Source organism: Pseudophryne corroboree, chromosome 4 (genome assembly GCF_028390025.1).
Source record: "Pseudophryne corroboree isolate aPseCor3 chromosome 4, aPseCor3.hap2, whole genome shotgun sequence".
Classification (NCBI taxonomy): Eukaryota; Metazoa; Chordata; class Amphibia; order Anura; family Myobatrachidae; genus Pseudophryne; species Pseudophryne corroboree.
Window position 1 is genome coordinate 189234465 of NC_086447.1, and position 72089 is coordinate 189306553.

Genomic DNA, 72089 nt, shown 5'->3' on the forward strand with positions numbered 1-72089 from the left:
ATGAAAAAGTTCACAAAATGAAAAAAAAAGTGAAAAACTCATGTCGACCTTTTGTCACATTTATTAAAAGCAAAACTAAAAACAAGTATTGTGTTAATAAATATACCCAACACCAAAATCTATGATTTAAGATTAAAAAAACAAAGTAAAACAAAAAACCTGTCCTATAAATAAACCCCACTGAAAACTTACAGTATCTGTCTGGATTCCTTACTTGGCATTTCAGTGCTATGACTATTCATTTAGACGGAAGTGATGAAATTATAAAACGTTCCACATAAGTATTCTGGCACAACAGGTATTCTGTCTGGTACAACAGTGTGCACTCGAGATGAAGAAATATTGAAAGTACAGTAAGTATACTTATTATTATGCTCCAACAAAAGCATGGTGTTATAGATGTATTTCCATACGATAAAGAATAATGGGGCAGATGTATTAACCTGGAGAAGGCATAAGGAAGTGATAAACCAGTGATAAATGCAAGGTGATACATGCACCAGCCAATCAGCTCCTAACTGTTAATTTACATATTGGAGCTGATTGGCTGGTGCATGTATCACCTTGCACATATCACTGGTTTATCACTTCCTTATGCCTTCTCCAGGTTAATACATCTGCCCCTTAGTACTAAACCTTGAAGCGACAATCAGCTCCTAACTGTCATTTTTCAAACACAGCCTGTAACATGGCAGTTAGGAGCTGATTGGCTGGTACTTTATCTCTTTCACTTTATCACTCTCCAAGTCTTAGTACATAGACCCCTTAGGCACCTCACACAATTATGTACATTGCTGATTAATATCTTATACTGTATATTACAAGAATGTTACTTTAAAATAAACATGCATACATTATAATTACATATGCATTTTAATTGATAGACATAGATGAAAATGAGTAAAATTATTGAGCGTTATTGTGTTGGAACAGTGGATTATAGATACGTTTATTAAACAACTGCTTTGAGTGCATTAATCGCTTAACCAGCACTTGAAATAGAGATCAGTGAACTATGGCCCTCATTCCGAGTTGTTCGCTCGGTAAATTTCATCGCATCGCAGTGATTTTCCGCTTAGTGCGCATGCGCAATGTCCGCACTGCGACAGCGCCAAGTAAATTTGCTATGAAGTTAGGTTTTTTACTCACGGCTTTTTCTTCGCTCAGGCGATCGTAGTGTGATTGACAGGAAATGGGTGTTTCTGGGCGGAAACAGGCCGTTTTATGGGCGTGTGGGAAAAAACGCTACCGTTTCCGGAAAAAACGCAGGAATGGCCGGAGAAACGGAGGAGTGTCTAGGCGAACGCTGGGAGTGTTTGTGACGTCAAACCAGGAACGACAAGCACTGAACTCATCGCAGATGCCGAGTAAGTCTGAAGCTACTCAGAAACTGCTACGAGGTGTGTAATCGCAATATTGCGATTACTTCGTTCGCAATTTTAAGATGCTAAGATTCACACCCAGTAGGCGGCGGCTTAGCGTGAGCAACTCTGCTAAAATCGCCTTGCGAGCGAACAACTCGGAATGAGGGCCCATATGCGGCAATAATAAAGATGAGCAATTAAAATGAATGCTAGATGTATTGGGATGTAGCCTGTCCAGTAACCTGTGTTAATTTGTTGTCAATGCTATTGGCTGAAGTCTAAAATTAACATTACCTCTTTTTCCAATGCTGGCAGCTAAACTCAACTATGATAAAGTGGGCCAAATGTGCATAAAAAACTGGGGAGCACCTCTAAAAGTATATTTCTCTGACGTCCTAAGTGGATGCTGGGACTCCATAAGGACCATGGGGAATAGCGGCTCCGCAGGAGACTGGGCACAACTAAAGAAAGCTTTAGGACTACCTGGTGTGCACTGGCTCCTCCCACTATGACCCTCCTCCAGACCTCAGTTAGAATCTTGTGCCCGGCTGAGCTGGATGCACACTAGGGGCTCTCCTGAGCTCCTAGAAAAGAAAGTATATTTTAGGTTTTTTATTTTCAGTGACATCTGCTGGCAACAGACTCACTGCTACGAGGGACTAAGGGGAGAAGAAGCGAACCTACCTGACTGGAGATAGTTTGGGCTTCTTAGGCTACTGGACACCATTAGCTCCAGAGGGATAGAACACAGGACCCGACCTCGATCGTTCGGTCCCGGAGCCGCGCCACCGTCCCCCTTACAGAGCCAGAAGCAAGAAGTGGTCCTGGAAATCGGCGGCAGAAGACTTCGGTCTTCACCAGCTGTGCGCCATTGCTCCTCATGCACACCTCACACTCCGGTCACTGACGGGTGCAGGGCGCTGGGGGGGGGGGGCGCCCTGAGCAGCAATATTAAACACCTTGGCTGGCAAATCTACACAATATATAGTCATATAGGCTATATATGTGTAAAATACCCCTGCCAGAATCCATAAAAAAAGCGGGAGAAAAGTCAGCCGAAAAAGGGGCGGGGCTATCTCCCTCAGCACACTGGCGCCATTTTTTCTTCACAGTGCAGCTGGAAGACAGCTCCCCAGGCTTTCCCCTGTAGTTTTCAGGCTCAAAGGGTTAAAAAGAGAGGGGGGCACTAAATTTAGGCGCAATATTGTGTATACAAGCAGCTATTGGGAAAAATCACAGTTATAGTGTTAATCCCTGCATTATATAGCGCTCTGGTGTGTGCTGGCATACTATCTCTCTGTCTCCCCAAAAGACTTTGTGGGGTCCTGTCCTCAGTCAGAGCATTCCCTGTGTGTATGCGGTGTGTCGGTATGGCTGTGTCGACATGTTTGAGGAGGATATGTGGAGGCGGAGCAGAGGCCTATAAATGTGATGTCGCCCCCTGTGGGGCCGACACCAGAGTGGATGGATAAGTGGAAGGTATTAACCGACAGTGTCTACTCCTTATGTAAAAGGCTGGATGACGTAACAGCTATGGGACAGCCGGCTTCTCAGCCCGCGCCTGCCCAGGCGTATCAAAGGCCATCAGGGGCTCAAAAACGCCCGCTACCTCAGATGGCAGATACAGATGTCGACACGGAGTCTGACTCCAGTGTCGACAAGGTTGAGACATATACACAATCCACTAGGAACATCTGTTGCATGATCTCGGCAATGAAAAATGTGTTACACATTTCTGACATTAACCGATAGTACCACTAGAAAGGGGTTTTATCTTTTATGTTTGGGGAGAAAAAGCAGGCAGTGTTTTGTTCCCCCATCAGATGAGTGAATGAAGCATGGGTTCCCCCAATAAGAAACTGGTAATTTCTAAAAAGTTACTGATGACGTACCCTTTCCCGCCAGAGGATAGGTCACGTGGGGAGATATCCCCTAGGGTGGATAAGGCGCTCGCACGTTTGTCAAAAAAGGTGGCACTGCCGTCTTAGGATACGGCCACTTTGAAGGAGCCTGCTGATAAAAAGCAGGAGGCTATCCTGAAGTCTGTATATACACACACTCAGGTACTATACTGAGACCTGCAATTGCCTCAGCATGGAGAGTGCTGCTGCAGCGTGGTCTGATACCCTGTCAGATAATATTGATACCCTAGACAGGGATACTATTTTGCTAACCATAGAGCATACTAAAGACGTCGTCTTATATATGAGGGATGCACAGAGGGATATTTGCCGGCTGGCATCCAAAAATTAATGCAATGTCCATTCTGCCAGGAGGGTATTAGGGACCCGGCAGTGGACAGGTGATGCTGGCTTTAAACATAGAGATTCTGCCTTATGAAGGTGAGGAATTGTTTGAGGATGGTCTCTGGGACCTCGTATCCACAGCAACAGCTGGGAAGGAAATTTTTTTACCTCAGGTTTCCTCACAGCCTAAGAAAGCACCGTATTATCAGGTACAGTACTTTCGGCTTCAGAAAAGCGAGCGGGTCAAAGGCGCTTCCTTTCTGCACAGAGACAAGGGAAGAGGGAAAAAGCTGCACCAGACAGCCAGTTCCCAGGATCAAAAACCTTCCCCCGCTTCATCTGAGTCCACCGCATGATGCTGGGGCTCCACAGGTGGAGCCAGGTGTGGTGGGGGCGCGTCTCGGGAACTTCAGCGAACAGTGGGCTCGCTCACAGGTGGATCCCTGGGTTCTGCAGGTAGTATCACAGGGATACAAGCTGGAGTTCGAGGCGACTACCCCTCGCCGTTACCTCAAATCAGCCGTGCCTGCTGCCCTCGGAGAAAGGGGAGGTAGTACTGGCGGCAATTCACAAGCTGTACTTCCAGCAGGTGATAGTCAAGGTACCCCTCCTTTAACAAGGCCGGGGTTACTATTCCACAATGTTTGTGGTACCGAAACCAGACGGTTCGGTGAGACCAATTCTAAAATTGAAATCTGTGAACACTTATATACGAAGGTTCAAGTTCAAAATGGAATCGCTCAGGGCGGTTATTGCAAGCCTGGACGAAGGGGATTACATGGTATCACTGGACATCAAGGATGCTTACCTGCATGTCCCCATTTACCCTCCTCACCAGGAGTACCTCAAAATTGTGGTACAGGTCTGTCATTACCAATTCCAGACGTTGCCGTTGGTCTGTCCCCGGCACCGAGGGTATTTACCAAGGTAATGGCCGAAATGATGATACTCCTTCGAAAAAAGGGAGTTATAATTATCCCTTACTTGGACGATCTCCTTTTAAAGGCGAGGTCCAGGGAGCAGTTGTTGGTCGGAGTAGCACTATCTCGGGAAGTGCTACAACAGCACGGCTGGATTCTGAATATTCCAAAGTCGCAGCTGGTTCCTACGACGCGTCTACTGTTCCTGGGTATGGTTCTGGACACAGAACAGGAAAAAGGGTTTCTCCCGGAGGAGAAGGCCAAGGAGTTGTCATCTCTAGTCAGAGACCTCCTAAAACAAATACAGGTGTCGGTGCATTAATGCACGCGAAGCCTGGGAAAGATGGTAGCTTCTTACGAAGAAAATCCATTCAGCAGGTTCCATGCAAGGATCTTCCAGTGGGATCTGTTGGACAAGTGGTCCGAGTCGCATCTTCAGATGCATCGGCTGATAACCCTGTCTCCAAGGGCCAGGGTGTCGCTGTTGTGGTGGCTGCAGAGTGCTCATCTTCTAGAGGGCCGCAGATTCGGCATACAGGACTGGGTCCTGGTGACCACGGATGCCAGCCTTCGAGGCTGGGGGGGCAGTCACACAAGGAAGAAACTTCCAAGGACTATGGTCGAGTCAGGAGACTTCCCTACACATAAATATTCGGGAACTAAGGGCCATTTACAATGCCCTAAGTCAAGCTAGACCCCTGCTTCAACACCAGCCGGTGCTGATCCAGTCAGACAACATCACGGCGGTCGCCCATGTAAACCAACAGGGCGGCACAAGAAGCAGGATGGCGATGGCAGAAGCCACAAGGATTTTCCGATGGGTGGAAAATCATGTGTTAGCACTGTCAGCAGTGTTCATTCCCGGAGTGGACAACTGGGAAACAGACTTTCTCTGTAGGCACGACCTCCACCCGGGAGAGTGGGGACTTCATTCGGAAGTTTTCCAAATGATTGTACACCATTGGGAAAGGCCACAGGTGGACATGTCGGCGTCCCGCCTCAACAAAAAGCTAAAAATATATTGCGCCGGGTCAAGGGACCCTCAAGCGATAGCTGTGGACGCTCTGGTAACACCGTGGGTGTACCAGTCGGTGTATGTGTTCCCTCCTCTGCCTCTCATACCCAAGGTACTGAGAATAATAAAAAGGAAAGGAGTACGAACTATACTCGTGGTTCTGGATTGGCCAAGAAGAGCTGGGTACCCAGAACTTCAAGAAATTATCTCAGAGGACCCATGGCCTCTGCCGCTCAGACAGGACCTGCTGCAGCAGGGGCCCTGTCTGTTCCAAGACTTACCGCGGCTGCGTTTGACGGCATGGCGGTTGAACACCGGATCCTAAAGGAAAAAGGCATTCTGGAGGAAGTCATTCCTACGCTGATTAAGGCTAGGAAAGATATGATCGCAAAACATTATCACCGCATATGGCAAAAATATGTTGCTTGGTGTGAGGCCAGGAAGGCCCCAACGGAGGAATTTCAACTGGGTCGATTTCTGCACTTCCTACAGTCAGGAGTGACTATGGGCCTAAAATTAGGTTCCATTAAGGTCCAGATTTCGGCTCTGTACATTTTCTTCCAAAAAAGAACTGGCTTCACTGCCTGCAGTTCAGACTTTTGTTAAGGGAGTGCTGCATATTCAGCCCCCGTTTGTGCCTCCAGTGGCACCGTGGGATCTCAACGTGGTGTTGGATTTCCTGAAGTTGCATTGGGTTGAGCCACTTAAATCCGTGGAGCTAAAATGCCTCACGTGGAAAGTGGTCATGCTGTTGGCCTTGGCGTCGGCCAGGCGTGTATCAGAATTGGCGGCTTTGTCATGCAAAAGCCCTTATCTGATTTTTTTATATGGATAGGGCGGAATTGAGGACTCGTTCCCAATGCCTTCCTAAGGTGGTATCAGTTTTTCATGTGAACCAACCTATTGTGGTGCCTGCGGCTACTTGGGACTTGGAGGATTCCAAGTTACTGGACGTAGTCAGGGCCCTGAAAAATATATGTTTCCAGGATGGCTGGAGTCGGGAAAACTGACTCACTATTTATCCTGTATGCACCCAACAAGCTGGGTGCTCCTGCTTCTAAGCAGACTATTGCTCGCTGGATCTGTAGCACGATTCAACTTGCACATTCTGCGGCTGGACTGCCGCACCCTAAATCTGTAAAAGCCCATTCCACGAGGAAAGTGGGCTCTTCTTGGGCGGCTGCCCGAGGGGTCTCGGCTTTACAAATTTGCCGAGCTGTTACTTGGTAGGGTTCAAACACTTTTGCAAGAGTCTACAAGTTTGATACCCTGGCTGAGGAGGACCTAGAGTTTGCTCATTCGGTGCTGCAGAGTCATCCGCACTCTCCCGCCCGTTTGGGAGCTTTGGTATAATCCCCATGGTCCTTACGGAGTCCCAGCATCCACTTAGGACGTCAGAGAAAATAAGATTTTACTCACCGGTAAATCTATTTCTCGTAGTCCGTAGTGGATGCTGGGCGCCCATCCCAAGTGCGGATTGTCTGCATTACTTGTATATAGCTATTGCCTAACTAGAGGGTTATTGTTAAGCCATATGTTGAGAGGCTCAGTTATATTTCATACTATTAACTGGGTATAGTATCACGAGTTATACGGTGTGATTGGTGTGGCTGGTATGAGTCTTACCCGGGATTCAAAATCCTTCCTTATTGTGTCAGCTCTTCCGGGCACAGTATCCTAACTGAGGTCTGGAGGAGGGTCATAGTGGGAGGAGCCAGTGCACACCAGGTAGTCCTAAAGCTTTCTTTAGTTATGCCCAGTCTCCTGCGGAGCCGCTATTCCCCATGGTCCTTACGGAGTCCCAGCATCCACTACGGACTACGAGAAATAGATTTACCGGTGAGTAAAATCTTATTTTTATATATTATTTTTTATATATAATTTTATAAAAGTTTATTAGGCAGAAAATGGAGATAAATTTTGCTTAAAACGGTGTAACTAAACTTCACATTCTTAAAAAATAAATGTATAGAATTGTGTTGACAACATAAGAAATAAGCTGATCCAAAATAAAATAGACTTCAATTACAAATTAAGGTTTAGGGTTTTGCTTTGAAATTATTTGTACACTGCATTTTATGTGCAAAACACTTTTCAAATCAGTTTTATTTTTAATTTACAAAAATTCAAACACCAGTTTTTTAGACATATTTCAAGGTAACACTATAAAATATATTTCATTTGATCTTCCTTCCGAATTTAAATCTGAGATCGTATTCTACTTTAATATCTTACAATATGTTACTTCACTTTCAGCCTACACCACTTTGTAGAATACCCTGAGGATTACTCAATATCCTATGGTAACCTTTTTTTTACAGAAATAGGAAGTTCTTCTAGCATCATCACTGACTTATATTAACACTCCGTTCTCGAATTTATATCACATTTTCCAGCCACTTAACAGATGGCGGAGAAGTTTACCTAGCAACAGGACCTTTAGCCAGCCAGATGTGAGTTTAGGTGAGTTTTACCTCCATTTCTCATAGTACTGATAACATTTTTCATGAACAAAATGCACTTTGGAAGCTTAGACAATTACATGAGTCAGCTACAGTTTATGTTAATAAAAGCACCTATAGGAAATTGGAATTAATTCTATTAGGAAAATTGCAAATTTCTAGCTTGATGGACAGGTGATGTTCAGTGTGCACAAATCCCGCACATACGGTAGGCTTAGTTTGTAAATTTTAAATGCACAACCTGATGAGGTTGCAAAATAAAATGTACAATGTAAGGGTAATGTACTGGTGATTCAGGGGCAATGTAGGGCTCCATTGCCAGCATTCAATAGCACATCACAGGTATCACCCTTGCATCACTCCTAATTAAATTGATACCAGAGTTTTATTTGTAAGCAAAAGCTATAACTGATTAAAAATAGTGAACAGTAAACTAATGTTTTTAAAAATAACAGTTAGTCATGACTATTTATTACTATCCTGCGTTACTGTATATGAGGGTCATGCAATCAGTGGAGTGGTTTTACACCATCTGATATACTTCAATAAAGACGATTTTTTTTAAGCTGCAATCACTTGTGCCAGGGGCGGAGTTCCTGGAGAAAACTGAGTCACATGCCGCCGGGCTCCAGGCCTGAAGGGGGCATCTCCTCCATTGTCTCCTGCTCCCTGTCCTTCCAAACAATGCATTGAGAAGAGGAGAGAGGGAGGTATCGTGATGACAGCAGGGACAGTGCTCTCCATGTGAGCATCGCTGTGCTTGCCATTGTGTCCCTGTTTTAGTATGCAGGCATGGTAGCTGCAGCAGAGATGGACCACCTGCACAACGCAGCAGAGCATGGAGTGAGACTGTGAGAGGCTAAGAGCAGTACATACACCAGGAAAGTAGCGCAGTACAGCAACTGCCAAGTCCTGATAGAAAGGCACAGGGCTGTTTTGGAGCATTAGAGGGCACATAGCCATGGCATCGTACTTTGTAAATGGTGTAATCACACCGTGCATGCGGTGCCAGAGACAAACGTCAGAAAATTTACAGCCAGGACTCGGGAGAGATAAAAGCGGCAAACTCAAAAGTGCAGGCATTGATTAATAATGTGCACTATGTGATGTGATCTGTGACTGAGGCAATGACTGGGCAGACTGCATCCCTCCTGTTCAGTGACTTATTAGGGTCCCTGGGCACTAGAGAATAAATACCCTCAGGGTGTCCGCGCAAGTTCTGCCACCGTGTACCCACCACGCCGGTTATACTTACCAGATCCAGGGACCAGTGACCCGGGAGTGCTGACGGTCATCAGATCCCATGTTCCTGCTGTGATCCCCATGCTGGAAAGTGACCTGCACTTCACAGCATCAGTTTACTGCACCGGGTGTCACAGCAGCAGCACGGAGATCTGATGACCAGCACTCCTCCTGGAGCACTGATCACCGGTCCCTGGGTGTAGGTAAGTATCATTCTTATAAAATGTGTACATTTTCTTTTTTTCTACAGTGATGAGCTGGTGTGTCCAATGGACACACATAGCTGATCACACCGGCCGGATCTCAGCACAGTTTTTTCTGTGAGCGGACAGAGAAAGCTGTGCAGGGGGCAGGGTATTGCAGTGAGCCCTGTAATTACATTATCTAAAGATAGTGATATTGGGCGTCATTCCGAGTTGATCGCTCGCTAGCTACTTTTATCAGATGTGCAAACGCATAGTCGCCACCCACGGGGGAGTGTATTTTCGCTTTGCAAATGTGCTAACACCTGTGCAGCCGAGTGAGACGAAAACGTTTTTTGCAGTTTCTCAGTAGCTCTGGACTTACTCAGACCTTGCGATGACTTCAGTCTTTTTGGTCCCGGAATTAACGTCAGACAGACGCCCTGCAAACGCTTGGACACGCCTGCGTTTTTCCAAACACTCCCTGAAAACGGTCAGCTGACACCCACAAACGCCCTCTTCCTGTCAATCTTCTTGCGATCGGCTGTGCGAATGGATTCTTCATTAAATCCATCGCCCAGCAACGATCCGCTTTGTACCCGTACGACGCGCCTGCCCATTGCGGTGCATATGCATGCGCAGTAGTAACCTGTTCGCTGCGCTGCGAAAAACGGCAGCGAGTGATCAACTTGGAATGACTCCCTTTATCACCTGGCACACTGCAGTGTTCTTTTACATTTTTTTTTTTTGTTAATTTTTTTATGAATTAAAGGGTTTGGAGTAGTTTTTTGTGAAAACTGGTCCAACATATCTTTAAAACATTTTAGAGGGAGTTTTGTCTCTTGCTGCCACTGAGGCTGGTGATGGGGGGAATGTGTCTCTGTGTGCTATAGGGGCTGGCTTGTTGGTAGGGAGGGCACCAACCATTATCTTGCTTCCAGGTACCGAGTATGAATTTACGCAACTGACTTGTGCACCCGTTTTTTTGCTCTATCTCTATCTCGGCACTCCCCTGACTTAAGGCAACTGGCTGCGGTGCCCTCCTAGAGAAACTGTGCAATTCCTCAATGTACAAAGTAGGAGCAGGCGGCACTCATGAGTGCCGTCTGCTCCTACTTTATATATATATATATATATATATATATAAAGTATACACACAGTGGGGCACAGTGGGGCAAAAAAGTATTTGGACAGCCACCGATTGTGCAAGTTGACAAACTTAAAAAGATGAGAGTGGTCTGTAATTCTGTAATTTCCATCATAGGTACACTTCAACTGTGAGAGACAGAATCTGAAAAAAAAAAAAAACTAGGAAATCACATTGTATGATTTTTAAACAATTTACTTGTATATTCTTGCAGAAAATAAATATTTGGACAATCAAAAAGTTTATCTCAATACTTTATAATATAACCTCGGTTGGCAATTACAGAGGTCAAACGTTTCCAGTAGTTCTCGACCAGGTTTGCACACACTGTAGCAGGTATTTTTGCCCACTCTTCCATGCAGATCTTCTCTAGATATGTCATGTTTTGGGGCTGTCGCCGGGCAACACGGAATTTCAACTCCCTCCACAGATTTTCTATTGGGTTGAGGTCTGGAGACTGGCTAGGCCACTCCAGGATCTTGAAATGCTTCTTACGGAGTAACTCTTTAGTTGCCCGGGCGGTGTGTTTGGGGTCATTGTCATGCTGGAAGACCCAGCCACGTTCAATCTTTAATGCTCTTACTTAGGGAAGGAGGAAGATGCAAGTAAGGAGAGCGTGCTCATGAATGAAATGATAAAGTAACTTTACTAATATAAAATATCCACATACACGTAAGTATAAAAAGGCAAACTTAACCGGCTCCACAATAACGATCACTCAGGTATAGCGTTGTCCACACAGTGATGTCCTTAAAAAGGAGCTCACCAGCAGCAGTCTACGCAGGTAAGCCACGTCCCAATGCGTTTCATCATCAAAGGACTTCGTTATACTTACATGTATGTGGATATTTTACATTAGTAAAGTTACTTTATCATTTCATTCACGAGTGCGCGCTCCTTACTTGCAACTTTTCAGAGATCCTTATCTCCTGGCTGGAGAGGATGAGCTTGCACTGCATGCTGTAATATAACACCTGGGACAGTCTGGTTAATGCACAGACTTTAATCTGTACCCACATATGTATATATACAAAAAAGGAGATTGACTCATTGATTGACTCATCACAAAATCTCTTAAACCACAAGGTCTACAATCTTGAAACTTGGCAGGTAGCTTCTCCTTAGGTCCCAGTTGCTTGCTAATAACCAGTTTTACAAATGTCACTGCCCATCCACGGAAAATGCCAAAAATGTATGTATGTACCGTACGTACGTACGTACGTACGTACGTACGTACGTACGTACATGTATGTGTATTTTTATGTTCCAGCATAACTCCGGAAAGCCTGCAGCAATTTGCATCAAACTTGGTACACATACTGTACGTATGACTTACAATCTGGGAACAAACACTGTGGGTGTAAGACACCCCTGGCACCCCTAGGGGTGAGGGAGCAGCACAGAGTATTTCTTCAGACAGCACAACTCTGAAATGCCTGGAGCAATTTACACCAAACTTCGTACACATATGATTTACAATCTGGGAACAAACACTGTGGGGGTAAGACACCCCTATCACCCCTAGGGGTTGGACATCAGCACAGAGTATGTCAGGAAACAGCATAACTCCAGAATACCTGGACCAATTTACAACAAACTTGCTACACATATGACTTACAATCGGGGAACAAACACTGCGTGGGCAGAACACACCTAACTCCCCTAGCGGTGAGGCAGCAGCACAGAGTATTTCAGCGGACAGCATAACTCTGGAATGCCTGGTGCAATTCACACCAAACTTGGTACACATATGACTTACAATCTGGAAACAAACACAGTGGGGGTAACACAACCCTAGCACCCCTAGGGGTGGGCCAGCAGCACAGACTATATCAGGACATCCATGATATATCAGTGATGACAGGGCTGCATGTAACAGACCCAGTGACATGATGTGAGGAGGGGAATGTAGGTAGCACAAACCCATACATTGATATGCATATAGTGGGAGGAGCAGGGTACCCAGCAGCGGTATCCGTTCACATGGTCGACCACTATTGGTCGACAGTCATTAGGTCGACCACTATTGGTCGACATTGACATGGTCGACATGGACACATGGTCGACACATGAAAATGGTCGACACATGAAAGGTCGACACATGAAAAGGTCGACACATGAAAAGGTCGACATGAGTTTTTTAACTTTTTTTTCTTTTGGGGAACTTTTCCATACTTTACGATCCACATGGACTACGATGGGAACGGTAAAGTGTGCCGAGCGAAGCGGTAGCGGAGCGAAGGCACCATGCCCGAAGCTCGCTCGCCATGCGAGGGGACGCGGTGCACTAATTGGGGTTCCCAGTCACTTTACGCAAAAAAACGACACCAAAAAAAGTAAAAAAACTCATGTCGACCTTTTCATATGTCGACCTTTCATGTATCGACCATTTTCATGTGTCGACCATGTGTCCATGTCGACCATGTCAATGTCGACCAATAGTGGTCGACCTAATGACTGTCGACCATAACATGGTCGACCATTCATACCGGAACCCCCAGCAACACAGAGTATATTAGGAGATGCATGATATGTCAGGCAGGACAGGGCTGCATGTGACAGGGGCAGTGACATGATGTCAGGAGGGGAATGGAGGTAGCACGAACCCACACATTGAGAGTTATATAGTGGAAGTAGCAGGGTCCACCAGCAGCACAGAGTATATCAAGAGATGCAAAATGTGCTGCGCTAGATTAGAAACTGTAAATAAATCGATCATTTCACAGGGGCACTGACATAATGTGAGGAGGGGAATGGAGGCAGCAAGAAGCCACAGACTGAGAGTTGTATGGTGGGAAGAGCAGGGTCCCTTGGGGAACCAAAAAGGGGTCTGGCCACTACACAACATGGATCAGGGAAGTGAGATATGCCTATATACTAGATCTCCAACCAACGTAAATTAACTAACAACTATCATTCCAATTTACCATCCTCATTCCGTAGCGAAGCACGGGTATTCAGATAATATACTGTGTGTGTATATGTGTGTGTGTGTGTGTGTGTGTGTGTGTGTGTGTGTGTGTGTGTGTGTGTGTGTGTGTGTGTGTAAAACAAAAGAATTGGTGACATTCCTGTACTGTAACAAATAAAGAATCAATTTTTTCAAAGTAATTAATTCAACGTTTCAACACTTTATTTAACACACATAAAACATAGACAAACTATACAAAGTAACATTTGTCAAATGTATAGATTTACCTCGAGTTATTTATTATTGCACAATGACGGTACAGTATGCACAAGCTGTTTTGTCCAGCCAGCTTAAATTCATCTAACTAATAAAGGTAACGGATTGCATAATAATAACATCAATGATAACACCTACAGTATAACTAAGGCATAATGTCAAGCAATGTTATATCCTACTTACTGTAGAAATCATCAACACCATTGCAGATATAATCATAAAGCGCTGTTATATATAATATATCAAATAATTTCTCTCTCTCTCTCTCTCTCATATATATATATATATATATATATATATATATATATAAATATATATACGCAAAAGGTAGGTGCGGCACTCCAATAAACCAGTCGTAAAGCTCCGTAAGTCACAACGTTTCAATGCCGTTTATTAGTTAGGCATTTTCATCAGGATACTGATCCTGATGAAAATGCCTAACTAATAAATGGCATTGAAACGTTGTGACTTACGGAGCTTTACGACTGGTTTATTGTAGTGCCGCACCTACCTTTTGCGTATACATTCCCTTGTGAGGGCACCCAGCCTTATATTTATTTTAAGTGGTCGTGCCGGACCCCCATCTGTCGTCTATATATATATATATATATGTATGTATGTGTGTGTATATATATATATATATATATATAATTTTTTTTTAAACGACAACTTATTTAATACACAAATCATGAAAAAAAACAAAAAAAACAATGTTGTATATGCAACTAGAAAAGATAAATAAAAATACAATAAAATTAGGGATGTATGCATTACTATCTTTAAAAGATACTGTCAAAACCACTCTGGCGATCAGTAATCAGCTTTTTAAAATGATCTCCACCTCTGTGGTTTCAGTTGTTACAATTCATGTAATCTTATTTTCAGCTACTGTAGGTTATTATTTTTGACACAGGAGAAATATTTTGTTATGCTATGGAACATGTGATCCTCTTCTCCTGTGTTCCATAAATCTAGTCTTAAGCGTCTTTAAGTTTATCATCTGTAAAGAAACAAAGGACACAGGCCCTCATTCCGAGTTGTTCGCTCGCTAGCTGCTTTTAGCAGCATTGCACACGCTAGGCCGCCGCCCTCTGGGAGTGTATCTTATGTTAGCAGAATAGCGAACGAAAGATTAGCAGAATTGCTACTAAATATTTTCTTGCAGTTTCTGAGTAGCTCCAGACCTACTCCTAGATTGCGATCACCTCGGTCCGTTTAGTTCCTGGTTTGACGTCACAAACACGCCTTGCGTTCGGCCAGCCACTCCCCCGTTTCTCCAGCCACTCCTGCGTTTTTACCTGACACGCCTGCGTTTTTTAGCACACTCCTGGAAAACGCTCAGTTACCTCCCAGAAACGCCCCTTTCCTGTCAATCACTCACCGATCAGCAGTGAGACTGAAAAGCGCCGCACGAACAACAGCAATTCTACTAAGTTTTCTGTTAAATAATTTAGCGCATGCGCGCTGCGTATCATGCGCATTTTCCACCTAATCGCTGCGTTGCGAAAAACGGCAACGAGCGAACAACTCGGAATGACCACCACAGTCTCCTTATCTAAATTTATAATTCCCTACTATTGTTTGATTATCCAGTATACTGTAGATTGTAAACTCCAGTGGGGCAGTGACTGAATGACTAAATGAGAACATAAAAACAAGAACCTTTTGTAGGTATAATGAATGCACAAAATAATGATAACCCTAATAGGGAAGTACAGTAGTTCCTCAAATGATTTGGTTTATTTAAAAAAAATGTACTGGTGCTGTTATTAATATTCTCTCCTAGAAATTTATCTGTCATCAAGATATGACTTTTTTTAAATGAATAATTCTCTTAATCTGATTAGATGCAGAATTTCTATTAAATACATCTGTGTACATCACAGACCATAAGCTCTATCCAGTTTGTCTATGGCGTTTATGCCGTTAGGCAATGCTCCTGATACAAATCCTACAGTCAGGGCCGGCACTACTTGTCTCAGCAGAGTATGCAAAGCTGGAAGGTGCTGGGCTGGAGAGGTGCTCTCCCCGCTCTGCTACTATGCTGCTGTCCGCTGTTGCTACCGGTTGCGCTGCGCATATCACACTTTATGACAGGCAGCTGTAGCTGCAGTTCTGAGAGAGCAGCAGGGGAAGTCTCTGCAACTCCCTTACTGCTTTGCTGTGTCTCTCTGATGATCTCAACAAAAGGGACAGAAGAGCATGTGCTGAACTTTGATTGGAGGAGCTTAGCACATGTTGAGTAGAGGAGGCCCTGATTGGAGGAGATTGTCACATGCTCCTCTGAACCCTGGAACACTGAGGATCTCACAGCATGGACCCTGTCTGTGAGTGTTCAGCCTGTCTCCTCTGTCTCCAAAGTTATTGCTCCTATGATGTCTCCATATAGCTTTTGCATATCTCTACCACTCTCCATGCAACTTCTATCTATCTGTGACTTCTACATGTTTCATTCTGTTTCTTTATATTCTGTGCCCTATGTCTGTCTCCCCCTCTCTCTCTGCCCAGCATTTGTCTGCCTCCTCTCTCTGCCTATTATCTGCCCCTCTCCCTCTGCCCCTTATCTGTCCCTCCCTCTCTCTCTGACCAACATCTGTCCCCTCATATTTGCCCAACATCTGTTTCTCCCTCTGCCCTGCATCTGTCTCCTCTCACACTATGTCTGTCTGTCCAGCATCTGTCTTCTACATGTTTCTTTCTGCCTGTCTATATTCTGTGCCCACCAACTGTCTCCTCCCCCATCTCACTGCTCAGCATCTCCCCCCCCCCCCTTCTCTGACCAGCATTTTGTGTATAAGTGGCACTTTTACTGTAGGAATTATGTGTAAGGGGCTCTACTACTGTGGACATTATGTATATAAGGGGCACTACTACTGTGGGCATTGTTTATAAGGGGCACTACTGTGGGCATTGTATATAAGGGGCACTACTGTGTAGTGTAACACAAATAGGGGACACTACTGTGTTATGTAAAGTGAATAAAGGGAACTACTGTGTATTGTAAACATGAATAAGGGACACTACAATTTAGGAACATATTCGTCAATAATTATCTCTAATGAAGTATATACCACTAATTATAGATCCTGTGAATGGTTTGATAGTCACTTTAAATATAGGTATGTTGGTTGAAGTGAGCTCCACTTACAGTTATTTTTAACAAAGGTATCTATGGTACCTGGGTAATTTCAATAGGGTGCTTTTACACTGCACAATTGGGGATATTCAGACTCAATAACTATTTTGCTAAAATGCAGATTGGCCGATTATCCACATCGGATTATCTGCATCGCGCGTGGCAGGGTTTCACTATGTAATTGCATCCTGGCATGATGCGATCGCATAGTGAGTTACAGACGGTGGGCATTTGGGGGTGGTGACGCAATGTTGGTGGGGAGTGGTACTGGAAATGCAGGCGTGTCATGGCCATTTTCAGAGTGACTGGGGGACATCACCTGCGTTTCCTGCCATTTGAAACATTGCAGGGTGGAGCTACACATGCTGGATGGTCTCGCCCTGTGCTGGGCAGCCCCCACCATACGATTTTTACCAGTAGCAGTTTTGGGATTTTAACAAAACTGCTACGGAGTCTGAATAATCCCAAATATCCCTGGTTGCTGCTACTTCCCAAGCAAAACGTAGGATATTTATTGCGGGTAAAAGGGGTATAAGTTATCATTTGAAAACACCTTCCCAAATCTTTATATACTGTAGCGCTGGTTTTCTATATCTTGTCTTCATTAATATTTTTTTTCAGACCCCACAGTGTCTGCTCAATTAGCAGCAGCTATAGTTATTTAAGTAACACAATAAAAGCATCACCTTTTTCAAAGGTTTTCATTGATTAACAGTTTTGTTACATAAAGTTCCAATAAATTAAGGGGCTGGGATAAAATGTGCTAGCAGCACTTTGAAGCACTTATCTTATATTTTAAATGCTTGTTTGCATGATTCCTGGCAAAAAAAATGAGCTAACAGCTTTGGTCTCCCCAGGCTCTGTCTATAGGAATGAATGGAGCAGAGTGTCTCCATTCATTCCTATGGGCAAACTGTGATAGTCAGAGCCCGGGGAGACCAAAGCAAATCAGAAAGCTGTTGCTTTGGCAGCAGCTCCTGATTGGCTGCCGGGTCCCTCTACTGACATTATTATTTGAAAAGGTAGCAGGTAGTGAGAGGTGAAGGGAGTAAGTAAAGGATAGAGAGATTCAGATGATCAGACACAAAGAAGAGCATGAGGGGAGAAACAGGTAAACAGATCATATAATGTTTTATATTCTACTACTAAAATGAGTCTCATACTATCAATATACCTATAGCTTCAGCGTGTGGGAGTGGCATACGATTCAAATTTCCTTCCCCCCACTACTAATTTTTCACTTCGAGCACTGTGTTTAACCGATATTACAAACTAATACATGCCTGAGTTTATCTCTTTTATTAAGGAATGTTCTATTTGTGGTTAGTTTCTGTAGATAATCAACGTGTTTCTTTGTTTTATGTGTCTTTCAAATCCTTTCTCTTACGTCCTAGAGGATACCGGGGTCCACTTAGTACCATGGGGTATAGACGGGTCCACTAGGAGCCATGGGCACTTTAAGAATTTGATAGTGTGGGCTGGCTCCTCCCTCTATGCCCCCCTACCAGACTCAGTTTAGAAAATGTGCCCGGAGGAGCCGGTCACGCTGAAGGGAGCTCCTGAAGAGTTTTCTGCATTTATTTTTCTCATACGTCCTAGAGGATGCTGGGAACACCATAAGAGCCATGGGATATAGACGGGATCCGCAGGAGACAGGGGCACTTTAAGACTTTCAAAGGGGAGTGAACTGGCTCCTCCCTCTATGCCCCTCCTCCAGACTCCAGTTTTAGAATTGTGCCCAGGCAGACTGGATGCACTTAGAGGAGATCTACTGAGTTTCTCTGAAAAGACTTTATGTTAGGTTTTTTATTTTCAGGGAGATGCGCTGGGCAGCATAAACCTCATCATTTAAGGCTGGCAAAGTAGATTATAAGTGCCTAGACACTGGATTCTAACCCCGCCAGCATATGTATCTTCAAAAATAGCGGGGCTGAAGCACGCCATTAAGGGGGTGGGGCTTAGCCCTCACAGCTCTCATCAGCGCCATTTTCTGTTCACAGAGCTTCAGAGACGCTGGTCCTTCCTCGGCACTGCTGTACAAGTAACAGGGTACAAAACGGGGGGGCACAGTTAATTTGGTGCAAATATAAGTTATTATACAAGCGCTACAGGTCTGAGGCTTTATATTGACATTTCAGAACCAGGATTGAGCGCTGGGTTGTGAGCTGGCAAACTCCCTCTGTGTTTCTCTGACAGGCTTTACTGTGGATCTGTCCCCTATTTGCCCAGTGTGTCTGTGGGTGTCGGTACAGTGGTACACGTGTGTCGGCATGTCTGAGGTTGAGTGCTCTTCCCAGGAGGAGACTGGGTTAGGGACAGAAACGGCTGTGGGAGTGACCCTGTCAGCACCGCCGACTCCTGATTGGGTAAATGTGTTGAATGCCTTGAATGCTAATGTGGCTCTTATTAATAAGAGATTAGATAAATCTGAATCGCAGAACCAGGCACGGAAGAAATCTGTGGAGGATGCGTTATCACAGGTCCAGACCCCCTCGGTTGCACATAAACATTTGTTTGCTCAGTTGGCAGACACAGATACCGACACGGACACTGACTCCAGTGTCGACTATAGTGATACCAGATTAGACCCAAAATTGGCGAAGAACATTCAGTACATGATTGTGGCGATAAAAGACGTGTTACATATCACTGAGGACCCGGCTGTTCCTGATACTAGGGTCTGTATGTATAAGGCAAAGAATCCTGAGGTAACGTTTGCTACCTCTCATGAACTGAATACTCTTTTTGAAAAAATGTGGGAAAAGCCTGACAAAAAGTTTCTGATTCCCAAAAGGATTCAGGTGGCGTATCCATTCCCCTCTGGGGATAGAGAAAAGTGGGAGTGACCTCCCATTGTGGATAAGGCTCTATCACGATCAGTGTCGGACTGGAGCATGAAGGGCCCACCGGGGGGTATGCAGTGGTGGGGGCCCATGATTAGAGGTGTGGCCAGCCTCCAAAGGGGGTGTGGCCAGCCACCACAGAGGTTTGGCTAACCATTATAGAGTACCTGGTCTGGACTCCTTGATAATTGATATAGTAATTAATGCTAGTACATGCATGATAATGTGCCAGATTAATGACCGCAATGTACTGTAGAGTATACATCATAATCCTGTGCAGTATAAGGTAACATATGTATAATACATAATTCAAGTGCACAGTCTAGAACCTGATCCCTAGAGGAGGAGGGTTGTTTCCCCTGTACCCCTGTGGGCCAGTCCAAGCCTGATCACGATTGTCTAAAAAGGTGGCTTTACCGTCTCCTGACACAGCTGCCCTTAAGGATCCTGCGGATCGTAGACAGGAAAATACGTTAAAATCCATTTACGTCACCACAGGTACACTGCTCAGACCAACCATTGCATCTGCGTGGGTGAGTAGTGCTATTGAAAAGTGGGCAGATAACTTGTCATCTGATATAGATACCCTAGATAGGGATAGCATCCTTTTAACGCTGGGTTATATCAGGGATGCTGCAGCTTACCTAAAGGAAGCAGTGAGAGATATTGGCATTTTGGGTTCAAAAGCCAATGCCATGGCAGTCTCAGCTAGAAGGGCATTGTGGATTCATCAATGGAATGCTGATACTGACTCTAAGAAAGCTATGGAGTCTCTTCCATATAAAGATAGTGTCTTGTTTGGTGACGGTCTCGCGGATTTGGTATCTACGGCTACCGCGGGTAAGTCGTCATTTTTTATACACTTCAAAGTGCGGGATCCCTTCTGCGCTCATCCAACAACAATATGCATAAATACAATAAGTGGTAGATTCCCAATGGAATAAGTCTCTGGCTAAATTACAGTCTTTTTTCGTTCTTTATACAAGGCGGAAGTCCCAAATGTAGGGAGACTCAATGAATGCCGTACTCACAAGGAGTCGTGGTATGTCCCGCATGTAGGAGTGTCTTTAGTCGCTCGGTTCTTCTCTACTTTATCCGAGGTGGAGAGTTCTTGTCCTCGTAGTTGGAAAGAGGAAAAAGTGGAAGACGGAAGAGCAACTGATGGTGTAGTATGTTCATACAAGTAGGAGATCACTGAATAAATGGGGGGTGGGATACGGGATTATCTTCAACGTGACTCTAGGGATAGTGGTCCGTGATTTTCATCCTTTTAGTGCGTGCTGGTATACAAATGGAGGTGATGGGAGTGATTGGTGATTTAACGCGTACCTTACTCACGTTAAATCAGGGTTGATCTTCCATATAAAGGTATCTTTGCTCCTTCGTCGCTCGTCCTTCTTCTTATTGTCCTTCCTTCATCACAAAGACGGTCTGGATTGAAATAGTTTTCTCGGTGGAAAAGCAGGAGAGAGCAAATAATAGTGTAGTATGTACGTAACGGCACGTAATTAGGTGACTGTTAAAGCAATAGATAGCTTTTGTGCTTAGTTGATGGTCAGATGCGTACCACACTTACATCCATACGGGGAAGGAGAAAACACATAAAGGTATCTTTCCCTTGGGCTGGAATAGTATCATTCAGTCATTCATACCTGGACTAGACACAGGATAGACGAGAAATGGGCGTACCCGACTCACACTCAGAGGTGCGAAGGTCTACACGTAGTGGTATCTTTGGGATGGTCTTATACGTTGTGGTTCTCCAATCCTCACGTGGATTGCGGTATATATGAAGGAGGAGAGTGGAGTGTCAATAAATAATGAAGTATTGACACGTAAAAAAGATTTATTGGAACACAAGCAAAAGAAATGGCAACAAACCGGTGGTCATTAGAGAGAAGGCACCAGCGGGGGTGGGTGAAAGATGTAAAGTCCGGATTAACCTCACCTTAGCTGGTACCGTCCCAATGGATCACTGGTAGTCCTGGCCCTCACACCAACGCGTTTCGACTTAGGAGTCTTTTTCAAGTCGTCATTTTTGCCTTATGTTCCTCCACAACAAAAGAAAGCTCACCACTTTCAGATGCAGTCCTTTCTGCCAAATAAATACAAAAAAGGCCGAAGTTATTCCTTCCTTGCCAATAGAGGAAGAGGAAAAGGTAAAAGATCTCCAGCCGTGGCAGGTTCCCAGGAGCAGAAGTCCTCCCCGGCTTCTGCTAAATCCACTGCATGACGCTGGGGCTCCTCTGCGGGAGTCCGCACCGGTGGGGGCACGTCTCAAGCTCTTCAGTCAATTCTGGGCTCATTCGGCCCTAGACCCATGGATGTTAGAAATAGTGTCCCAGGGGTACAAACTGGAGTGTCAAGACGTTCCCCCTCATCGTTTTTTCAAATCAGCCTTACCAGCTTCTCTTACGAACAGGGAGGTAGTATGCGATGCAATACAAAAGTTGTGTCTGAATCAAGTCATTGTCAGGGTTCCCCTGTCACAACAGGGAGAAGGCTTTTATTCAAGCCTGTTTGTGGTCCCAAAACCTGACGGCTCGGTCAGACCAATTCTGAACCTAAAGTCCCTCAATCTTTACCTAAGAAAATTCAAATTCAAGATGGAATCTCTCCGAGCAGTGAACTCCAGTCTGGAGGAAGGGGATTTCATGGTGTCGGTCGACATAAAGGATACCTACTTACACGTCCCCATATATCCTCCGCATCAGGCTCACCTGAGGTTTCAGACGTTGCTGTTTGGTCTGTCCACGGCTCCGAGGATTTTCACCAAGGTAATGGCGGAAATGATGGTTCTCCTTCGCAAGCAAGGAGTCACAATTATCCCTTACCTGGACGATCTCCTTATAAAGGCGAGATCCAAAGACAAGCTGGAGCAGGACATTGCGCTATCCCTGACAGTTCTGCAACAACATGGTTGGCTCCTAAACTTGCCGAAGTCACAGTTGAATCCGACGAAGCGGCTGTTGTTTTTGGGGAATGATTCTGGACATGGAATTACAGAGAGTTTTTCTTCCAGAAGAGAAGGCTCTGGAAATTCAGAGTTTGGTCAAACAAATTCTGAAACCAGCAAGAGTATCAATTCATCAATGCACTCGATTGCTGGGAAAGATGGTGGCGGCCTACGAGGCCATTCAGTTTGGCAGATTCCATGCCAGAGTGTTTCAGTGGGACCTATTGGACAAGTGGTCTGGATCCCATCTGCACATGCACCGGAAAATAATCCTGTCCTCCAAGACCAGAATCTCACTCCTGTGGTGGCTGCACAGCTATCACCTCCTAGAGGGATGCAGGTTCGGGATCCAGTACTGGATCCTAGTAACCACGGATGCGAGTCTCCGAGGCTGGGGAGCAGTCACACAGGGGGAAACCTTCCAGGGAAGATGGTCAAGCCAGGAAGTTTGTCTACACATAAACGTCCTGGAGTTAAGGGCCATTTACAACGGCCTCCTTCAAGCGGAACATCTTCTTCGCAACCTGCCCGTCCTAATACAGTCAGACAATATAACAGCAGTAGCACCCATAAACCGCCAGGAACAAAGAGCAGGGCGGCAATGGCAGAGGCCACAAAAGTTCTCAGCTGGGCGGAAAGACATACAAGCGCTCTATCAGCGATCTTCATTCCAGGAGTGGACAACTAGGAAGCAGACTTCCTCAGCAGACACGATCTCCATCCAGGAGAGTGGGGTCTTCATCAAGAGGTCTTCACAGAAGTGACAAGTCTTTGGGGAATTCCTCAAATAGACATGATGGCGTCTCGCCTCAACAAGAAACTTCAGAGATATTGTTCCAGGTCGAGGGACACTCAAGCAATAGCAGTGGACGCGCTGGTGACACCATGGGTGTTTCAGTCGGTGTACCTGTTCCCTCCGCTTCCACTCATTCCAAAGGTGCTAAAGATCATAAGAAGAACAAAGGTTCAGGCGATCCTCATTGTTCCGGACTGGCCAAGGAGGGCTTGGTATCCAGATCTTCAGGAATTACTCATAAGAGATCCCTGGCCTCTTCCTCTACGAGAGGATCTGTTACAGCAGGGGCCGTGCGTGTATCACGACTTACCGCGGCTACGTTTGACGGCTTGGCGGTTGAACGCCGGATCCTAGCCCGAAAGGTTATTCCCAGTGAAGTTATTCCCACACTTCTTCAGGCTATAAAAGTAGTAACGTCTAAACATTATCACTGTATTTGGAGAAAATATGTGTCTTGGTGTGAATCCAAGAAGGCTCCTATGGAAGAATTTCAGCTAGGGCGTTTTCTCCATTTCCTGCAAGCAGGTGTGGATGCGGGCCTAAAGTTGGGCTCGATTAAAGTACAAATTTCGGCCTTATCAGTTTTCTTTCAAAAACAATTGGCCTCCCTTCCAGAAGTTCAGACTTTCGTGAAAGGAGTTTTGCACATCCAACCACCATTTGTGCCCCCAGTGGCACCATGGGATCTTAACGTGGTGTTGCGTTTCCTTCAATCACATTGGTTTGAACCTTTACAGAAGGTAGAGTTGAAATTTCTCACTTGGAAAGTGGTCATGCTATTGGCCTTACCATCCGCAAGGCGGGTGTCTAACTTAGCGGCTTTGTCTCACAAGAGTCCTTATTTAATCTTCCATGAAGGTAGAGCAGAGTTGAGGACTCGTCAACAATTTCTACCGAAGGTGGTTTCATTGTTCCACATGAACCAGCCTATTGTTGTACCGGTGGCTACTGACGCCTTTGCAGGGTCAAAATCTCTCGATGTTGTCAGGGCCTTAAAGATTTATGTCGCCAGAACGGCTCAACTTAGGAAAACAGAAGCTCTGTTTGTCCTGTATGCTGCCAACAAGATGGGGACGCCTGCTTCCAAGCAGACTATTGCGCGCTGGATCTGTAATATGATTCAGCATGCTCATTCTACGGCTGGATTGCCATTACCAAAATCAGTGAAGGCCCACTCTACTAGAAAGGTGGGCTCATCCTGGGCGGCTGCCCGGGGGATCTCGGAATTACAACTCTGCCGAGCAGCTACTTGGTCGGGTTCAAACACTTTTGAGAAATTTTACAAGTTTGATACTCTGGCTGATGAGGACCTCGTGTTTGGTCAATCGGTGCTGCAGAGTCATCCACACTCTCCCGCCCGTTCTAGAGCTTTGGTATAAACCCCATGGTTCTTATGGTGTCCCCAGCATCCTCTAGGACGTATGAGAAAATAGGATTTTAATACCTACCGGTAAATCCTTTTCTCTTAGTCCGTAGAGGATGCTGGGCGCCCGTCCCAGTGCGGACTCTATCTGCAGTTATTAGTTATGTTTATACACGGGTTGTGTTATGTTATAGTCAGCCTGTTGCTGACGTTGTTCATGCCGTTGACTGGAGTTCTGTTAAATGCCATGTTGTACGGCATGTTTGAGGTGTGAGCTGGTATGTGTCTCACCTTAGTTAACAATAAATCCTTTTCCTCTAAATGTCCGTCTCCCTGGGCACAGTTCCTATAACTGGAGTCTGGAGGAGGGGCATAGAGGGAGGAGCCAGTTCACACTCCTTTCAAAGTCTTAAAGTGCCCATGTCTCCTGCGGATCCTGTCTATACCCCATGGTTCTTATGGTGTCCCCAGCATCCTCTACAGACTAAGAGAAAAGGATTTACTGGTAGGTATTAAAATCCTATTTTTATGTTTGTTATTTTCAGGCAGGGCTAATTGGCACCAGCCTGCCTGCTTCTTGGGAGTTAGGGGGGTGAACGACCCAACCTCTTGAAGGGTTAATGGTCCTATTCCCCGCTGACAGGACACTGAGCTCCTGAGGGAACTATTCGCAAGCTCCACCACGGCGAGCGTACATTCCCGCAGCACTCCGCCATGCCTAACAGAGCCAGAAGAATGAAGAGTGGTGAGTACTGAGCAGGCATCCCGACTAACGGGGCACCGGCCATTATGGTGGCATGAGGGTACGGAGACGCACGGCTTCTACATGAGGCAGAATGCGTCTCCGGACACAGTACACAACTGCGTCCCAGTACACTGTACACAGTACCCATACTGGCACAACAGCCTTAAAGTGGTTCTCTCCATTTTAAGCACCAGATTCCTCAGCCACTATAAAAAAAGCAGGAAGACCGCGTGCCATTGAAGGGGCGGGGCTTTACTATGAGAGGATCCAACAGCTCACCAGCGCCATTTTCCCTCTACAGTGCACACAGACGCTGACAGGACAGAGACGTGCAGCTCCTCCAGTGTGACTCCAGATAACCTCAGCGCAGAGCCATAACTATGTGTGTGCCAGGTGTGCCTGGCACGAACGCAGTCACCCTGAGGGCGCAACTGCCCGCAATCCCTAAAGTCATCAGTGGCATTGTAATGAGTCAAACTGACTTATTACAAGCCGCCTGTGTGTGTGTGCTACCGCCGTAGAGGAGAGGAGCAGCTCCGGGGGCAGGAGAAGAGGAGGAGGAGGGAGGGGGACTTAGGAGCCGCAGCAGCGCTACATATGTAATTGGTGGCAGTGCCGCTGCAGCTATCCCTCTCCTTCCACAAAGGCTGGCCGCCGCTGTGCAAAAAGGGGACGCTGTCTGCCGTAATGTGTAAAAAGGGGGACGCTGTCTGTCGTAATGTGTAAAAATGGGATGCTGTCTGCCGTAATGTGTAAAAAGGGGGACGCTGTCTGCCATAATGTGTAAAAAGGGGGCTGTCTGCCGGAATGTGTAAAAAGGGGGACTGTCTGCCATAATGTGTTATAAGGGGACGCTGTCTGCCGTAATGTGTTATAAGGGGACGTTGTCTGCCGTAATGTGTAAAAAGGGGATGCTGTCTGTCGTAATGTGTAAAAAGGGGACACTGTCTGCCGTAATGTGTAAAAAGGGGGATGCTCTCTGCCATAATGTATAAAAAGGGGGATGCTGTCTGTCGTAGTGTGTAAAAAGGAGGACACTGTCCAGGGGCGGATTGGGATCGAACACCAGCCCAGGAAATTTATAGTAGCAGCCCTAATGGGGGTGGAGTCTGTTGGGAAGGGGTCTGTATAGAGGGCGAAGTCACATTTCTGAGGTCCTGATTCTGAGATAGACACAGTTGGGGCTTCCTTTGCTTTACGTTATGCTACTGTTTACTTGCGACTTTATGCATATGCTGCTACAATGCCCTTCCCTGATGTACATCCATACATCTGAATATACAAGGACTGATATGCCCACTTTCAGTGTCTACTGACACTGCTGTCTTGCCTTTAATCTACTTCTGATATTATTGATTTTTCATTCTACAAACCCTTTTTTAACCTTATATGTTTCAAAGTACAGGGAGGGGAGCACACACTACATACAGCACAGTACAGGGAGGGGGAGTGCACACTACATAGAGCACAGTACAGGGAGGGAGCACACACTACATACAGCACAGTACAGGGAGGGAACACACACTACATACAGCACAGTACAGGGAGGGAGCACACACACTACATACAGCACAGTACAGGGAGGGAGTACACACTACATACAGCACAGTACAGGGAGGGAACACACACTACATACAGCACAGTACAGGGAGGGAGCACACACTACATACAGCACAGTACAGGGAGGGAACACACACTACATACAGCACAGTACAGGGAGGGGGAGCACACACTACATACAGCACAGTACAGGGAGGAAGCACACACTACATACAGCACAGTACAGGGAGGGAACACACACTACATACAGCACACTACAGGGAGGAAGCACACACTACATACAGCACAGTACAGGGAGGGAACACACACTACATACAGCACAGTACAGGGAGGGAGCGCACACTACATACAGTACAGTACAGGACAGTACAGTACAGTACAGGGAGGCAGCACACACAAGTAGTGAAACACAGACACAGGGGACCAGTGCAGCGAAATCTGTCCCAGTGGCCAATCCACCCCTGCTTACATACATAGCCACCATATTATTACATGAATTGCACCACATTACACGAATAGCACCACACTGCACATATAGCACCTCATTACATGAATTGCACCACATTACACGAATAGCACCACATTACATGTTTAGCACTGCATTACATGAATAGCACCGCACTACACGTATAGCACTGCATTACACAAATAGCACCACATAACACGAATAGCACCATATTGCAGGTATAGCACATACTACACGTATAGCACCGCATTACACGAATAGCACCACATTACACGTATAACACCTCATAACATAAATAGCACCACATTACATACATAGCCACCACATTACATAAATAGGCTCATCATCGTGGACAGACATTGGGCAGCTATAAGGCTGAAGGACTTTGCATAAGAGACTGTCCCAGGGCTGGCTGTGAGTGCAGCCTGATCAGCTGGCATCCTGAGAACAAAGTACATCCTGCTCCTGTCCAGTCCCCAAACCATACACTGTGACCAGGGACGCCCTAACCCTTACACCATCATGATAATGCAAATAATATAATTAAAAATAACCTCTCTACCGGGTCCCCTTCAGTGCTCAGTTTCCACTCTGGCCAGTTAAGTGAGAGTGCGGGAGCTAGGGTGGCGGCGGGTGTAGTGAAAACGGCTCCGACCATCGCTATGCTGCTGCTCCCAGGATCGTTGAAGAGACCTTCGGCCGGGGCAGAGAGAGGATGCTGCTGGGCTGGCTAACTTTCTCCAGGTCCCTCGTTGGTAGAAAAATACCCAACTGTGTTTCCAAAGAAACACTAAGAAGCGCTAATAATATATGTATTCAGGATATATTTTAATATTGCTTAGAACCATAAAAACAAAATATCAGTGTTCAACCAAATAAATAATCTGTATTTGAGGCATTATTAATCAGTGGATAATTCCAGCACGTCTCCTTATAATAATGGACTGCAGTACTGCACACAAATAATAAGCAAGTTGTATAATGATTATACATTTTTATTGTTGCTATTATACAATTTTGTTACCATTTATTTATTTGGTTGAACATTGATATTTTGTTTTTATGGTTTTAAGCAATATTAAAATATATCCTGAATACATATATTATTAGCGCTTCTTAATATTTCTTTGGAAACACAGTTGGGTATTTTTCTGTGTAAGGCATCCAGTTGCCACATAGGAGCTGCTATTTTTAACCTAACATTCTAAGAAGTGCATTTTAGAAATTTAAAGTATACATTGTGTTAGCGCCTGATTTAGTAGGTTTACTATATCTTGCCCTCGTTGGTAGGACAGCTACACCACTTTTCATGGCTAGCGGCACATGGCAGTGCCCGCTAGCCTAACTTCCGAATTGCGTTCCAATAAACTGCAAGTACTAGAAGCAGTGTGAGCCAGTCCAGCCTGAGTTGAGGGGGATATGGGACCGCCCATTGGAATCTGTCATGGTGTCCTGGTGGGCCAATCTGCCCCTGACGCTGCCTGCTGTGATTACAGTGCGCTGCTGCTGCTCCCTCCTCCTCCTTCTCCCCTGCCTCCGGAGCTGCCAGCACCGAGGAGCCTGACTGCCTGAGCCAGTGGAGAGATGGTAAGTATCTATCTATTCTGTCTGTCTAACTCTCTCTCTCTCTCTCTCTCTCTCTCTATCTATCTATCTATCTATCTATCTATCCTGTCTACCTAATGTGTAAAAGGGGGACTGGCTGCTGTAATGTGTAAAAAGGGGGACGCTGTCTGCCGTAATGTGTTATAAGGGGACGCTGGCTGCCGTAATGTGTTATAAGGGGACGTTGTCTGCCGTAATGTGTAAAAAGGGGATGCTGTCTGTCGTAATGTGTAAAAAGGGGACACTGTCTTCCGTAATGTGTAAAAAGGGGGATGCTCTCTGCCATAATGTATAAAAAGGGGGACGCTGTCTGTCGTAGTGTGTAAAAAGGAGGACACTGTCCAGGGGCGGATTGGGATCGAACACCAGCCCAGGAAATTTATAGAAGCAGCCCTAATGGGGGTGGAGTCTGTTGGGGAGGGGTCTGTATAGAGGGCGAAGTCACATTTCTGAGGTCCTGATTTTGAGATAGACACAGTTGGGGCTTCCTTTGCTTTACGTTATGCTACTGTTTACTTGCGACTTTATGCATATGCTGCTACAATGCCCTTCCCTGATGTACATCCATACATCTGAATATACAAGGACTGATATGCCCACTTTCAGTGTCTACTGACACTGCTGTCTTGCCTTTAATCTACTTCTGATATTATTGATTTTTCATTCTACAAACCCTTTTTTAACCTTATATGTTTCAAAGTACAGGGAGGTGAGCACACACTACATACAGCACAGTACAGGGAGGGGGAGTGCACACTACATAGAGCACAGTACAGGGAGGGAGCACACACTACATACAGCACAGTACAGGGAGGGAACACACACTACATACAGCACAGTACAGGGAGGGAGCACACACACTACATACAGCACAGTACAGGGAGGGAGTACACACTACATACAGCACAGTACAGGGAGGGAACACACACTACATACAGCACAGTACAGGGAGGGAGCACACACTACATACAGCACAGTACAGGGAGGGAACACACACTACATACAGCACAGTACAGGGAGGGGGAGCACACACTACATACAGCACAGTACAGGGAGGAAGCACACACTACATACAGCACAGTACAGGGAGGGAACACACACTACATACAGCACACTACAGGGAGGAAGCACACACTACATACAGCACAGTACAGGGAGGGAACACACACTACATACAGCACAGTACAGGGAGGGAGCGCACACTACATACAGTACAGTACAGGACAGTACAGTACAGTACAGGGAGGCAGCACACACAAGTAGTGAAACACAGACACAGGGGACCAGTGCAGCGAAATCTGTCCCAGTGGCCAATCCACCCCTGCTTACATACATAGCCACCATATTATTACATGAATTGCACCACATTACACGAATAGCACCACATTACATGTTTAGCACTGCATTACATGAATAGCACCGCACTACACGTATAGCACTGCATTACACAAATAGCACCACATAACACGAATAGCACCATATTGCAGGTATAGCACATACTACACGTATAGCACCGCATTACACGAATAGCACCACATTACACGTATAACACCTCATAACATAAATAGCACCACATTACATACATAGCCACCACATTACATAAATAGGCTCATCATCGTGGACAGACATTGGGCAGCTATAAGGCTGAAGGACTTTGCATAAGAGACTGTCCCAGGGCTGGCTGTGAGTGCAGCCTGATCAGCTGGCATCCTGAGAACAAAGTACATCCTGCTCCTGTCCAGTCCCCAAACCATACACTGTGACCAGGGACGCCCTAACCCTTACACCATCATGATAATGCAAATAATATAATTAAAAATAACCTCTCTACCGGGTCCCCTTCAGTGCTCAGTTTCCACTCTGGCCAGTTAAGTGAGAGTGCGGGAGCTAGGGTGGCGGCGGGTGTAGTGAAAACGGCTCCGACCATCGCTATGCTGCTGCTCCCAGGATCGTTGAAGAGACCTTCGGCCGGGGCAGAGAGAGGATGCTGCTGGGCTGGCTAACTTTCTCCAGGTCCCTCGTTGGTAGAAAAATACCCAACTGTGTTTCCAAAGAAACACTAAGAAGCGCTAATAATATATGTATTCAGGATATATTTTAATATTGCTTAGAACCATAAAAACAAAATATCAGTGTTCAACCAAATAAATAATCTGTATTTGAGGCATTATTAATCAGTGGATAATTCCAGCACGTCTCCTTATAATAATGGACTGCAGTACTGCACACAAATAATAAGCAAGTTGTATAATGATTATACATTTTTATTGTTGCTATTATACAATTTTGTTACCATTTATTTATTTGGTTGAACATTGATATTTTGTTTTTATGGTTTTAAGCAATATTAAAATATATCCTGAATACATATATTATTAGCGCTTCTTAATGTTTCTTTGGAAACACAGTTGGGTATTTTTCTGTGTAAGGCATCCAGTTGCCACATAGGAGCTGCTATTTTTAACCTAACATTCTAAGAAGTGCATTTTAGAAATTTAAAGTATACATTGTGTTAGCGCCTGATTTAGTAGGTTTACTATATCTTGCCCTCATTGGTAGGACAGCTACACCACTTTTCATGGCTAGCGGCACATGGCAGTGCCCGCTAGCCTAACTTCCGAATTGCGTTCCAATAAACTGCAAGTACTAGAAGCAGTGTGAGCCAGTCCAGCCTGAGTTGAGGGGGATATGGGACCGCCCATTGGAATCTGTCATGGTGTCCTGGTGGGCCAATCTGCCCCTGACGCTGCCTGCTGTGATTACAGTGCGCTGCTGCTGCTCCCTCCTCCTCCTTCTCCCCTGCCTCCGGAGCTGCCAGCACCGAGGAGCCTGACTGCCTGAGCCAGTGGAGAGATGGTAAGTATCTATCTATTCTGTCTGTCTAACTCTCTCTCTCTCTCTCTATCTATCTATCTATCTATCTATCTATCTATCTATCTATCTATCTATCTATCTATCGTCTACCTAATGTGTAAAAGGGGGACTGGCTGCTGTAATGTGTAAAAAGGGGGACGCTGTCTGCCGTAATGTGTTATAAGGGGACGCTGGCTGCCGTAATGTGTTATAAGGGGACGTTGTCTGCCGTAATGTGTAAAAAGGGGATGCTGTCTGTCGTAATGTGTAAAAAGGGGACACTGTCTTCCGTAATGTGTAAAAAGGGGGATGCTCTCTGCCATAATGTATAAAAAGGGGGACGCTGTCTGTCGTAGTGTGTAAAAAGGAGGACACTGTCCAGGGGCGGATTGGGATCGAACACCAGCCCAGGAAATTTATAGAAGCAGCCCTAATGGGGGTGGAGTCTGTTGGGGAGGGGTCTGTATAGAGGGCGAAGTCACATTTCTGAGGTCCTGATTTTGAGATAGACACAGTTGGGGCTTCCTTTGCTTTACGTTATGCTACTGTTTACTTGCGACTTTATGCATATGCTGCTACAATGCCCTTCCCTGATGTACATCCATACATCTGAATATACAAGGACTGATATGCCCACTTTCAGTGTCTACTGACACTGCTGTCTTGCCTTTAATCTACTTCTGATATTATTGATTTTTCATTCTACAAACCCTTTTTTAACCTTATATGTTTCAAAGTACAGGGAGGTGAGCACACACTACATACAGCACAGTACAGGGAGGGGGAGTGCACACTACATAGAGCACAGTACAGGGAGGGAGCACACACTACATACAGCACAGTACAGGGAGGGAACACACACTACATACAGCACAGTACAGGGAGGGAGCACACACACTACATACAGCACAGTACAGGGAGGGAGTACACACTACATACAGCACAGTACAGGGAGGGAACACACACTACATACAGCACAGTACAGGGAGGGAGCACACACTACATACAGCACAGTACAGGGAGGGAACACACACTACATACAGCACAGTACAGGGAGGGGGAGCACACACTACATACAGCACAGTACAGGGAGGAAGCACACACTACATACAGCACAGTACAGGGAGGGAACACACACTACATACAGCACACTACAGGGAGGAAGCACACACTACATACAGCACAGTACAGGGAGGGAACACACACTACATACAGCACAGTACAGGGAGGGAGCGCACACTACATACAGTACAGTACAGGACAGTACAGTACAGTACAGGGAGGCAGCACACACAAGTAGTGAAACACAGACACAGGGGACCAGTGCAGCGAAATCTGTCCCAGTGGCCAATCCACCCCTGCTTACATACATAGCCACCATATTATTACATGAATTGCACCACATTACACGAATAGCACCACATTACATGTTTAGCACTGCATTACATGAATAGCACCGCACTACACGTATAGCACTGCATTACACAAATAGCACCACATAACACGAATAGCACCATATTGCAGGTATAGCACATACTACACGTATAGCACCGCATTACACGAATAGCACCACATTACACGTATAACACCTCATAACATAAATAGCACCACATTACATACATAGCCACCACATTACATAAATAGGCTCATCATCGTGGACAGACATTGGGCAGCTATAAGGCTGAAGGACTTTGCATAAGAGACTGTCCCAGGGCTGGCTGTGAGTGCAGCCTGATCAGCTGGCATCCTGAGAACAAAGTACATCCTGCTCCTGTCCAGTCCCCAAACCATACACTGTGACCAGGGACGCCCTAACCCTTACACCATCATGATAATGCAAATAATATAATTAAAAATAACCTCTCTACCGGGTCCCCTTCAGTGCTCAGTTTCCACTCTGGCCAGTTAAGTGAGAGTGCGGGAGCTAGGGTGGCGGCGGGTGTAGTGAAAACGGCTCCGACCATCGCTATGCTGCTGCTCCCAGGATCGTTGAAGAGACCTTCGGCCGGGGCAGAGAGAGGATGCTGCTGGGCTGGCTAACTTTCTCCAGGTCCCTCGTTGGTAGAAAAATACCCAACTGTGTTTCCAAAGAAACACTAAGAAGCGCTAATAATATATGTATTCAGGATATATTTTAATATTGCTTAGAACCATAAAAACAAAATATCAGTGTTCAACCAAATAAATAATCTGTATTTGAGGCATTATTAATCAGTGGATAATTCCAGCACGTCTCCTTATAATAATGGACTGCAGTACTGCACACAAATAATAAGCAAGTTGTATAATGATTATACATTTTTATTGTTGCTATTATACAATTTTGTTACCATTTATTTATTTGGTTGAACATTGATATTTTGTTTTTATGGTTTTAAGCAATATTAAAATATATCCTGAATACATATATTATTAGCGCTTCTTAATGTTTCTTTGGAAACACAGTTGGGTATTTTTCTGTGTAAGGCATCCAGTTGCCACATAGGAGCTGCTATTTTTAACCTAACATTCTAAGAAGTGCATTTTAGAAATTTAAAGTATACATTGTGTTAGCGCCTGATTTAGTAGGTTTACTATATCTTGCCCTCGTTGGTAGGACAGCTACACCACTTTTCATGGCTAGCGGCACATGGCAGTGCCCGCTAGCCTAACTTCCGAATTGCGTTCCAATAAACTGCAAGTACTAGAAGCAGTGTGAGCCAGTCCAGCCTGAGTTGAGGGGGATATGGGACCGCCCATTGGAATCTGTCATGGTGTCCTGGTGGGCCAATCTGCCCCTGACGCTGCCTGCTGTGATTACAGTGCGCTGCTGCTGCTCTCCTCCTCCTCCTTCTCCCCTGCCTCCGGAGCTGCCAGCACCGAGGAGCCTGACTGCCTGAGCCAGTGGAGAGATGGTAAGTATCTATCTATTCTGTCTGTCTAACTCTCTCTCTCTCTCTCTCTCTCTCTCTCTCTCTCTCTATCTATCCTGTCTACCTAATGTGTAAAAGGGGGACTGGCTGCTGTAATGTGTAAAAAGGGGGACGCTGTCTGCCGTTATGTGTAAAAAGGGGGACGCTGTCTGCCGTAATATTTAAAAAGGGACGCTGTTTGTCGTAATGTGTAAAAAGGAGGCGCTGTCTGTCGTAATGTGTAAAAAGGGGGCGCTGTCTGCCGTAATGATGTGTAAAAAGGGGACGCTGTCTGCCGTAATGTGTAAAAAGAGGATGCTGTCTGCCGTAATGTGTAAAAAGGGGTCGCTGTCTGCCGTAATGTGCAAAAAGGGGGGCGATGTCTGCAGTACTGTGTAAAAAGGGGGACTGTCTGCCGTAATGTGCTATAAGGGGACGCTGTCTGCCGTAACGTGTAAAAAGGGGGACGCTGTCTGCCGTAATGTGTAAAAAGAGGTCGCTGTCTGCCGTAATGTAAAAAAGGGAACACTGTCTGTCGTAATGTGTAAATGTGTAAATAGAGGGCGTTGTCTGCCGTAATGTGTAAAAAGGGGACGCTGTCTGCCGTAATGTGTAAAAAGGGGGACTGTCTGCTGTAATGTGTTATAAGGGGACGCTCTCTGCCGTAATGTGTAAAAAGGGGACTCTGTCTGCCGTAATGTGTAAAAAGGGGACGCTCTCTGCCATAATGTGTAAAAAGGGGATGCTGTCTGCCGTAATGTGTAAAGAGGGGGATGCTGTCTGCCGTAATGTGTAAAAAGGTGACACTGTCTGCCGCAATGTGTAAAAAGCGGGACGCTGTCTGACGTAATGTGTAAAAAGGGGATGCTGTCTACCATAATGTCTAAAAAGGGAATTCTGTCTGCCGTAATGTGTAAAAAGGGGACACTGTCTGCCGTAATGTGTAAAAAGGGCAATCTGTCCGCCATAATGTGTAAAAGGGGCTCTATATGGTGTAGTGGCGCTACTGTGTGGCGTAATTTGAATAATGGAGAATACTGTGCACCGTAATACGAATTGGTATTATTTTATGGCCGCACCCCTTCCCCATGAAGCCACACCACTATATATTTTTGGCCTCCCCCTTATGTAACATAAGGGGGCAGGGGCGCAATGCCGTTTTTTGCACACAGCGCTAAAATGTCTAGTTACGGCACTGCCTCAGTGGTACCAGGGGGTCATAGCAGGGGGGGAGCGACTATTAGTGTACTAAGTCCCCTATCAGGGTACTTAGTCTGCGACCCGGCTAAGCTTGGCATTAGTGATAAGGGTGCGGTGGGGGCTGGCTCCAAACAACTCTGTGTCTCCCTGAAGGGCTCTTTGTGGGTTATATTGTGCTTAACCTTTCCTGTGTGTGTGTTTGTGTGTGTGTGTGTGTGTGTGTGTGTGTGTGTGTGCTGTCACATTTGCATTGTGTCAGGCAAAGAGTGTGTCTCTTGTACCGCAGAGTGTTCCTCTTCACCTGGGGGCTCACTACTGGGTACTCAAGGTTCTAAGACTAGCATGGGTGAACCGGAATGGATTAATTCTCTTAAGGGAATGATCTCAACTCTTGCTACAAAATTGTCCCGCGTTGAGAAAAAGATGCAATACTTAAAACAGACTGTGGATGAGTTTATGAACAGAGACTCAGTCCCCAAAACAGTGTCTCAGTCCCCTCCCATTTGTCTGCAAAAGTGATCTCTGGCCCATATCCTGCAGTCTGACTTTGACGCTGACAGGTCAGACATGGAGGGGGAAGGGGGGGTGGACTCAGAGGGGGGGTTGGATACAGCTCTGTAACAGGGAATAGAGGCTCTTATGGAGGCTATCAGAGATGTTCTGCATTTTTCTGATAAGGTGTCAGAGGAGTGTGAGGAATCTTATTTTAATGTAAAAAAGAAGTCCTCAGTTACTTTTCCTGTGTCAAAGGAATTGAATACCCTGTTTGAAGAACCATGGGTTAATCCTGACGAGAAGTTTCAGATCCCTAAAAGGTTGCTCTCATCTTTTCCTATTCCTCTGGAGGATAGGAAAAAAGGGGTAAAATCCGATGGTGGGTGCTTCAGTCTCTAGGCTGTCACGTAAAATTGTTTCTCTTACGTCCTAGAGGATGCTGGGAACTTCAAAAGGACCATGGGGTATAGACGGGATACGCAGGAGCTTGGGCACACTGAAAAGACTTTGACTGGGTGTGAACTGGCTCCTCCCTCTATGCCCCTCCACCAAACCCCAGTTAGACTTTGTGCCCAGGACTGACTGGACACTCACTAGGGCAGCTCTCCTGAGTTTCTCTAGAAAAGACTTTTGTTAGGTTTTTTATTTTCAGGGAGACCTGCTGGCTACAGGCTCCCTGCATCGAGGGACTGAGGGGAGAGACGTCAGACCTACTTCTACTTAGTTAAGGGCTCTGCTTCTTAGGCTACTGGACACAGGGGTGTATCGAGGAGTCGGAGCGCCCCTGGCAAAGTAAGGGGATGGGCGCCCCCCCCATGTTTGAAATAGGGAAGGCGTGTGTGCTGAAAATAGGGCTTGGCCACAAAATAGTAACACAAATTCAAATTACAACACACAGTAGTGCCCCTTACTCATTTTACGCCACACAGTAGTGCCCCTTATACCCATTATGCCACACAGTAGTGGTCCTTACAGTGTGAGCCTAATTCAGACCTGATCGCTGTGCTGCAAATTTGGTTGTCCTGCGATCAGATAGTCGCTGCCCAAGGGGGAGTGTTAATTCGCCCGAGCAAGTGTGTGACTGCATGTGTAAAATATCCCTCAGTCAGCGGACAGCTGCAAATCCGTTTATAACTCACTCACCACTGAATGTTTTTTACAGTGTGTGCAGTCCAGGACTAACTCCTACAGTGCGAAAAGAACAGGTTGATCGGGTTAGGAGCTGACATCAGACACCCTCCCAGAAAATGCTTGGGCACGCCTGTGTTTTCCCTGACACTCCCAGAAAACGGGCAGTTACCACCCACAAATGGCCTCTTCCTGTCAATCAGCTTGTGAATGGCTGTGCAATCAAAATTTTCGCACCAGCTTGTTGCTGTTTGGTGACACATGTGTGCATTGTGGTGCATACCCATGCACAGTCAATCGATAATTGCCCGCTGTGCCACAGCAGCAATCAGTCTGAATCAGGCCCTGTGGACAGTATTTAGCAGCAGCAATTTACCATGATTTATTAACCTGCCCGGGAAAGTATTTATGGTCAATGTAGTAGGGAATACCATGCTGGTGACTGCCAATCATACAATATGTGAACAAACAGAAGCAAATCCTGTCCTTCACCACATAACTGACCCTGAGGATGACATATAAACACTATTTACTTAACGTAATATTTCTTCTAAATTTCTGAATAATAAACTTTAAGCCTAGCGGTGCCGTGATTAAAAAAACTTTGGGATCCACTGGGGTAGTGTGTTCTTCTCCATAATACACCCCCACCCCCTCCACTGGGCCGTGTTCTCTTTACTATTACCCCGTGCAGTGTGCACCACTGTACATCCTTCCTCTCTCAGTCTCCACAGTGTGCCCCTACTCACAAAAGGATCCGTTTGAACAGCGCGTTTTCCATGGGCAGGGGGGATGACGCTTGTCACCTCCCGGCCGCTCCTCACACCTCCAGCTGGACCTGCAGGAGCTGCTGCGCCGCCCTCCACTCATCAAGCACTGTGGCCCGGTGTCTCACACTGGTCGGCTGCAACGGGACGGGTATCACCGCATGTACTTACTGTTAACAGCGCCGGTGCTCGGTGTCGCATTACCGTGATAAAGCGCTAAAGAAACTACAGCTCCCAGCAGCCCTTACTGTAGTGCGGTACTGAGCACCGGCGCTGTTAACAGTAAGTACATGCGGTGCGAGTCTCCGTCCTTGCCAGGCACTGCTCAGAGGGACTGGGGCACACTAGGTTCTACCCATGGCCACGGATGACACTTCCGGGTGGCACCCCTCCTCAGCCGGCGCCCCTGGCAAGTGCCATCCTGGCCAATGGGTAGATACGCCCCTGACTGGACACCATTAGCTCTAGAGGGTTCGATCACTTGGTTCGCCTAGCTGCTTGTTCCCGGAGCCGCGCCGTCACCCCCCCTCACAGAAGCCAGAAGAAAGAAGCCGGGTGAGTATGTGAAGATCCGAAGACTTCAGTGACGGCAGAAGACTTCAGTAACGAGGTACAGCGCAGCGGTAGCGCTGCGCTCCATGCTCCCACACACTTCACCAATGGCACTTGCGGGTGCAGGGCGCTGGGGGGGGGGGGGGAGGGCGCCCTGGGCAGCATGTTACTGGGTCTTGCAGGGCTGGCAGAAGGCATTTCGGTGCCCGGGCACTGTTTTTCAGTACCCCCGCCAGCATTTCAAGTTTGAATTTTAGCGGGCTGAAGCGCGCCGGAAAGGGGCGGGGCTTAGCCGCACAGCTCACCAGCGCAATTTTCTCTCATCCACAGCCGCTGCATGAGACGCTGTCCCGGAACCTCCAAGCTCCACTTCACGCAACAGGGAGCAAATGGGGGGGGGGGCACAGATATTTGGTGCATATTTATTAGATTTAACAGCAGCGCTTTACATATATATCATTTGGTGGGATATATGGGCGCTGGGGTGTGAGCTGGCATACTCCCTCTGTGTTTTCTCTATCCGGGCTTCCTTGTGGGTCTGTCCCCTAGCTGAGGCAGTGTGTGTGTGTTGGTGTGTCGGTACTACGTGTCGGCATGTCTGAAGCTGAGTATTACTCCCCGGAGGAGGTTGCTGGGGGCACAGATGCGGGTCTGGAGATGGGTATCCGGACTCCAGATCGACAACAAAAAGGTCGACACACCTTAGGTCGACGCCAATTGGTCGACACACCTTAGGTCAACATGGACACAAGGTCGACAGGAACATGGTCGACATGGAAAAAGTTCGACATGAGTTTTTCACAATTTTTTTCTTTTTTTGGAACCTTTTCATACTTAACGGTCCACGTGGACTACGATTGGAACGGTAATCTGTGCCGAGCGAAGCGAAGCGGAGCGAAGGCACCATGCCCGTAGCATGGCGAGCAAAGCGGTGCACTAATTGGGGTTCCCGGTCACTCTACGAAGAAAATGACACCAAAAAAACATAAAAAACTCTTGTTGACCTTTTTCCATGTCGACCTTGTTCCTGGCGACCTTTTGTCCATGTTGACCTTTTGTCCATGGCGACCTAAGGTGTGTCGATCAATTGGCGTCGACCTAAGGTGTGTCGACCTTTTTGTTGTCGACCTGGAGTCCCAGACCCCTGGAGATGGCTCTGTCGGCACAGCCCACACCTGATTTGCTTACAATGTTCAGTGCACTTAATTCAAATGTGGCCTCATTGTCTAAAAGATAAATCGGAGTCTCAGACACAGGTGTGGAGGAAATCCATGGAGGATGCTTTGTCTCAGGCGCAGGCCCCGTCAGGGTCACAAAAGCGGTCGTTTACCCAGTTGGTAGATACGGATACCGACACGGATTCTGATTCCGATGTCGACTTCACTGAGGCTACTCTACACCCAAGGCTAGTTAAGAGTATTCAGTACATGATTGTGGCTATTAAATATGTTTTACATATCTCTGACGAACCTGCGGTGCAGGAAAAAAGGATTTGTTTGTTTAAAGGGAAAAAACCTGAGGTGAAGTTTCCCCCCTCTCATGAAATGAATACTCTTTGTGAAAAGGCTTGGGAGTCGCCGGACAAGAGGTGGCAGATTCCCAAGAGAATTTTCATGGCGTATCCTTTCCCCTCTGATGACAGGGAAAAATGGGAGTCGTCTCGGCTCTATCCCGTTTGTCTAAGAAGGTGGCGCTTCCGTCCCCTGACACGGCAAGCTCTCAAGGATCCGGCGGATCGCAAGCTGGAGATGTCTCTGAAGGCCATTTTCGCTAATGCGGGTGCATTGCTCAGACCTGCTGTGGCGTCGGTATGGGTGAGTAGTGCTATTGCTAAATGGGATGAAAATTTAGAGCTGATATGGATACCCTTGATAAAGATAATGTTCTTTTGACTCTTGGTTATATCAAGGACACTGCAGATTACCTGAAGGATGCGGCGAGGGATGTTGGTCTCTTGGGATCAAGAGCCAATGCCATGGCGATCTCGGCCAGGAGGGCGCTGTGGATCCATCAATGGAATGCTGATGCCAACTCCAAGAAAGCTATGGAAGCTCTCCCCTTCAAAGGTAGTGTCTTGTTTGGTGACGGCTTGGCTGACCTGGTGTCTACCGCGACTGCGGGTAAGTCATCTTTTCTTCCTTATGTTCCCACACAGCAGAAAAAGGCACCCCATCAGCAGATGCAGTCCTTTCGTCCAAATAAATACAAGCGTGGAAAAGGTTCGTCCTTCCTCGCTTCAAAGGGTAGAGGAAGGGGAAAAAAGTCACCTGCAGTATCAGGCGCCCAGGACCAAAAGTCCTCCCCCGCCTCTACCAAGTCTACCGCAGGACGCTGGGGCTTCCCTGGGGGAGTCCGGACCTGTGGGGGGCCGTCTGCGGAGCTTCAGTCAGTCTGGGTTCAATCAGGCCTAGATCCTTGGGTCCTAGAGATAGTATCTCAGGGATACAGGCTGGAGTTTCAGGAGATGCCCCCTCACCGGTTTTCATTTCGGCCTTAACAGTGTCTCTTCCGAACAGGGAGGTGGTGAAGGCAGCAATACAAAAGTTGTGTCAACAGAGAGTCATTGTTCCCGTCCCTACGTCCCAATGGGGGGGGGGGTTCTACTCGAGCCTCTTTGTTGTTCCGAAACTGGACGGTTCGGTCAGACCGATTCTGAACCTAAAAATCCCTCAATCCATACTTGAAAGTTTTCAAGTTCAATATGGAATCTCTTCCAGCTGTGATTTCCAGCCTAGAAGGGGGGGATTTTATGACGTCAGTCGACATAAAAGATGCCTACTTACACGTCCTGATATATCCTCCGCATCAAGCTTTCCTCAGGTTTGCGATACAGGATTCTCATTACCAATTTCAGACGTTGTCGTTTGGGCTTTCCACGGTCCCGAGGATTTTCTCCAAAGTCATGGCAGAAATGATGGTTCTCCTTCGCAAGCAAGGGGTTACAATTATACCGTACTTGGACGATCTCCTGATAAAGGCGAGGTCCAAGGAACGATTGTTGAGAAATGTGGATTTGTCTCTGTCGGTTCTGCGACAACACGGTTGGGTGCTAAATTTGCCAAAGTCTCAGTTGATTCCGACCACTCGCCTGCCCTTTCTGGGCATTATTCTAGACACAGAGTTACGGAGAGTGTTTCTTCCGGAAGACAAAGCTCTGGAACTACAGACAATGGTCAGGGAGCTTCTGAGGCCGACAAGTGTGTCAATTCATCAATGTACTCGGGTTCTGGGGAAAATGGTTGTGGCGTACGAGGCCATTCCGTTTGGCAGGTTTCATGCCCGGGTGTTTCAGTGGGATCTGCTGAGCAAATGGTCCAGGTCTCACCTGCACATGCACCGGAAGATAAGTCTATCTTCCAGGGCCAGGATTTCTCTCCGTGGTGGCTACAAAGTTCTCATCTCCTAGGAGGGCGCCGGTTCGGAATCCAGGACTGGGTCCTACTGACAACAGATACAAGTCTCCGAAGCTGGGGCGCAGTCATCCAAGGAAGAAATTTTCAGGGGAAATGGTCATTCCAGGAATCTTGTCTCCACACAGGGCCGTAACTAGGTGTGTGCGAGAGGGGCCTCGCACACAGCGCAGAGCCCTGGGGAGCGCACAGTCACGGCCCTGTTAAACACAGTATGGAGCATCAGAGCTCCGTACAGCTAAATTGGCCAGCCGCAGCCTGCCCCAGCACAGCGAGCCACCTGTGGAGCTGAGGCGGCTTGCGGCTGAGAATGTTGGCGGGTCCTCCCTGCTCCCATACTCCGTACTACGGAGCATGGAAGCGGGGAGGACCCGCCAACATGCCCCAGCCACAAGCCGCCACAGCTCTGCGCAGGATTAAGGGGGGAGGCCTGGGGGTATGTACCCCGGACCACCCTGCAGCCCCTCCACCTACCACAGATCGGATCTTTGATCCGATCTGCGGTGCTGTGCTCCCGGCAGCGGCTCCCCACTGCACTTCAAGATAATTGTGTGGCCGCGCCACAAGCAGGGCAGGCCCCCCTGCCAGACCTGCTGTACAGCGATGATTCTACCCCTCTCCTTGCTTCACGTCCAGCAGCAGCAGTTGCTGGGAGAACTGCTTCTGGTGGCTGAATGTGTGGAGAAGTAGCATCGTCCGGCACCTGTCTCTACTCACCCACATTGATTTTTGCTTCTCTGCCTCTGCCCTCCGTAGCCTACAGGGATGGGGGGGGTGGTTTAGGATCTCCCTCCCTTCCAATGGACCAAATGTTAGTTTGTTTTCTGATTGCAGGCTGGAATTGTAGCCGCGCCTACTCACGGCATTAGACCCGCCCCCGCTGCATTTTAGCCAAGATTCGTGGGCCTTTGGGAAGGTGGGCACTGGGCAGACCGACAGAGACAAGATTCAGCCAAGCAAGGGTGAGGTTTGAGACCTGTCTGTCTCAAGGTTGCTAATGGCTGATGACTGTTTATGACAGTGATACAGTAGCTGGTAATGCATATGAATCTGTAGAGCAGTAGCTATGATTATGCACCTAGTAAGCTCTACTGAATTATACAAAGCTGTCATACAGTAGTAGTGATAATTCTGTAGCTGCTTAGCCCTAGTAAATGTTATGCATCTGGGAAATTGTGGCAATGATTTGTTTGGTGAACTGTAGTGAGGGATATTGACCTATTAATTTGTGGCATCAACTATGTACTGTAGCTGCGCCCCTTTTCTATTCCTAGTAGAAAAAAAAGTGTATAATGTATATATACAGTACCTATAAATAAATATATATAAGCAGAAGCCTCCCCTAACAAATCATGCTTTTGCCCCTGGGCGGTACCGGTGACTAGAAGAATGATAATTCTGTTGCTGCATTGTTTGTTTCAAGCCTGACTGTGTGACGATTCTCCAGTACCAGATGCCATTTCACCACAGAGCACCGCAGCATTTGTGATTTTACTGTCAGAGACCTATCCCCACTAGGCTTATATTTGTAGATAGACTTATTTCAAATTAATTTACACACACACGCACGCACGCACACACACACAAAAAATGTTAAACAATTACTTATATTAGGACCTGCACAGGGAGAGAAGACACAGCGGGCAGAGCCAGTGATCTGGTGCTGACATGAGGGTGAGGGCCCCATTTCTTAAGTGCCCCGGGCCCACCATAGACTTAATCCGGCCCTGGGTGCAGCGCCCCATGCCAGTAATGCCACGAGGGAGCTGAGTTACAGGCAGGGCAGCTGAGCGACGGCTCAGCTGCCCAATCATCTGTGAAGGCTGCAGGGAACAAGGAGGAGTCGGTCGGCCTCTGGAGTGAGGGGCACCCGGTGGAGTGTGCTGCTTGAAGTTACTGTGCGGTGTAATTTGAATAATGGAGACTACTGTGCACCGTAGTATGAATTGGTATTATTTTGTGGCCACACCCTTTCCCCATGAAGCCACGCCCCTAATGTTTTTTGCGCGCGCCTACGGCGCGCACTGTCCATGTTTTACATAAGTTGGGGAGGGGGGCGCCAATGCCGTTTCTTGCACACAGCGCAAAAATGCCTAGTTACGGCACTGTCTCCACATAAATGTTCTCGAGTTAAGAGCCATTTACAACGGCCTGCTACAAGCAAATAGCCTTCTTCAGGGTCGACCTGTCCTGATCCAGTCGGACAACATAACAGCGGTGGCGCATATAAACCATCAAGGCGGAGCAAGGAACAGAGCGGCTATGGCGGAGGCCACAAGAATCCTTCGCTGGGCGGAACAACATGTGAGCGCTCTGTCAGCAGTCTTCCTTCCGGGAGTGGACAACTGGGAAGCAGACTTCCTCAGCAGACACGATCTCCATCCGGGAGAGTGGGATCTTCACCAAGAGGTATTTGCAGAAGTGACGAAGCGTTGGGGAATTCCGCTGATCGACATGAGGGCATCTCGCCTCAAGAAGAAGCTTCCGCGGTATTGTTCCAGGTCAAGGGACCCCCAAGCCAGTGCAGTGGATGCCCTGGTGACTCCGTGGGTGTTTCAGTCGGTGTATGTGTTCCCTACACTTCCTCTCATTCCAAAGGTGCTGGGAATCATTCGACGAGTAAGGTTTCAGGCGATTCTCGTCGTTCCAGATTGGCCAAGAAGGGCCTGGTATCCAGATCTTCAGGAATTACTTGTGGAAGATCCTTGGCCGCTTCCTCTAAGAGAGGACCTGTTATTGCAGGGACCATGCGTGTTTCCGGACTTACCGCGGCTGCATTTGACGGCATGGAATTTGAGCGCCAAATCTTAGCTCGAAAAGGTATTCCCGGGGAGGTCATCCCCACTCTCCTTAAGGCTAGGAAGGAGGTTACGGCGAAACATTATCACCAAATTTGGAGAAAGTATGTTTCATGGTGTGAGACCAAAACTGCTCCTGCGGAGGAATTTTACTTGGGTCGGTTTCTCCATTTTATGCAGGCAGGCGTCGATGCAGGCCTGAAATTGGGTTCCATCAAAGCGCAGATTTCGGCTTTATATATTTTCTTTCAAAAGGAATTGGCCGTCCTTCCAGAGGTTCAGACTTTTGTGAAGGGAGTGATGCATATCCATACTCCGTTTGTGCCCCCTGTGGTCTTGCAGTTTCTTATGTCTTCCTGGTTTGAACCTTTGCCTAAGGTTGAGTTAAAGTTTCTCACTTGGAAGGTAGTCATGCTGTTGGCTCTGGTGTCTGCCAGGCGAGTGTCAGAGTTGGCGGCCTTATCTCACAAGAGTCCGTACTTGATCTTCCATTCGGATAGAGCGGAATTGAGGACTCGTCAACAATTTCTCCCGAAGGTGGTTTCTTCGTTTCACATTAACCAACCTATTTTAGTACCTGTGGCTACGGATGCTGTGGCAGTTCCAAAGTATCTTGATGTCGTGAGAGCTTTGAAAATTTACGTCGCCAGAACGGCTATTGCCAGGAAAACAGAGGCGCTGTTTGTCCTGTATGCTTCCAACAAGATTGGTCATCCTGCTTCTAAGCAGACTATTGCACGCTGGATTTGTGGTACGATTCACCAAGCTCATTCTTCGGCTGGGCTACCGGTACCGAAGTCAGTAAAGGCCCATTCTACCAGGAAAGTGGGCTCATCTTGGGCGGCTGCCCGAGGGGTCTCGGCACTTCAGTTTTGCCGAGCAGCTACGTGGTCAGGTTCAAACACCTTTGCTAAGTTTTACAAGTTTGATACCCTGGCTGAGGAGGACCTCATGTTTGCTCAATCGGTGCTGCAGAGTCGTCCGCACTCTCCCGCCCATTCTGGAGCTTTGGTATAGACCCCGTGGTCCTTTTGGAGTTCCCAGCATCCTCTAGGACGTAAGAGTAAATAGGATTTTAGTACCTACCGGTAAATCCTTTTCTCCTAGTCCGTAGAGGATGCTGGGCGCCCATCCCAGTGCAGACTGTTACTTGCAGTGTATTCTTGCTGGTTAAATTCGTTTACATACGGGTTGTGTAATTGTTTTTTTCAGCTTGTTGCTGTTGTTAATCCATACTGTTATCTGGTTTCTGTTACTCCGGTTGTACGGTATGTTTGTGGTGTGGGCTGGTATGTTTCTCACCCTTAGTTTAAACAAAAATCCTTTCCTCAAAAATGTCCGTCTCTCCTGGGCACAGTTCCTATAACTGGGGTCTGGAGGAGGGGCATAGAGGGAGGAGCCAGTTCACACCCAGTCAAAGTCTTTTCAGTGTGCCCAAGCTCCTGCGGATCCCGTCTATACCCCATGGTCCTTTTGGAGTCCCCAGCATCCTCTAAGGACTAGGAGAAAAGGATTTACCGCTAGGTACTAAAATCCTATTATTGCCTGTTTCTGGTGCAGCCTCCCTGAAAGACACGGCTGATCGTAAAATTTAGACTACACTCAAATCATTGTACAGTAATGTACACAGCTGCGGGGGTGGCTCAAAGACCCACTATTGCATGTGCGTGGATCACTAAAGCCATTGCTAAATGGTCAGGTAACCTAATTAAGGTGTTAGATTCCTTATCTAGGGGGGATGTTGTCTTACTCCTGCAGCATATGCAGGAATCTACAAACTTTATGGTGGAAGCCATAAAGGAAATAGGAGTGCTTAACGCACGCACCACCGCTATGGCAGTGTCGGCACGCAGGGGCTTGTGGCTACGCCAGTGGACTGCTGTTGCGGACTCCTGGAAGGCATGGAAGGCCTACCATTCACTGGAGAGTCCTTGTTTGGAGATGAATTAGACAAATGGATCTCCACAGCTACTGCAGGTAAGTCTACGTATCTTCCTTCCGCAGTCCCCCCAACCAAGAAGACTTATTCAGCTTCTAAGTTACAGTCCTTTCGGACGGTCAAGTTCAAGGGCAAATCCAGAGGTGCTTCTACATCCTCCAGCGGCTTAAGAGGTAAACCACGCAAACCAGCAACAGCAGGTGCTCAGGAACAGAGCTCAGACTCTGCTTCCTCAAAGATTTCAGCATGACGGTGGACCGCAATGCTTGGAAGCCTGTCAGGTGGGAGCCCGACTACAATTCTTCAGTCATATCTAGTCAAATTGGTGCCATGATACCTGGGTCATAGATCTTATTTCCCAGGGTTACAGACTGGAGTTCCAAAAGCTCCCACCTCACAGATTCTTCAAATTAGACTTGCCAGTTTCACAAGAGGCAAGTATAACTTTACAGCATGCCATCCAAAGACTGGTACAGACTCAGGTCATTGTTCCAGTTCCACCTCATCTACTAAACAAGGGACACTATTCCAACTTGTTTGTAGTACTGAAGCCGGACGGTTCGGTAAGACCTATTCTGAATCTCAAATCTTTGAACCCATACTTACGGGTGTTCAAATTCAAGAGGGAGTCTCTGAGAGCGGTGATCTCAGGTCTGGAGTAGGGGGAATTCCTAGTGTCTCTGGATATCAAGGATGCGTACCTTCATACTCCGATCTGGCCGCCTCATCAGGCTTATCTCCTGTTTGCACTACAGGACTGTCACTACCAATTCCAGGCCCTGCCATTTGGTCTCTCCACGGCACCGGGGGTGTTCACCAAAGTGATGGCAGAGATGATGTTTCTACTCTGCAAACAGGGTGTGAACATAATTCCATACCTGGATGTTCTACTGATAAAAGCGCCATCCAGGGAAAGGTTGCTGGACAGCATTGGTCTCACAACCAAACTCCTCCAGGATCACGGGTCGATTCTGAACCTTCCGAAATCTCACCTAGAGCCAACATGGAAGCTCCCATTCCTGGGAATGATACTGGACACGGAGTCACAAAAGGTGCTCCTTCCATTGGAAAAGGCATTGGTAATCCACTCAATGGTTCGGGATGTCCTGAAGCCAACCTGAGTGTCGGTGCATCTGTGCATTCGCCTTCTGGGTAAAATGGTGGCCTGTTACAAAGCACTTCAATATGGAAGGTTTCATGCAAGACCCTTCTAGCTCGATCTGTTCGACAAATGGTCCGGATCGCATCTTCACATGCACCAGAGGATCCGTCTGTCTCCAAAGGCCAGGATCTCCCTTCTGTGGTGGCTACAGTCTTCTCACCTCGTTGCAGAATGGAGGTTCGGAATTCAGAACTGGATTCTGTAAACCACGGACGCAAGCCTCAGAGGTTGGGGGGCAGTCACGCAGGGGGTGCAGTTTCAAGGAAGATGATCAAGTCAGGAAGTCATCCTTCCAATCAACATTTTAGAACTCAAGGCCATAAACAACGCCCTTCTGCAGGCCTCACATCTTCTTCAAGATTGGGAAATTCAGGTCCAGTCGGACAATGTGACGGCAGTAACGTACATAAACCGACAGGGGCGGAACGAAAAGCAGACCAGCAATGTCAGAGGTGTCAAAAATGTTCCTCTGGGCAGAAAGAAATGCTGTGGCATTGTCAGCGGTCATCATTCCGGGAGTAGACAACAGGGAAGCAGACTTCTTCAGCAGACACTACCTGCACCCGATGAAGTGGAGCCTTCACCCGGAAGTGTTCAGGTGCTTGACAAGTCAATGGGGATATCCACAGATCGACATGATGGCCTCTCATCTCAACAAGAAGCTCAGGCGGTATTGTTCCAGGTCGAGAGACCCATGGGCGGTGGCGATAGAAACCCTAATGACTCCATGGGTCTATCAGATGGTGTACGTGTTTCCTCCACTTCCTCTGATCCCAAGAATTCTAAAACAAATAAAAAGGGAAAAGGTTCAAGCAATACTCATTGCTCCAGACTGGCCAAGAAGGGCCTGGTATGCGGACATTCTGGAGATGCTCCTCGAAGATCCGTGGCCTCTACCTCTTCGCGAGGATCTTCTGCAACAGGGCCCATTTATCTATCAGGACTTACCGCGGCTATGTTTGATGGCATGGAAGATGAACGGCTGATTCTAGACAGGAGAAGGATCCCTAACAAGGTTATCCTGACTATGATCCAAGCCAGGAAGGGGGTAACGTCTAATCATTATTATAGTATTTGGAAGAAATACGTCTCTTGGTGTTAAAGTAGAAATTATTCTGCGGTGGAATTTCATCTGGGGTGTTTCCTGCTTTTTCCCAGATTTCGGCCTTGTCCATTTTCTTTCAGAAACAATTGGCTTCTCTCCCTGAGGTCCAGACATTCTTAAAAGGTGTTCTGCACATCCAACCTCCCTTTGTGCCTCCCTTGGGACCTTGGGATCTCAATGTGGTGCTACAGTTCCTCCAATTGGACTGGTTTGAACTGTTACAGGAGGTGGCCGTAAAATATCTTACGTGGAAGACCATCACACTTTGGCCTTGGCTTCAGCAAGACGTGTATCGGAGCTGGGGGCTTTGTCTCACAAAAGTCCCTATTTAATTTTTCATGAGGACAGAGCTGAACTCAGATCTTGTCAGCAATTTCTTGGTGTCCGCATTTCATATCAACCAACCTATTGTGGTTCTGGTTGTCACCGACACCTCTGCTACTTCAAAGTCTTTGGATGATGTGAGGACTTTGAAGGTGTATGTGAAAAGTACAGCTCGTCACAGAAAGACAGACACGCTGTTTGTTCTTTATGATCCCAATAAGATTAGGTGTTCTGCTTCAAAGTAGACAATTGTACACTGGATAAGACTTACTATCCAGCATGGTTATTCCACGGCAAGTTTGCCATATCCAAAATCTGTACAGGCCCACTCTACTAGGTTGGCGGGTTCTTCCTGGGCGGCTGCCCGGGGTGTCTCTGCTTTACAGCTCTGCCGAGCAGCTACTTGGTCAGGTTCGAACACCCACCTGGTTTGGGAGCTTTGGTACATCCCCATGGTACTAAATGGACCCCAGTATCCTCTAGGACGTAAGAGAAAATATGATTTTAATTACCTACTGGTAAATCCTTTTCTCGTAGTCCGTAGAGGATGCTGGGCGACCGCCTAGTGCTTCGTTCTTCCTGCACTGTTACTTAGATAAGTAATGTTGGTTCAGCCGTTGCTGTTCTCGTTTCAAGTTTGGTTAGTTTGGCTTTCCTCTTGCTGTGTGTGCTGGTTCGGAATCTCAGCACTATCCTTATCGATCCTTCTCTCGAAGTATGTCCGTCTCCTCGGGCACAGTTTCCTAGACTGAGTCTGGTAGGAGGGGCATAGATGGAGGAGCCAGCCCACACTATCAAATTCTTCAAGTGCCCATGGCTCCTACTGGACCCATCTATGCCCCATGGTACTAAATGGAACCCAGTATCCTCTACGGACTACGAGAAAAGGATTTACCGGTAGTTAATTAAAATCCAATATTTACCTCATGCTTGCATTCTCTCACAAAATATCTGTGAGATTCCAGAATTTCAGGTATCTCTCCTCTGATCACAATAGAGCATTGACAATTACAATCACATTGACATCTGCAGTGATGCGAGTGAGGACGTGTTGATGTGTTTCATGGTACCATGACCCCCTTGCTGCTTCCCCTTGTACCTCCATGCAGGATTTCTGTCTGTCCCAGACAGTCGGAAAATATGTCTTACCTTCTAGCAAGAAAATCTGAGTGGCTTATATAGGGTCAACATGCACAAGCTATGGTTTATAATAAAGCAAGTTGTCCTGTTGTGCTACAGATGAGTCCTCCTACATCGTTGCTGCAGTCACATTTAACAGCCCTAATAGTCACACCTAGTTGTGAGCACGTTTACTAATGCTGGGTGTCTTTTTGTGAAAATGCTGCTTATTTGTATCGCTATGCGAATACAGATGTGTCCTCATACAGTACATCTTGCCTCAATACTGTACGCCATGCACCGAGAGATGCCAAAAATCGCTATGTGAATAAGATGCACAATCGGACTCTGCTGATTAAAATGATATGTGGCATTCCTATATTTTGTGTGTGACTGCGGCTGTACCTGCATACAATGCTATATTACAGTGATTTCCTGGAAAACATTGTAACATAGCATTTATTATGCAGATTCAGCCGCGGGTGCACACAGAATATAGGCATGCCACATGTGGGCCGGGATGTAATGAAGTCTGAGTTTGGTGGCTGTGTAGGATGCCTCCCAAACTCAGACTTTTTTTTAAAGGGGCAATCATTTACAAGGCCTGGTTTAGCCTTGTGACTGCCCCTTTAAAAAAGCACTTCTGAGTTTGGCCGGCATCCCGCATGCTGGAGTCATGCCTGACTCATGTCAGGCATCTCGCGTTGCATGGTGTATTGAGGCTAGATGTATGAAGACATATCTGTGCTGTAAACATTTCTTCGAGCAAAATAAACCTTTCCAATACTACTGTTTTAGGAAAATGCAATTGCCATAATAAAATAAATTTTGAAAAATGACATAGGAGGTCATTTGCAATCATGAAAAATTAGACTTGTCATCCGCTTACTGGGGGCCTAGAGAAACAAAAACAAAAATTACCATACTCAGTGGAAGAATGGAGGAGACTTGCTAATGGAAAGTTTGGTTAAAATTATTCTAAATGCCTTTCCGATCGTGGCATGTACAAAGATGGGGGTACCCTTGTTTAAAAGAGCCTAGTCCGCTTTGATCACTAAACAAAAAGTTCTACATTACTAGAGTCTGGGCATGGGGAAATATCACAACAAACCTGTCTTTCATAAATTTAGGGGCACCCACATTTGAAATAAAGGGGTCCACTCTTCCACTTACTATTATATTATTATCCTTCATCAGATTACATAAACAGAAGCGGATTAAACAAAATTAGAAAAAGTAATTTTAGGTACAGAACATTGCAAGGACATGGTTTATAAATACTCAAAGCAGCAGGCCAGCAGAACCCAAAGGTTAGGTCCCATTGTAGGCAGTAGGAAGCAGATGATAGTATAAGAGAGGGAAGGAAAAGCACACGAGGGAAGAGGGCCCTGCTGGAGAGCAGACATACAGGTGTGACACCGATGGGGTAGACACTGAACAAGCAGCATTGAGTGGTTGATTAGGATGAGAACTGTAAGGCTTGAAAAAGAAGTGGCTCTTGAGAGTCCATTTGAAATTTTGTAAAGAGGTGGATAGAGAGGGAGAGAGTTCTAGAGGTTCATAGCAGTACAGGCAAAATCTTGGAGGTTGGAATGGGAGGAAGTAATCAGTTGGGAGGAGAAGTGGCATGCATTTGTGGAGCACTGGGTGAGTGGAAGTGTGAAGAGAGATCATTTCAGAGATGTAAATTGGAGAGGATTAGGTGATGACTTTGTGAATCTTAGAAGTTTGAATTGGGTCCTGAAGGTAAAGGGTAGCCAGAGTAGTGCTTGTTGGAGAGAGAAGGGAGGTGTAGTATATTTGCAAAGGAAGACAAGCCAGTCAGCCATATTGAGGACAGATTGAAGTGGAATGATGTGGAAGGTTACACTATTCCAAGCAGGAGATGCCCAAGGAGTAGTGTATGAAGGGCTTAGTTGCCTCCACATCGAGAAAGGTTGTGATCCTGGAGATATTTCTGTAATGAAAATGGCAGGACTGTGAAATATACTGAATGTGCTGTTTGAAAGAGAAGGAGAAGTTAAGGATAACCCCAACAAAGAGCACTTGTGGGCTAAATGAGATGGTGGTATTGTCAATACATAATGAAATTGTAAGAAGTGAGGTTATTCTTGAGGGTGGGAAGTTGATAAGCTTGTTCTTAGCCACATTAAGTTTAACAAATTGCTAGTTCATCCAGGAAGAGATAGCAGAGAGACAGTTGGATATATGAATTAGGAGAGAGGGGGTGATGTCAGGGGAGGAAAAGTAAATTTGAGTATTGCCATCATAGAGAGGATATTGGAGGCCAAAACAGCTGATGAGCTCTCCTACAGAGGATGTATAGAATAGGAGAGGTCTAAGAACAGAACATTGGGGACAACTACTGGCAGAGGAAGGGGGGTAGAGGAGTCATGAGTCATGAGATGAGATTGAGAAAGAATGATCAGAGATGTAGGAGAACAGATATGAGAAGACAGTATCATGCAGACTGAGGGAGTGAAGGATTTGCAGGAGAGGGTGGCCGCTGTGTCAAAAGCAACAGAGAGGTCAAGGAGAGAGTAGAAAGCAGTGGGCCTTGGATTTGGCAGCAAGGTCATTGCTGACTTTAGCAAAAGCAGGTTCTGTGGAGTGGAGAGGAAGACAAGCCAAAAAAAGTGTCTCCCTCACCTTTCCATAGATGATGGGAGCATATTGTGCCTAATCTCCCACATAATGTCCTGCATACAATTGAGAATACCCTTGTTTGAAATAGGGTTGTCCCTATTAATTGGTGCTAGTATATACATGGGGTACAGTGTCTATTCATGGAAGACCAAAGGACTGGTGGCATGTCAGCAGCTCACAAAGTGCTGGACATGTCCTCATCGTGACGAAAAAAATGGAGGTGTGACTCACAATCGTTGCATTCCTGCAAAGCCAAGCCTCCTTCTGCTGAGGCCACACACCCTTTTCAGGCATATGCGTCTTCACTGTGCACAGTATTCCTGGGTTGCTGATCCTAAATGTTGGAAGGTATGACCACACTTATAAAAGAGGAGTTGATATGCTGTAGCCATAAAATATACTTGTGAATGCACCAAAGAATTGCTATCTCGCAGTTTAAGTAAAAATTGTATATCTCGTATAGTCATGTGAAGGAGTTTTATCAAACCTTCTATTCAGGATAAGTGGAGGTGTTGCTCAAAGCAACCAATCAGATTCAAGCTATCATGTTTACAATGTACTAGATGAATAATAGCTAGAATCAGATTGGTTGGTATGGGCAATGGGGGTCATTCCGAGTTGTTCGCTCATTGCCGATTTTCGCAACGGAGCGATTAAGGCAAAAATGCGCATGCGCATGGTTCGCAGTGCGCATGCGGTTAGTATTTTATCACAAAACTTAGTCGATTTACTCACGTCCGAATGAAGAATTTTCATCGTTGAAGTGATCGGAGTGTGATTGACAGGAAGTGGGTGTTTCTGGGCGGACACTGGACGTTTTCTGGGAGTGTGCGGAAAAAAGCAGGCATGTCAGGAAAAAACGCGGGAGTATCTGGAGAAACGGGGGAGTGGCTGGCCGAACGCAGGGCGTGTTTGTGACGTCAAACCAGGAACGAAACGGCCTGAGCTGATCGCAATCTGCGAGTAGGTCTGGAGCTACTCAGAAACTGCTAAGAAATTTCTATTCGCAATTCTGCTAATCTTTCGTTCGCTATTCTGCTAAACTAAGATACACTCCCAGAGGGCGGCGGCCTAGCGTGTGCAATGCTGCTAAAATCTGCTAGCGAGCGAACAACTCGGAATCACCCCCTATGTCTCCACTTTTCCTTTTTTAAAAGGCATGCTAAACCTCCACCTGTGTGTTTTGATATTTTCATCACCTTTCAGTAAATTATCTATGTTGGTTTCTTTTTAGAATAACCTGGACTCTCTGTAAGGACTGGATTAGATCAACAAACCCAGGACGAAATTGAAGCGTGTGTGGTTTAGTTCTAGTGAAGACACAATTCAGAACAAGAAAACTGGAGGATACTTAATCAAGTGGGGGCTGCTTCTACTGGAAATCTCCATGCAAGGGCTATATGGATTTGACTGCAATGCCCTGTAGAGCTTGTTAGAATGAATTGCTATAATAGAACTCAAGTTCTGGAGCCACCATACCAGCTATTTAGCCTAATTATTTATATTCCTCTTATTACTTTGGGCATTACATGCAATGTTCTTGCCATCTGGGTTTTCTGTTTCAAATTAAAAAAGTGGACGGAAACTACTGTGTTTATGATGAACCTAGTGATATCCGATATCATGGTCATCTTCACCTTCCCTTTCAGACTATATGCTTACTTACACTTGTGGGACCTTGGCAGTGGACTGTGTAAAACCCTACAGTCCTGCTACTTCGCAAACATGTACATGAGCATCTTCACTATCACAGCAATTGCATTTGATCGCTATTTGGCAATCAGGCACCCACTGAAATACAAATGCTGGGCGTCCCTAGTGAAAGCTTCTGTTATATGCTGTGTCCTGTGGATTTCTGTCATCACTGTCAGCGTACTTAGGGTTCTGCAGAGCAACGATTTGATACTGTCTACCTGTTTTCAGAAAGTCTCCACATATCCTTTTAACCTGGCCCCTATTTTTGTTTTGGTTGGGTTCTCCTTTCCTTTGATCATCATCAGCTTTTGCTCTGTAAAGATCATAATGACTCTCTGTGATAAAGAAAAATTGGATCCATATCAGCAGCATTCCACCAGTAAAGCTGTGCGCATAGTCATCTCTAACTTGGTGGTTTTCGTGGTTTGCTTTATGCCAATCCATGTGGGTTACACAATCCGTTTTGTGGCTGAGAGTTTCAAGGCATCTTGCTACACCCTGACAATAGTTAATTCCTTTATTCATGTAGCAACGGCGATTGCTAATTGTAACTGTGTCCTGGACTCATTGTGTTACTACTTTGCAGCCAGTGAATTTCGGGAGGCTCTTTCCAGACATAAGTTCATATAGCCTAATTCCTGCTCTCTGTTTGTCATAAATCTATACATTAGAGCAGTGGCTCTTAAACTGTGTGTGGTGGCAACCTGGTGTTCTTGGGGCACTTGCAGGGGGTGCCTTGGATTGATGGTCCATGACCAATTAAAATTATATATGGTCAATGTAATATGCAAACCAGTGCTTGTAGCAGTTTCAATAATAAATTATGTGGACAAACAGAAGCAACTCTTGTCCCGCACCACACAATTGAACCTAAGGTTGACATATAAACACAGTTTACTTAATTTAATATTTTCTCTAAATTTCTCAATAGGAATCTTATGGCCTAGGGGTGCTGTGAAAAAAATTCTGATATTCTAGGGTGCCATGATTCAAAAAAGTTTGGGAACCACTGCATTATAGCAATGTAGCACAGTGAGGCTCATTGACAATATATTTTCAAATGCAATGAAATCTGTATTAGGATGAGTAATTGGCAGATTAAAGAGTGGAGAAGTGGACAGGTAGAGAAGTTGTCCGTAGGAACCATTGAGCTTCTACCTATCATTTTATAAAATATACTTGAAAAATGCTAGCTATAAGCTGATTGGTTGCATATTCCTTAGAAGGTTTAATAAGTTAAGTAAGATTTTTGAAGGTTGACATTACTTTGAACTAGAGATGAGCGCCTGAAATTTTTCGGGTTTTGTGTTTTGGTTTTGGGTTCGGTTCCGCGGCCGTGTTTTGGGTTCGACCGCGTTTTGGCAAAACCTCACCGAATTTTTTTTGTCGGATTCGGGTGTGTTTTGGATTCGGGTGTTTTTTTCAAAAAACCCTAAAAAACAGCTTAAATCATAGAATTTGGGGGTCATTTTGATCCCAAAGTATTATTAACCTCAAAAACCATAATTTCCACTCATTTTCAGTCTATTCTGAATACCTCACACCTCACAATATTATTTTTAGTCCTAAAATTTGCACCGAGGTCGCTGTGTGAGTAAGATAAGCGACCCTAGTGGCCGACACAAACACCGGGCCCATCTAGGAGTGGCACTGCAGTGTCACGCAGGATGGCCCTTCCAAAAAACCCTCCCCAAACAGCACATGACGCAAAGAAAAAAAGAGGCGCAATGAGGTAGCTGACTGTGTGAGTAAGATAAGCGACCCTAGTGGCCGACACAAACACCGGGCCCATCTAGTAGTGGCACTGCAGTGTCACGCAGGATGGCCCTTCCAAAAAACCCTCCCCAAACAGCACATGACGCAAAGAAAAAAAGAGGCGCAATGAGGTAGCTGACTGTGTGAGTAAGATAAGCGACCCTAGTGGCCGACACAAACACCGGGCCCATCTAGGAGTGGCACTGCAGTGTCACGCAGGATGTCCCTTCCAAAAAACCCTCCCCAAACAGCACATGACGCAAAGAAAAAAAGAGGCGCAATGAGGTAGCTGACTGTGTGAGTAAGATAAGCGACCCTAGTGGCCGACACAAACACCGGGCCCATCTAGGAGTGGCACTGCAGTGTCACGCAGGATGGCCCTTCCAAAAAACCCTCCCCAAACAGCACATGACGCAAAGAAAAAAAGAGGCGCAATGAGGTAGCTGTGTGAGTAAGATAAGCGACCCTAGTGGCCGACACAAACACCGGGCCCATCTAGGAGTGGCACTGCAGTGTCACGCAGGATGTCCCTTCCAAAAAACCCTCCCCAAACAGCACATGACGCAAAGAAAAAAAGAGGCGCAATGAGGTAGCTGACTGTGTGAGTAAGATAAGCGACCCTAGTGGCCGACACAAACACTGGGCCCATCTAGGAGTGGCACTGCAGTGTCACGCAGGATGGCCCTTCCAAAAAACCCTCCCCAAACAGCACATGACGCAAAGAAAAATAAAAGAAAAAAGAGGTGCAAGATGGAATTGTGCTTGGGCCCTCCCACCCACCCTTATGTTGTATAAACAAAACAGGACATGCACACTTTAACCAACCCATCATTTCAGTGACAGGGTCTGCCACACGACTGTGACTGATATGACGGGTTGGTTTGGACCCCCCCCAAAAAAGAAGCAATTAATCTCTCCTTGCACAAACTGGCTCTACAGAGGCAAGATGTCCACCTCATCATCATCCTCCGATATATCACCGTGTACATCCCCCTCCTCACAGATTATCAATTCGTCCCCACTGGAATCCACCATCTCAGCTCCCTGTGTACTTTGTGGAGGCAATTGCTGCTGGTCAATGTCTCCGCGGAGGAATTGATTATAATTCATTTTAATGAACATCATCTTCTCCACATTTTCTGGATGTAACCTCGTACGCCGATTGCTGACAAGGTGAGCGGCGGCACTAAACACTCTTTCGGAGTACACACTTGTGGGAGGGCAACTTAGGTAGAATAAAGCCAGTTTGTGCAAGGGCCTCCAAATTGCCTCTTTTTCCTGCCAGTATAAGTACGGACTGTGTGACGTGCCTACTTGGATGCGGTCACTCATATAATCCTCCACCATTCTTTCAATGGTGAGAGAATCATATGCAGTGACAGTAGACGACATGTCCGTAATCGTTGTCAGGTCCTTCAGTCCGGACCAGATGTCAGCATCAGCAGTCGCTCCAGACTGCCCTGCATCATCGCCAGCGGGTGGGCTCGGAATTCTGAGCCTTTTCCTCGCACCCCCAGTTGCGGGAGAATGTGAAGGAGGAGATGTTGACAGGTCGCGTTCCGCTTGACTTGACAATTTTCTCACCAGCAGGTCTTTCAACCCCAGCAGACTTGTGTCTGCCGGAAAGAGAGATCCAAGGTAGGCTTTAAATCTAGGATCGAGCATGGTGGCCAAAATGTAGTGCTCTGATTTCAACAGATTGACCACCCGTGAATCCTTGTTAAGCGAATTAAGGGCTCCATCCACAAGTCCCACATGCCTAGCGGAATCGCTCCGTGTTAGCTCCTCCTTCAATGTCTCCAGCTTCTTCTGCAAAAGCCTGATGAGGGGAATGACCTGACTCAGGCTGGCAGTGTCTGAACTGACTTCACGTGTGGCAAGTTCAAAGGGCATCAGAACCTTGCACAACGTTGAAATCATTCTCCACTGCGCTTGAGACAGGTGCATTCCACCTCCTATATCGTGCTCAATTGTATAGGCTTGAATGGCCTTTTGCTGCTCCTCCAACCTCTGAAGCATATAGAGGGTTGAATTCCACCTCGTTACCACTTCTTGCTACAGATGATGGCAGGGCAGGTTCAGTAGTTTTTGGTGGTGCTCCAGTCTTCTGTACGTGGTGCCTGTACGCCGAAAGTGTCCCGCAATTCTTCTGGTCACCGACAGCATCTCTTGCACGCCCCTGTCGTTTTTTAAAAAATTCTGCACCACCAAATTCAAGGTATGTGCAAAACATGGGACGTGCTGGAATTTGCCCAGATTTAATGCACACACAATATTGCTGGCGTTGTCCGATGCCACAAATCCACAGGAGAGTCCAATTGGGGTAAGCCATTCCGCGATGATCTTCCTCAGTTGCCGTAAGAGGTTTTCAGCTGTGTGCGTATTCTGGAAACCGGTGATACAAAGCGTAGCCTGCCTAGGAAAGAGTTGGTGTTTGCGAGATGCTGCTACTGGTGCCGCCGCTGCTGTTCTTGCGGCGGGAGTCCATACATCTACCCAGTGGGCTGTCACAGTCATATAGTCCTGACCCTGCCCTGCTCCACTTGTCCACATGTCCGTGGTTAAGTGGACATTGGGTACAACTGCATTTTTTAGGACACTGGTGAGTCTTTTTCTGACGTCCGTGTACATTCTCGGTATCGCCTGCCTAGAGAAGTGGAACCTAGATGGTATTTTATAACAGGGGCACACTGCCTCAATAAATTGTCTAGTTCCCTGTGAACTAACGGCGGATACCGGACGCACGTCTAACACCAACATAGTTGTCAAGGCCTCAGTTATCCGCTTTGCAGCAGGATGACTGCTGTGATATTTCATCTTCCTCGCAAAGGACTGTTGAACAGTCAATTGCTTACTGGAAGTAGTACAAGTGGGCTTACGACTTCCCCTCTGGGATGACCATCGACTCCCAGCAGCAACAACAGCAGCGCCAGCAGCAGTAGGCGTTACACGCAAGGATGCATCGGAGGAATCCCAGGCAGGAGAGGAATCATCAGAATTGCCAGTGACATGGCCTGCAGGACTATTGGCATTCCTGGGGAAGGAGGAAATTGACACTGAGGGAGTTGGTGGGGTGGTTTGCGTGAGCTTGGTTACAAGAGGAAGGGATTTACTGGTCAGTGGACTGCTTCCGCTGTCGGCCAAAGTTTTTGAACTTGTCACTGACTTATTATGAATGCGCTGCAGGTGACGTATAAGGGAGGATGTTCCGAGGTGGTTAACGTCCTTACCCCTACTTATTACAGCTTGACAAAGGGAACACACGGCTTGACAAATGTTGTCCGCATTTCTGGTGAAATACTTCCACACCGAAGAGCTGATTTTTTTGGTATTTTCACCAGGCATGTCAACGGCCATATTCCTCCCACGGACAACAGGTGTCTCCCCGGGTGCCTGACTTAAACAAACCACCTCACCATCAGAATCCTCCTGGTCAATTTCCTCCCCAGCGCCAGCAACACCCATATCCTCCTCATCCTGGTGTACTTCAACACTGACATCTTCAATCTGACTATCAGGAACTGGACTGCGGGTGCTCCTTCCAGCACTTGCAGGGGGCGTGCAAATGGTGGAAGGCGCATGCTCTTCACGTCCAGTGTTGGGAAGGTCAGGCATCGCAACCGACACAATTGGACTCTCCTTGTGGATTTGGGATTTCGAAGAACGCACAGTTCTTTGCTGTGCTTTTTCCAGCTTGAGTCTTTTCATTTTTCTAGCGAGAGGCTGAGTGCTTCCATCCTCATGTGAAGCTGAACCACTAGCCATGAACATAGGCCAGGGCCTCAGCCGTTCCTTGCCACTCCGTGTGGTAAATGGCATATTGGCAAGTTTACGCTTCTCCTCCGACAATTTTATTTTAGGTTTTGGAGTCCTTTTTTTACTGATATTTGGTGTTTTGGATTTGACATGCTCTGTACTATGACATTGGGCATCGGCCTTGGCAGATGACGTTGCTGGCATTTCATCGTCTCGGCCATGACTAGTGGCAGCAGCTTCAGCACGAGGTGGAAGTGGATCTTGATCTTTCCCTAATTTTGGAACCTCAACATTTTTGTTCTCCATATTTTAATAGGCACAACTAAAAGGCACCTCAGGTAAACAATGGAGATGGATGGATACTAGTATACAATTATGGATGGACTGCCGAGTGCCGACACAGAGGTAGCTACAGCCGTGGACTACCGTACTGTACTGTGTCTGCTGCTAATATAGACTGGTTGATAATGAGATGTAGTATGTATGTATAAAGAAGAAAGAAAAAAAAACCACGGGTAGGTGGTATACAATTATGGACGGACTGCCGAGTGCCGACACAGAGGTAGCTACAGCCGTGGACTACCGTACTGTACTGTGTCTGCTGCTAATATAGACTGGATGATAATGAGATGTAGTATGTATAAAGAAGAAAGAAAAAAAAACCACGGGTAGGTGGTATACAATTATGGATGGACTGCCGAGTGCCGACACAGAGGTAGCTACAGCCGTGGACTACCGTACTGTACTGTGTCTGCTGCTAATATAGACTGGATGATAATGAGATGTAGTATGTATAAAGAAGAAAGAAAAAAAAACCATGGGTAGGTGGTATACAATTATGGACGGACTGCCGAGTGCCGACACAGAGGTAGCTACAGCCGTGGACTACCGTACTGTACTGTGTCTGCTGCTAATATAGACTGGATGATAATGAGATGTAGTATGTATAAAGAAGAAAGAAAAAAAAACCACGGGTAGGTGGTATACAATTATGGATGGACTGCCGAGTGCCGACACAGAGGTAGCTACAGCCGTGGACTACCGTACTGTACTGTGTCTGCTGCTAATATAGACTGGTTGATAATGAGATGTAGTATGTATGTATAAAGAAGAAAGAAAAAAAAACCACGGGTAGGTGGTATACAATTATGGACGGACTGCCGAGTGCCGACACAGAGGTAGCTACAGCCGTGGACTACCGTACTGTACTGTGTCTGCTGCTAATATAGACTGGATGATAATGAGATGTAGTATGTATGTATAAAGAAGAAAGAAAAAAAAACCACGGGTAGGTGGTATACAATTATGGACGGACTGCCGAGTGCCGACACAGAGGTAGCTACAGCCGTGGACTACCGTACTGTACTGTGTCTGCTGCTAATATAGACTGGATGATAATGAGATGTAGTATGTATAAAGAAGAAAGAAAAAAAACCACGGGTAGGTGGTATACAATTATGGATGGACTGCCGAGTGCCGACACAGAGGTAGCTACAGTCGTGGACTACCGTACTGTACTGTGTCTGCTGCTAATATAGACTGGATGATAATGAGATGTAGTATGTATAAAGAAGAAAAAAAAAAAAACCACGGGTAGGTGGTATACAATTATGGATGGACTGCCGAGTGCCGACACAGAGGTAGCTACAGCCGTGGACTACCGTACTGTACTGTGTCTGCTGCTAATATAGACTGGTTGATAATGAGATGTAGTATGTATGTATAAAGAAGAAAGAAAAAAAAACCACGGGTAGGTGGTATACAATTATGGACGGACTGCCGAGTGCCGACACAGAGGTAGCTACAGCCGTGGACTACCGTACTGTACTGTGTCTGCTGCTAATATAGACTGGTTGATAATGAGATGTAGTATGTATGTATAAAGAAGAAAGAAAAAAAAACCACGGGTAGGTGGTATACAATTATGGACGGACTGCCGAGTGCCGACACAGAGGTAGCTACAGCCGTGGACTACCGTACTGTACTGTGTCTGCTGCTAATATAGACTGGATGATAATGAGATGTAGTATGTATAAAGAAGAAAGAAAAAAAAACCACGGGTAGGTGGTATACAATTATGGATGGACTGCCGAGTGCCGACACAGAGGTAGCTACAGCCGTGAACTACCGTACTGTGTCTGCTGCGACTGGATGATAAATAATGATATAAAAAATATATATATATCACTACTGCAGCCGGACAGGTATATATTATATAATGACGGACCTGCTGGACACTGTCTGTCAGCAGAATGAGTTTTTTATAGAATAAAAAAAAAAACACCACACAAGTCACACGACGAGTGTTTAACTTTTTCAGGCAATCACAATATAGTATACTATACTGGTGGTCAGTGTGGTCAGGTCACTGGTCAGTCACACTGGCAGTGGCACTCCTGCAGCAAAAGTGTGCACTGTTTAATTTTAATAATATGTACTCCTGGCTCCTGCTATAACCTATAACTGCTCCCCAGTCTCCCCCACAATTAAGCTGTGTGAGCACAGTCAGATATTATACATAGATGATGCAGCACACTGGGCTGAGCACACAGATATGGTATGTGACTGAGTCACTGTGTATCGTTTTTTTCAGGCAGAGAACGGATTATATTAAATAAAACTGCACTGGTGGTCACTGGTCAGTGGTCAGTCACTAGTAAACTCTGCACTCTCTAGTACTCCTAAGCTCCAGTAAATCAAGTGTCTCTGTCTCAATCTCACTCTCTCTCTTCTAATCTAAATGGAGAGGACGCCAGCCACGTCCTCTCCCTATCAATCTCAATGCACGTGTGAAAATGGCGGCGACGCGCGGCTCCTTATATAGAATCCGAGTCTCGCGATAGAATCCGAGCCTCGCGAGAATCCGACAGCGTCATGATGACGTTCGGGCGCGCTCGGGTTAACCGAGCAAGGCGGGAAGATCCGAGTCGCTCGGATCCGTGTAAAAAAAGCTGAAGTTCGGGCGGGTTCGGATTCCGAGGAACCGAACCCGCTCATCTCTACTTTGAACCAGTATTCTAATACCACTCTATCATTGCATACCACACTTCCCAACATTTATCTATGGAAAGTTAAGACAAAATAAGCCACTTCCACAATCTACCCGATTCCCTCCCCCAATGTCAACTTTTGGTTGAAATTGCTTTAATTTTCATGTACAGTATGTCTGCAATGGTTCAATATCTGTAAATAGGGGAAGCCATCTACTGCCACAGATAGTGTAATTGCCAGATATTATGGTATTTTGAGAAATCGGAGGATTCATGGAGCTTGATTCTGTAGAAGCAGATCTGAGGAGTTGTTTTCCCATGATTTGAGAAGGAGCTGAGGCAGCTCAGCAGGTTGCAGTGTACAGGTGATGCTATAGGATTGAGGCCATTAACTGTGAGTGTAGTTGTCAGGACAATAAAAAAGTAGGAGGGTTCATTCAGACAGGAACTGCTGTGACAATAGAGACAGTCATGTGATACTGTCTAAATTTATTTAATTTATTTAATTTAAACCCCAGACGATGACTGCGTAGTAGGCAGTTTGACGGGGAAACTGAGGAGGACAGGCCATGCTCGATGAAGCTTTACCTCAGGGATTGTGAGGGAGTCCTGGCTGCCTGTAATTGCAGTCCAGCTGTTGTTTATGCTCCAGATCTGGAACAGCTAACACAGTCCAGCCACAGTTTATCTGAGGTCATTTATTAAGCAGCACCCCCGGGATGGCCAATACAGCTAAAGATATATCGGCATATTTGGCTGTGTGTACATTTGCTGTCAGACTGCCAGTGACTGGCCCAGTTGGTACAACACATCGGGTGGATTGCTAATAAGTGTGCATGCACTTACTGTACCAATCATCAGATAGGTCAGCTGATGGACCCATTAGCCAGGTGTGTACCCAGCTTTAGATGCGCAGCCAAAAAAATTACTCAACTGTATGTGTGACTCAGGCCCTTGTATGGGGATGTAGTCATGTGACTGGCGGTCATATAATACTTATATTAGATGTCAAACCATTCATTTTGGGCTGTTCTTGTGTGTGTGTTTTTATTTCTTAATGCTGATTTAGCGGGCTTAGACTCGAGCATGACGTTGCGTCACTTCCGGTGATGCAATGATGTAAACAAACTGCTGTCACAGAAGGATCCGCAATATACACGTCCTCCAGTGACAATCTGCAAAGTATTAAGATCACATTAAATACATATAGTATAATCAACTTTATTTCAAAGTCAGCATTCAGGCCACCAAGCCCGCAGTGTGGCGAGTACAGTGAGCCCACAAGGGGCTTGCTGCACTCGTCTGCCTCCCCTACCCACACCGGGATTTCGCTGCCGGGAACCCAGTGTTAGTATGCTGACGGGCAGTCTCCCAACCGCTGGCCACGCATATCACAACCCCTTAGATGTATGCTTTATCTCGCTCATGCTGGTTGGGATACAAGTAGTTTGAGTGTGAAACCCTGCCCAAGCAAGGTATCATCATTAATAAGGCCACTTTGGGATAGAAATACCAAAGTGACTTTAAAAGTGATTGCTGTATTATAATATGTTCTGTTGAACTGAGGATATACCAATATTTTAATACTTGTTTATTACAAGTGTGAAAAAGTAGTTATAAAAAAGAATGAATCAGATTTAGCCACTAGCTTTAAAATGGGGAGGAGACAACCATTAAACAACTTTTCCAGAGGAGCTTGTGATGGAGGAGCTGCGCCTGGCTAGCCTTTCTGTCCCAATGACTTGCATGGCTAATCCGGAGGAGTGAAGGTAGAACCGGAGGCAGGGCTATTGGAAGTGACAAGCTGTGGGAGGAGAGACAGGTCTGAGGAGAGATCCACTCAGAGTGCAGGAACATCAGGAAAAGGAAAGCACAACAATGAGGTCCTGGGAACTAAGAAACTCACCTCCCAGCAACGAGAATTGTCCCATGGACCCAGGTCAGTGGTGGTGAGCCTAGCAGTGTATGAGTAAGAGCCGTGAGGTAAAGCAATATGTATGAGTAAGAGCCGTGAGGTAAAGCAATACACACCTCAGCTAGCTCCTCTAGCCTGCTAGCAGCCTGCTTGCCCACTATAACAGTCCTGACACGTACTAAACAAAGTAACTGAGGAGGGAGTGTGACTGGTAAACTGTAGCCACTGTGTACAATCACTAAGCAAATCACAAGTATTTACCTCTGCTGTTATAAATATAGTGAAGCAAAGGAGAGAAATAGATCTTCCTATTTACGGATACATGATTTAGGACAACACCCCCATTTACAACTGCCATACCAAGTGGTAACCTTGCAGTACTCGTGAGAAAGTGATTTTAAAGAAAGTAGGGCTGAAAGGAAAATCTTTGTGAGAATTTTTTTTGTCTACCAGCCTTAAAACACAGTCGACTTTTCTGCATAGGGAGTTGAGTAACATACTGTATTACTACTTGTTGGCTTGGAGCCCGGAAATTGCAACATTGTAGTCAGTGTTTGCAACATTGAAACTTTACAGCGGACAAAGTTCCAGTGAGATATTCTCTTTACTTGTTTGAGCTGCAGTATCTTTAGTAAAAAGGGACAGTAATTCCTCCTTGCTATAACCAAAATTCAGCTTCATTACTACAGTACCTTGGCAGTCAGATATCAACCCATTCAGGATTTACTGCAATAAACACAATAGCAACCTGTGCACCAACAAGGTTAACCCACCATTAAGCTGACAAAAGACCTATATACCACTAAGGTTGTTTTATACTGCAGTAAAAGAAAAGAGGGATGCATAATCTAACTTGTCTCTGGTCGCACCCCCGAACGTCCAGTGAAAAACTGATAATCCACTGACGGACATTAGTTGGGGTTTCCCCTTTTTTCAAATATAAAAATAAGATTTTACTTACCGGTAAATCTATTTCTCGTAGTCCGTAGAGGATGCTGGGACTCCGTAAGGACCATGGGGAATAGACGGGCTCCGCAGGAGATAGGGCACTTTAAGAAAGCTTTGGACTCTGGGTGTGCACTGGCTCCTCCCTCTATGCCCCTCCTCCAGACCTCAGTTAGGGAAACTGTGCCCAGAGGAGATGGACAGTACGAGGAAGGATTTTTGTAAATCTAAGGGCGAGATCCATACCAGCCACTCCAATCACACCGTATAACTTGTGATAAACTACCCAGTTAACAGTATGAACAACAACATAGCCATGGTTCAACCGATAAACTATAACATAACCCTTATGTAAGCAATAACTATATACAAGTCTTGCAGAAGAAGTCCGCACTTGGGACGGGCGCCCAGCATCCTCTACGGACTACGAGAAATAGATTTACCGGTAAATAAAATCTTATTTTCTCTAACATCCTTGAGGATGCTGGGACTCTGTAAGGACCATGGGGATTATACCAAAGCTCCCGAACGGGCGGGAGAGTGCGGATGACTCTGCAGCACCGATTGAGCAAACAGGAGGTCCTCCTCAGCCAGGGTATCAAACTTATAGAACTTTGCAAAGGTGTTAGACCCCGACCAAGTAGCTGCTCGGCACAACTGTAATGCCGAGACCCCTCGGGTAGCCACCCAAGAAGAGCCCACTTTCCTAGTGGAATGGGCCTTAACCGATTTCGATAACGGCAATCCTGCTGTAGAATGTGCCTGCTGAATCGTGTTACAGATCCAGCGAGCAATAGTCTGCTTTGAAGCAGGAGGGCCAACCTTGTTGGCCGCATACAGAACAAACAGAGCTTCAGTCTTCCTGATTCTAGCTGTTCTAGTCACATAAATCTTCAAAGCCCTGACCACATCCAGGGACTCGGAATCCTCCAAGTCCCGTGTAGCCACAGGCACGACAATAGGTTGGTTCATATGAAAAGAGGAGACCACCTTTGGCAGAAACTGAGGACGAGTCCTCAACTCTGCCCTATCCACGTGAAAAACCAAGTATGTGCTTTTATGTGATAAAGCCGCCAATTCTGAAACACGTCAAGCCGAAGCTAATGCCAACAACATGACCACTTTCCACGTGAGGTATTTCAACTCCACAGTTTTGAGTGGTTCAAACCAAGGTGACTTGAGGAAACGTAACACCACGTTAAGATCCCAAGGCACCACCGGAGGCACAAAGGGAGGCTGAATATGCAGCACCCCTTTCACAAAAGTCTGTACTTCAGGAAGAGAGGCTAATTCTCTTTGAAAGAAAATGGATAAGGCCGAAATTTGGACCTTTATGGACCCTAATTTTAGGCCCAAAGTCACTCCTGTTTGAAGGAAGTGAAGCAGACGGCCAAATGGAACTCCTCCGTAGGAGCAGCTCTGGCCTCACACCAAGAAACATATTTCCGCCATATACGGTGATAATGTTTTAACGTCAAGTCTTTCCTAGCCTTGATCAGGGTAGGAATGACTTCCTCCGGAATTCCTTTTTCCGCTAGGATCCGGCGTTCAACCGCCATGCCGTCAAACGCAGCCGTGGTAAGTCTTGGAACAGACAGGGCCCCTGCTGCAGCATGTCCTGCCTTAGAGGAAGATGCCACGGATCTTCTGTGAGCAACTCTTGCAGCTCCAGATGCCAAGTCCTCCGTGGCCAATCTGGAACAATGAGGATTGTTCTGACCCTGCTCATTCTTATTATTCTCAACACTTTGGGTATGAGAGGAAGAGGAGGAAACACATAGACCGATCTGAACACCCAAGGTGTCACCAGAGCGTCTACCGCTACCGCCTGAGGCTCCCTTGACCTGGCGCAATACCGCTTTAGCTTTTTGTTGAGACGGGATGCCATCATGTCGATTTGAGGCAGTCCCCATCGATCCGTGATCTGTGCGAAGACTTCTTGATGAAGTCCCCCCTCTCCCGGATGCAGCTCGTGCCTGCTGAGGTAGTCCCAGTTGTCCACCCCCGGGATGAACACTGCTGATAGTGCGCTTACATGGCCTTTCGCCCAGCGTAGAATCCTGGTCGCTTCTGCCATGGTCACTCTGCTCCTTGTTCTGCCTTGCCGGTTTATATGAGCCACTGCCGTGACGTTGTCCAACTGAATCAGAACCGGTTTTCTCCGAAGCAATTCCTCCGCTTGACACAGGGCGTTGTATATGGCCCTCAACTCCAGGACGTTGATGTGGAGACAAGTCTCTAGGTTTGACCAGAGACCTTGGAAATTTCTTCCCAGTGTTACTGCTCCCCAGCCTCGGAGGCTTGCGTCCGTGGTCACCAGGACCCAGTCCTGAATGCCGAACCTGCGACCCTCTAGCAGGTGAGCACTGTTCAGCCACCACAGGAGAGATACCCTGGTCCTGGGAGACAGGGTGATCCTTTGATGCATTCGTAAATGGGACCCGGACCACTTGTCCAAGAGGTCCCATTGAAAGGTCCTCGCATGGAACCTGCCGAAAGGGATGGCCTCGTATGAAGCCACCATCTTCCCCAGGACCAGCGTGCAATGATGCACTGAAACCTTTTTTGGTTTTAAGAGGTTGCTGACCATGGCTATGAGCTCCTGAACCTTTTCGATTGGAAGAAAAACCTTTTTCTTGTCTGTGTCTAGAATCAGGCCCAAAAAGGTCAGACGCGTTGTAGGGACTAGCTGGGACTTCGGTATATTGAGAATCCAGCCGTGTATCTGCAATGTCTTCATGGACAGAGACACACTGTCCAGCAACTTCTCCCGAGATCTCGCCTTTATGAGGAGATCGTCCAAGTATGGGATAATTGTGACCCCCTGCCTGCGCAGGAGCACCATCATTTCCGCCATTACCTTGGTGAAAATCCACGGGGCCGTGGAAAGCCCAAACGGCAACGTCTGAAATTGGTAGTGACAGTCCTGCACTGCAAATCTCAGGAAAGCCTGATGAGGGGGGAATATCGGAACATGAAGGTATGCATCCTTTATGTCCAGGGACACCATCCAATCCCCCCCTCCAGGCTGGCGATGACCGCCCTGAGTGATTCCATCTTGAACTTGAACCTCTTCAAGTACAGGTTCAGAGATTTTAGGTTTAAAATGGGTCTGACCGAACCGTCCGGTTTCGGTACCACAAACAGGGTCGAGTAATATCCCTCTCCTTGCTGGAGATGAGGAACTGTGACAATCACCTGTTGAATATACAATTTTTGGATTGCCGCCAACACTAGCTCCCTCTCTGACAGGGATGCCGGCAGAGCCGATTTGAAAAAAACGGCAAGGAGGCAAGTCTTCGAATTTCAGCCTGTATCCCTGAGAAACAATCTCTAATGCCCAGGGATCCACCTGCGAGTGAACCCAGACGTGGCTGAAAAACCGAAGACGAGCCCCCACTAGATCTGCCTCCCCCCGGGAAGCCCCAGTGTCATGCGGTGGACTTTGCAGAGGCAGGGGAGGACTTTTGCTCTTGGGAACTAGCTGTGTGCAGCTTCTTTCCCCTACCTTTCCCTCTGGCAACAAAAGACGATCCCCGTACATTTTTGGTTTTATTGGTACGAAAGGACTGCATTTGATAATGAGGTGCCTTTTTTGTATGCTGCGGGGGGACATAAGGTAAGAAATTCGACTTACCAGCCGTGGCCATTGAGACAAGGTCCGAGAGGCCGTCTCCAAACAACTCCTCCCCTTTGTAAGGCAAGGACTCCATATGCCGCTTTGAATCGGCATCTCCCGTCCACTGTCGGGTCACCAAGAGCCGCCTAGCAGAAATAGACATAGCATTTATTCTGGAGCTTAATAAACAAATGTCTCTCTGAGCATCTCTCATATACAAGGCAGCATCTCTGATATGCTCTATAGTCATTTCAATAGCATCCCTATCTAAGGTGTCAATCTCCGTAGATAAGGAATCTGCCCATGCCACAACCGCACTACAAACCCAGGCCGACGCCATAGCCGGTCTAGCAATAGTACCTGAATGAGTGTAAATGTGCTTCAAGGTAATTTCCTGCCTGCGGTCAGCAGGTTCCTTGAGGGAAGCCGTATCCTGAGAAGGCAGTGCCACCTTTTTGGACAAGCGTGTCAGCGCCTTGTCTACTTTAGGCGAAGATTCCCAGCGTATCCTATCAGTTTGTGGAAAAGGATACGCCATAAGAATCCTTTTGGAAACTTGTGGTCTCCTATCCGGAGATTCCCAATCCTTTTCGCACAATTCACTTAGTTCAAATGAGGATGGAAAGGTGACTTCAGGCTTTTTCCCTTTATACATGTGTACCCTCGTGTCAGGGACCGGGTGTTCTTCAGTAATATGCAAAACCTCTTTAATGGCAATAATCATGTACCGAATACCTTTTGCCACCTTCGGCTGTAATTTTGCATCTTCATAGTCGACACTAGAGTCAGTATCTGTGTCGGTATCTGTGTCATCGATCTGGGATATGGTGCGCTTATGAGCCCCCGAAGGGCCTGGCGCCACAGGGACAGGCATGGACTGGCTACCTTACTGATCCCTAGCTTCTGCCTCAGAGCCGGATTAAGGCTCTGGGGGGCCCGGGGCACTTCAGAGAGCGAGGCCCCTAATTAAAAGCCAGGCAGCTGAGTTGTATATATATATATATATATGTATATATATACACACACACGCACATGTATACATGCATACACATATAAATACATATACACACACGCATATACAGTATATGTTTACATATACTGTATGTGCACACACAGATATATACACGGACACAGATAGATATATATATCTATCTATATATATATATATATATATATATATATATATATATATATATATATACATACATATATATATATATATATATATATATATATATATATGTAAAAAAGAGATAGTACAGCGCCACTTGTGAGGTTAAAATCTCAGTAAAAACTATATGATTGTGTTTGAAAACTTCCGTTATAAAAGCTTTATGCCCACTTAACCTTAAAAAGGTGTCAGCCCACCCCTAAAAATACAAAACTGGTATGGTAATGTTAAAAAGGTATAAAATTGGGGGGATAGGGGTACCGGCGACGAGTGTGGCTAAAAACTATGTTTTTATAGCTTAAAGTTAGGAGCCAAAAAATGTTTCTTTTAAAATTTAATTTTTTTTAATATATATGAGAGTAAAAACAGTTTCCAAGAATGGTTAAAAAACAAGCATAAAAAAACTTTTTGTCCATAAATAAGCAGTAAAAATACACTTAAAAACTTAGCTTGTAAAATGTGGGTGGTCAGTATAGGCCCAACGCGTTTCGTCTCAACAGACTTCTTCAAGGGGACCCCTTGAAGAAGTCTGTTGAGACGAAACGCGTTGGGCCTATACTGACCACCCACATTTTACAAGCTAAGTTTTTTGAATTCCTATCCTTTTAAGTGTATTTTT

The 72089-nt window shown here is 46.3% G+C and overlaps 1 protein-coding gene across 1 annotated transcript; it reads left to right on the forward strand.

The window, feature by feature from the left end:
• The first annotated feature begins 16054 nt into the window (after positions 1 to 16054).
• On the forward strand, positions 16055 to 56158 carry GPR35 (G protein-coupled receptor 35). The gene is made up of 2 exons (XM_063919544.1): positions 16055 to 16092; positions 54859 to 56158. Exon 2 carries the CDS (start codon positions 55062 to 55064, stop codon positions 55947 to 55949), a length of 888 nt encoding a protein of 295 aa, XP_063775614.1. The 5' UTR covers positions 16055 to 16092; positions 54859 to 55061; the 3' UTR covers positions 55950 to 56158.
• Positions 56159 to 72089: the final 15931 nt, after the last annotated feature.

Coding starts and splice junctions, on each gene's coding strand:
- GPR35 (XM_063919544.1), top strand. CDS start 55,062: ATGAATTGCTATAATAGAACTCAAGTTCTGGAGCCACCATACCAGCTA.